This window comes from Rosa chinensis, chromosome 1, assembly GCF_002994745.2.
Source record: "Rosa chinensis cultivar Old Blush chromosome 1, RchiOBHm-V2, whole genome shotgun sequence".
Taxonomy (NCBI): Eukaryota; Viridiplantae; Streptophyta; class Magnoliopsida; order Rosales; family Rosaceae; genus Rosa; species Rosa chinensis.
Window position 1 is genome coordinate 6390755 of NC_037088.1, and position 71457 is coordinate 6462211.

Here is a 71457-nt window from a genome sequence, read left to right on the forward strand (position 1 = left end):
CTTTATGTTGTCTGATTCATAAAGAAAAAATTAGCTAGCTAGGTTTATTGGATTTGCTGTCTCCCCGTCAACACTTTGTCAAAACAACCGTTTCCTTTGGTCGAGCAGCTCTCTTCTCAACTTCATCAAAAACCATCACTCTCTCATCAAAACACCATGGGTCTCTCATGAAAACACCATCTGTCATGAGATTAGGTCTATCTCTCAGAAGCCATGCCAACCCATTCCCTCTCTCATCTCCCCTCACCTGCAAACCAAAAAGGAAGAAGCTTGGAGTTTTGATTCTAAGCAAAATCACCACGAAGGTAATTCCCACCTCAACCAAAACTGTGCGGTTTAAGTTTAATTAACAAGCAGAAGCCCTGACCTTGTTGTTCTTGCGCAACCGACTTGAAGCCACTGAGCAGATCTCTCTCTCTTTCTCTTTTCTCTTCGTCACTCTCTATTAATGGTGCTCCGGCCACGAACCTGTCTGTAGTGAGCAATTTGATGGCGGATCTCTCATCAAAACACCATCTGTCATCAAAATATATCTCGATTAGGGCTCGACTGTACTCATCCATCACTGCAATCATCAATTAAGATTATACCCATCTGTACAATCGCTTAAGATTTCGATCTATTCATGGGTTCTTCGTACTAGGGAAAGATAGAAGAAAAATAGGTTTCAATCTAGACATCGAAATACTAGAGTTGAAACTAGGGTTCCATTTGTGGGTTCTTTGATTTGGGGATTTGGGGGTTTCTCGGCGATTCTTGGTGAGTTTAATTTCGATTTATTTTGGTCAAAAACTGTGTTTTGTTTGGTTTTTAATCTCAATTATAACCACATTTTGTTGGTTATTCATCAGCTTAGTAGCTTCAAAATCTCATCTTGCTTTGCTTATTTGCTTTCATTGATAGAAAGAATCTTACTTTGTTCTATGCCCAGCTAGTTTGCCTTATTTGCAGAGAATCTGCAGTAGACCATCTTCTCCAACCATTCCAAGGCCTCTGCATCACTACTTTCAACAATTGGTAATTGCAATTCAAATCCTCTTAGTATTGTCGTTGCTATTCTCCCCTGCAGTTCCCGCCAAGTCCAGTCGCTCAATCTCTGTATGTATTCCAAATGCCTCCATCTCTTTTCGGAAAGAAATTGCAGGTTATTTAGGCTTTCTCAGTTAAATTTTGTATGATTTTGTGTCTACTTTCTTTAGAAATTGTTCACTTCAATGGTAATATGTTGGTGATCTAGTGATGGCTACTGTTGATTAGGTTGAGTAATGAGATGCAGGTTCAATCGGAAATAGCTACTATTTATGTTTTTGAAGTTCAGTAGCTTTGTTGAATTATTGCTAGGTTTGTGCCTGTACATTATTGTAGAAACGGTTGCATGATATTGAATATCCTGAAAGCAAAATCTAACTTCAATATTCTGGGGGATCCTTTTTAAAGAACAACGAATGCGCCCCTCCAACTGATATGGCAACATGTGTTTTTTTAATTCTATCTCTTTGTAAAAAAAAAAGTGAATTTATTAAACTGGATAATTAAGTACAAAAGTTGTATAGGATTTCTCGCAAAAAGATTCTGGAGGACGATTGTTTTCTGAATGATTGATGCTTGATTACCATGAGTGCTCTGTCTTTCATCTCTCTCTCTCTCTCCCTCTACCTTATCTCCTTATCTTTGTTCATTCTCTTCCTGTGCATTGCAATTATTAAACCATCTGATGGTTTTTGGTACTTAGTTGTTGCTTAGGCGATATTATTACGCCCCTGAGTTGTTAATCTTGGGTGTTCACTATTAAAAAAGGCTGGTTTGGAAATTGACTACATGATCTATTAGTTACTTTCAATTCATCTTTATGTCGGCTGTATAAATATGAGTACTTGAGAAATTTTATTTATATGGAATTGAAGTTCACAGGCCAGGAATGAGAATATATAAAGAGAGCTTTCTTGGTCGTGATATCTGAGAACCTTATCTGTGAAATGATGGGATGTTACTCAACTTTGCAGGAAATAGGGTTAGGCTAGCAACTCATGCAAATTTCAAAGATTTTGTCCTTACTGCTGGGTTGGAGTTCTTTCCTTTAGGTGGAGATCCAAAAGTTCTTGCCGAATGTAAGTAAATATTTTTGAACTTTTTTCTTTTTGGATATCCTGCTTATATGATGAGTCTTTTTTTTTTTTTTTTGGTTCTGGTAATTTTGGTGATTGATAGGTTCTTATTTTCTTTTTAATGAAGGACAAGGTATTTACCAACTGTCTCGTTTGATCTATCAGACTTATTCATAGCGTGTAAAGTATTAACTTTCGCCTTGTTCTGCTTTATTGAGTAATTCTGGATGTATTTTGGTGCCGGAAATAAACTTGGATATGTTAGAATTGAAGATTCATGCTTTTTTGCCTGTATGTTCCTTCAAGAACACACAAATGTGCACCTAACTGTCTCAAAAGGCTTCAATCAATAGAGTCAGCGATGGGGGTGTTTATGCTAGAATTGGATGTGAGATTGAACCAAATATGTATAGGAGAATCTCAGTTTGCACCTTCTATGAGTTTCTCATTGAAGTTATTTTTTTACTAAGCACCTTCCATACAGCTCACCTCTGAAATGGATATCTACTTTACCGTCCAAATTCCAAGTGCTATCTTGGTAGTCTCTAACATAATTCTAGAAATTGCTGAGGATCACAAGCTTCACACATATGAATCTGTTAATGAAATATCTAATGATGGCTTTCCTGGGATTTTGAATTCTACAGTGAGCCACATGTAATGAATTCTTGATAAATAAAACTCAATGTTACAAATCTACTGGGATTTTGGAATATGCCATTCTTTATGGGGTGCTTAAAGTTTTTGTACTTAAAAAATTGCATTGGCTTGATGCTTGTCCTTCTATATCAATATTGAAAGGTTCTTTGTTTGGCTCCGTACACTTGTTTTTGGTTTGTCCATAAATGTAAGCTTTAATAATAGCTTTATATTATATATTTATAGATATGTTCAAGAATAAAGGTTTCTTGCCATCGGAACCTTCGGAAGTATCTATTCAGCGACAGCAAATAAAAGAAATAATATTTTCTTTACTTCCTGCGTGGAAAGAACCTTATCCTGATTCGAAAGTCCCGTTTAAAGCAGATGCAATAATTGCCAACCCACCAGCATATGGTTAGATTTCGTCATCTTATTTATTTATTTAATTACTTCTTGTGTTTTCAAGAAAACTAAGAGCTAATGGTATTTGTGGTTACTATAACCACTGAAATAATTGACCTTTTCTTCACATATTGATATTTTGCAAGTCAATTTGACATATTGGTTCCGTGGAAATGAACTAAAACTTTCTTTTGTGTGAGATCTGAGTAATATACAGTGGATCAAGAGAAAAAAATGGTAACAAACTGGAATTTAAATCAAAATTTGTACATATATCTATGAACTAAACTCTGCCAGAAATTATAGTGCTTTTATTCTCTTCAAATTACAACCTTTCCTTTGGAACCAAACTCCCTTCTTGCCTAATTAGCTCAATGTCTTGAACTTCTTTAAAAGGCTTCATGCTTATGTTCTATTGGAAAATAATAATAACCAAAAGATCTTTTATTTTATTTTTATGTGGTTTGAAATTATTTTGTGGACTCTTAATCTTTGCAAATTGTGGTCCAGGGCACTCTCATGTTGCTGAGGCACTAAAAATACCGATTCATATATTTTTCACAATGCCATGGACGTAAGTATTTCTAATTAACTATTATCTTGTTATTGCTTTAGACTTTCTGTGTCCATTGTTTGTTTTGGTGCTATGTGTTTCTTAAAGACACATAATGGATACCAGTATAGGGAATGTTCATCACATATATATAGCTTTTCTAAAGTTTGGTAAATTTTATTAATTTTATTCGTTATCCCTTCTCATTTCCAATGGGGACGTTTTCGGATTAAATACTCAAATACGTGCCTCATCCTAACAAAGGATAATTTTCCTCATTCTTTCATGACTCTATGTTCGTATGTAGCTTCCTATCTTCATATCAGATTTGTATATTTTATTTCTTGACAATATGCTTACTTTTTCTTAGGCCTACCAGTGAATTCCCTCACCCTCTATCCTGTGTCAAGCGACATATTGGATATAGAGTGAGTCTCATATCAAACTTAAATATCTTACTGATTTTGATTTGCATTGGTGCTTTTGTTGGCCAGTTCTTTATTTTGCTGTTGAACAATTTTTTCTTTTCTTTCAAGCTATCATATCTAATAGTTGATGCATTAATTTGGCTAGCAATTTGAGACATGATAAATGAGTTTAGGAAGAAAAAGCTGAAGCTGAGACATACCACATATTTAAGTGGATACTATAGTACTCCTGCTGACGTTCCCTATGGGTATATATGGAGTCCTCATCTTGTTCCCAAACCTAAAGGTCATATTTAAATCTCTTTCATTCAAATGAAAACTTTATGTATATGAATTGACATGATATTGGGTCATGGGGTTACTGGTACAATAAGTTGACTGATAAATGGTATACAGAGATTAAATTTGAGGTTTTTTTTTTCATATTGCGTCACAGTTTTCTTCAATGCACTGTGCACTAGGTACTGAGGGACTAACAATTGCTAATATCTATTGAGTTGTCAATCTTCTGTTCCTCATCATTCCATGAGTTAAAGATCAGCCCGACTGTTCATATGTTCTGTTTTCCTGTTGGTAACCTAATTTGGCCATTATGAGTAGACTCCATAATCAGTGTCTACTAGGTCTCTCCTCTAGCTAGCTTCTGAATGTAAGAGCTAACGTCATTTATTGAATATCAAAGAGAGTCATAATTTGATGTCATATTGAGAAAGAGTGCAATAGTGTGTGTTCTGCCATTGCTCAGATTCTTGGTTATACTTAAAATCTGAAGATACATGATTTTCTAATAAACTGATTTCAGTGGGAGAGGAGAGGCAGTAGCCAATACACCCAAGCGGATATTGATCAAGTGCGAAATGAGTGGGGGAAGTTTGTTGTCAACACATGTGTACGAGTCATGAAGCAGCGCACTTGTTGCTGGTACATTTTAGATAAGGAAAGCATCTTTTTTGTGCTTCTCTGCTGGTACATTGTCATGCATCACGTGTGGCATGTTTTGGAACAATATATGTGTGGATCAGCTTTTTGTTGTCCCAGGTAGATGGGCATGCACTAGAATGCTCTTCTTGTGTAAAATGTTGGTTTCAATGATTGGGAAACGCACATTTTTTGCTTTTGAAGTTTAAAGTATTGGTTATATGAATCATTTGATGGTTTGCAATGTTTGTATTTGATAGAGTACTGTTCATTTGGTAAATGGACCAAATGAATGCACAATCTAATTCAGAAATTGGATGTTCAAATGATCACACAACAAATTAGATATAATGATCACTGCCTGTTGTCTGAATGGTTAAAAATGAGACAAAAATACATTGTAATCAATCATATCACACATTGGTTTTTAACGAATCAGTGTCTTCTGATTTACACTCAGACAACAGAATTAATTGAACTCTGTTGTCCTACAAGTTAATCACACAACATAATTAATTGAACTCTGTTGTCCTACAAGTTAATCACACAACATAACCAATTGAACTCTGTTGTCTTAAATTTAATCACACAACAGATATAGTCCAAGAACTGAAGTTGGAAGAGCAATCAGACAACAGACAAAATAAAAAAATGTTGTCTGATATGCATAACCTACAACAGCTTAAAACTGGCACTGTTGTCTGAAGACAGAGCCTTAACTGCTGCGCAGCTGCGCTTGGCATCTGCCGAGCTATCACACAATAGTTATAATATATACCTGTTGTCTGTGTGTTTATCACACAACTGTGTTCCACCGTTGTCTGATTTTTCATCAGACAACGGCTCACTCTACAACGGTGGGACTCCAAATCCCACAACGGTTTTCTGCCGTTGTCTGATAACATTTTTGGTGTAGTGTTTCCAGATCTTTTTACGGCTCGTCAATATCATTTTTCTAAAAGAAGTTATGACTGATTTAGTACAAGAAGGTCAGGCTGCGCGTGAATCTGAGGATGGACGGGAATTTATGTTTCGAAGCCCAAATCACACTGAGAAGCCCAAGGATGATTTTGTGCTTCATATTCCGACTTATGATGGACAAACGGCACGATATGAATGGTTGGAATAAGTCATCAAGTTGAAGAGCCAATAGGAAAACTCTACCTAAGCATGTGAACCCTAATTCTTGTAGGTTTTGGATTTCCTACACAACAAGAAAGATGAAGGCAACCTCTAAGCATATAAAAGGGGATCAATCTGCAGCAGCTCTCTCTCTCTCTCTCTCTCTCTCTCTCCCTCTCCCTCTCCCTCTCTCTCTCTCTTCCTCCCCTTCTTTAACTAATTTTGTTTATTCTATGTTTTGCTAGTTTTTATTAGTTAGGGGGCTGCTTGAAGCCCCTAGCTAGACATGAACTACAAGATGATTTGACCTTTGATGTTATTTTTTTTTAATCCAAGATGAGACTTTTGTTTACTACTTTTTCATTGATGAATGCTTGCTTGTATGCTTTGAGTGCACGCTTAATATGCATGTCAGGATTCTACCGCTTTGATTGTTTGATGCCTGTGTCAATAGTTGGACTCCTCGCTCCAACCTTCTAGAGAAGCAATTGTTAGTTCTCACTATCAAGTAAACTAAGTCCTAGGTTTAGCAAGGCGCTAAGTTTATTGTGATGCATAGTGATGTCTCAAACTCTTTTAGATCTTAATGATCTCTGCATGTTTAATCTAATAAGCGTACCTTTAGGTTGCATTGTTAAGGAATAGTCTAGGTGTAGAGCACTTCCTGCCTAGCGTACGAAGTAAGAAAGGGTAATAGGTTGTGTTCAAGAGTACCGAGCCAACCTGAGCATCTTCATCTAGATTAATTGAATTAAGATTGAACAAATTATCTTGTGTGTGATTGTCGGGAGGGGGGGGGGATGGATGCATCTTCCCTAACTATCTTTATCATATTGTTTTCAAACCATCTTAAAATCTGTTTTCTTTACTTTCTGTCCTCTATCTTTTCGTATTTGTTTAATATAGTAAATCAGTTCCAAAAATCGCCAAATTTTGTGTGCTGGACACCCTATGTGTCTAGTACTGTACTGTGAATTTTCATATTTTTCTGAATAGTTTAGGTTAGGTTTTTAATTAGATTTTTGACTGCTGTTCACTAGGAACAGTGGTCATTTTTGTGACATTGTTTTCAGTAGTTAGAACTTTAGTCTTCTACGGGAAAGACCCTTGTTTACCCTTGCTACAATTGACAATCTTAAGTGTGAATAAGGAAAATCAATAGCTTATAAATTTAGCTATCATCTATCCAAAATTGGGGGGATCTTGAGCGAGCATTCCATGACCGATTCCACAAGGCAGAGCATAACATACCGGTAGCTAAGTTGGCTAAATCATTTTAGACCACCAATGAGACCGCTCAAGAGTATATAGGGAGATTTAAACTCCTAAGAGCTAGATGCAAAGTGCAGTTACCAGAATCCGAGTTTGTAGAGATGGCAATGGCAGGGCTTGGCTTTGAGTTCAGGAAACAGTTCGAAGGTCTGACATTCAGAGATCTTTATGAACTTGAATCCAGAGTCATAAGATACGATGCAATTTTAAGAGAAAGACTTTCTTCAAAAGGCATATACTACACTAGTCAGGCCGTAGGCACGGCCCATATTGTGGAGTGGAGTAGCGATGAAGATATGGCCGAAATTAATTCAGCCAAGCTTAATGTGAAATGACCTTTTGTATGTAAGGCTTTAGAGAAAACGGAGTCAGCTGCACGTTCACTACACGACACTTATAGGGGGGGGGGGGGGATGGATGCATCTTCCCTAACTATCTTTATCATATTGTTTTCAAACCATCTTAAAATCTGTTTTCTTTACTTTCTGTCCTCTATCTTTTCGTATTTGTTTAATATAGTAAATCAGTTCCAAAAATCGCCAAATTTTGTGTGCTGGACACCCTATGTGTCTAGTACTGTACTGTGAATTTTCATATTTTTCTGAATAGTTTAGGTTAGGTTTTTAATTAGATTTTTGACTGCTGTTCACTAGGAACAGTGGTCATTTTTGTGACATTGTTTTCAGTAGTTAGAACTTTAGTCTTCTACGGGAAAGACCCTTGTTTACCCTTGCTACAATTGACAATCTTAAGTGTGAATAAGGAAAATCAATAGCTTATAAATTTAGCTATCATCTATCCAAAATTGGGGGGATCTTGAGCGAGCATTCCATGACCGATTCCACAAGGCAGAGCATAACATACCGGTAGCTAAGTTGGCTAAATCATTTTAGACCACCAATGAGACCGCTCAAGAGTATATAGGGAGATTTAAACTCCTAAGAGCTAGATGCAAAGCGCAGTTACCAGAATCCGAGTTTGTAGAGATGGCAATGGCAGGGCTTGGCTTTGAGTTCAGGAAACAGTTCGAAGGTCTGACATTCAGAGATCTTTATGAACTTGAATCCAGAGTCATAAGATACGATGCAATTTTAAGAGAAAGACTTTCTTCAAAAGGCATATACTACACTAGTCAGGCCGTAGGCACGGCCCATATTGTGGAATGGAGTAGCGATGAAGATATGGCCGAAATTAATTCAGCCAAGCTTAATGTGAAATGACCTTTTGTATGTAAGGCTTTAGAGAAAACGGAGTCAGCTGCACGTTCACTACACGACACTTATAAACCTCCACCACGCACGTATTTGTTTGACATTCGCAAGGCTGATTTGATCTTTGATCAACTTTTAGCCGCGAAGTTGATTAAATTATCTACTGGACATGTTTTACCATCTGTTGAACAAATGAAAGGAAGAATGTTTTGTAAATTTCATAATCCCCGGAAACATTCGACTAATAACTGTGTTATCTTTCGTGATGTTGTGAAAGACTTAATCAATCAAGGAAAGCTCAAGTTCCCTGACAAGTCAAGTTCGACAATGAAGGTGGATAGCGACCCTTTCCCAGCTGCCAAAGTGAATATGATTAGTGCTGGGATTTCCATGGCAGCCGACATGGGTGCAAAGCAGAAGGACCTCTCTATGACTGGAGGAGTGATGGTGGGTTCAATCAAGCTTTCTCCTTCTAAGTTAACAACTGCTCAAGCCCCAGTGGCTGCAGTGCTATGCGGAAGGTACCAGAAGGAGGTTGGTCCTGATAAAATTCTGCAACTAAAGACTCATGACAACGACAGAGTCAGGGAGAAGGGTAAGCTGCTTGATCAAGGGGTTTTTCAAAAGTCTCAGTCACAAGTGCAATGAGGTCAGAGAATACCTTCGGTCGCAGAACCAAGTTATTATAGAAGGTTTGGAGAAGAGCACGCTAAGAGAGAGAGACTAGTAGTCGCAAAAATTGAGCCAAAGCCTGTCCGTAGAAGGCTTTATTATGATGACCCTCCTTATGACAGCAGGAAGAAGGAAAGTTCTCTAATAAAACATGTTCAGACTGATCGAGAGAAAGGAAAATCTCCTGTGGTGTATGACCATACTAACCGCACTAGTTGGGCCAGCAGGAATTCTACTCCGAATAATGGAGGCATCGAGGGATACGATGAAAGGAGGCCACAGACATACAAGCCTTCGGTAACCCATGACAATAGGTGGTACGGCAGAGAGTCTACAGATCACCGCATTGAGCCTTTATCCAAAACCCAAAAACACCGGCAGCAACGGGAGCTTGCCTTGGCTAGAAGGTTGGCGTTGGCGAGAAAAGATCAAGGGGCACAAAAGAAACTTGAGGATAGAAGCAACACACAAAGGTTACTTGGATGGCGGGAGAGAGAGAATCGACAAAAGCCGCATGGTAGTCGTCATCAAACAAGGAAATTTGATTCAGGATCCACTTCTATGTCAACAACAACCCTAGAGCCACTTGCAGAGGACGAGAAGAAAGGAACCAGTTATGTTCCTACTACAGAGAAAGCTCCAGCAACTGCATCTGAAAAGCTACCCCCAGGAGTCAAGGGGAACTCTCAAGTTGAGAAGTTGAAAGTTGAAGTCCTGAGAAACAAGCTACCTCCTTTTTCCTCGAAGAGTTGGACTATCATGAAGGAGTACCACATGACACATTGGCCTTTATCTTTGTAAGGGCCGACAAGGGAAGAACTTGATACTTTGAAGGCGTTAACAGAAAACCCAGGGCTTGAGCCTTTGATGGTGCAAAGTACATCAAGTGCAGGATTGAAGATTTTGTATCAGGCACAATTAGATGGTGTGGAGTTGGTGCCAGACACTGTTGATTTACCAGTATCCCAGCCAGATCTCAAGTATCTCAAGGAGTACCACAAAATGTATTCGGTTATCAATACATATGGAGTAACTCCACAAGAGAGGAAGTTGTTGGTGTAGATGGGCGAACGCATTTGCTAATGAGAACTTGAATATGCTGTGGAGCTGGGCAAGGGAGATTCTGATTTTGAGTTGGAAGAGGAACTAGAAAACATGGACATAGACTGCAATGAAACTTATCAACAAACCAGTTCTCTTGTGTGCGATGGAAAAGCCAACCATGTACAGGCAGATGGAAAATTCCATATTGAAGAAGATCAGCCAATGATCGAGGTAGAAGAAGAACCAGAGTTTGAGAAGACAGCTGGTGTTAGCTATGAAGAAGACTTCATTATCCGTGATGAAGACCTCATTGGCCGCGGCGAAAGCTTCAATAGCGGCGACCATGGTGAAGACCTCACTGGCCACAGTGAAGGAGGTGAGGTGGATGAAGGAGTTGCATCGTCATCATCATAGAATCAGGTAATGTCATTGTCAACTGACAGAGGAAGGCCACAGTGAGCATGGTTTATGTTCTTCCCATGGACATTTTAGCGTAGCCTGACCAGCCGCAATCAATGGAAGGGGATGTTGAGGATACAGTTTTACCAAAAGTTCTTATTGAAGAGTAATCTCATGCTCAGTTCTCCAAAACAACTCAGGACATGGTCAAGCACATCAAACCATTGTATATCACTGCATGTTTTGAAGGATATCCAGTGTCTAAATTCCTACTTGATGGTGGTGCTGCGGTTAATGTTATTCCGATGACCGTAGTTTCAAAGTTGAAGAAAGGAGAGAAAGATATTCTACCTGTTGATCTGGTGGTGTATGATTTTTCTGGTAGCAAAAAGAAGACTATGGGAGTGATTCCATTGGAAATTATGGTTGGGAGCAAAAGCATCATTACTGGTTTCTATGTGATTAATGCTGATACCACCTATAATGCTATATTGGGCCGCGATTAGATCCATAAGCACATGTGCATCCCATCCACCCTTCATCAAATGCTTATATTCTGAAATGAAAATGAGGTTGAGATTGTGAGAGCTGATGATAAGCTGTTCAAGGCCACAAATAATGTCGTGGAGGCTGCATACTATGATGGGCAAAATTACTGGTGTTACCATGCGCAGGATGATTTCACTTGGCGCCGAGACTGTTTTGGAAGACTCGGAGAGTCCTGCCTTGGCTAAGCTTTTTGATTCAGTCCTTAATGAGTGATGCCAGAAAAGAAGAGGAGAGGATGGCCGCAGTTGAGAATTCCATGAGCAATGTGCTGGCCTATTGGCATAAGAGGGTTGCCCACTTGGGTGTGTCCATTAACTTAGTAGAGTTTTTGTCTGAAGATAGACATGAAGATGAGATCCAAATGGAACAGCTTGGCCCTGCTCCTGCCGAGTTAGAAGATACTCTAGCAGAGGTAGAAGATCCTAGAGAAGAAATCAATCTTGGTACTCCTGAATATCCGAAGCCACTCTTCATAAGCAAGCTGCTTTCCAGTGAGTTTAAGGAAAAGCTAGTAGCTTTACTTAGGGAATATAAAGATTGTTTTGCTTGGGATTATCATGAAATTCTTGGTTTAGACCGGAGCGTTGTAGAACATAAACTACCTTTGTATAATGATTGTAAATCACATAAACAGCCACCGCGGCGATTTTCTGTCGAGGTGCAGCTAGAAATAAAAAATGAGATAGAACGATTGCTTTATGCTGGCTTTATTCGTACTGCTAGGTATGTGGAATGGATATCTAATGTTGTACCAGTTAAAAAGAAGAATGGCAAAATTATAGTGTGCATTGAATTTCGAGATCTGAATGCGGGTACTCCTAAGGATTAATATCCCATGCCCATGGCTGATCTTCTTGTAGATGAAGCAGCACACCATGAAATTTTATCTTTCATGGATGGCCACACTGGGTACAATCAAATCTTTATAGTTGAAGAAGATGTGCACATGACAGCTTTCAGATGCCCCGGTGCACTTGGAACATATGAATGGGTTGTTATGCCATTCGACCTTAAAAATGCTGGGGCTACATACCAACGGGCCATGAACATGATCTTCCATGATCTTATTAGCCGAACAGTAGAAGTATACATAGATGATGTCGTCGTCAAGTCTGGCAAGAAAATGAATCACATTGCTGATTTAAGACAAGCATTCGAGAGGATGCGAGCTCATAAACTCAAGATGAACCCACAAAAATGTATTTTGGGGGTTTCAGCTGCAAATTTCTTGGGTTTTCTTGAGCATAAATTGGGGATTGAGGTGGACAAGAATAAAGAAAAATCCATCATCAGTGCACCACCTCCGACAAATAAGGAGTTGCAATCTTTTTTGGGTAAAGTTAACTTTTTGAGACGATTTATAGCAAATTCAGTAGGAAAGATCCAACCATTTTCGCCTCTCTTACGGTTAAGGAATGAGGAACAATTTGTTTGGAAGAAGGAGCACCAGCGCGCATTGGACGTCATTAAGCACTACCTTGCAAACCCACCAGTATTGGTACCTCCAGTTTGAGGCCGGCCGCTCAAGCTATACTTAGCTGTGGCTGAGAATTCAATTGGTAGCTTCTTAGCCCAAGATAACGATCAAGGGAAGGAACGAGTTGTATACTACCTGAGTCGAATTCTGAAGCCAGTAGAGGAAAGGTACACACCCCTGTTGAAAAGTTGTGTTTAGCATTGTACTTTTAAGCGATAAAGCTACGACATTACATGTTTCCGTCAGTAGTCCAGATTATATCAAAGACAGATTTGATTAAATACATGCTTACTCGGTCAATCATCCATGACCATATTGACAAATGGACTATGGCTCTTTCAGAGTTTATGTTTAAATACATGGCGCAAAAATCAGTCAAGGGACGAGCATTGGCCTACTTTTTAGCTCACCATCCGTCCACAGAAATGGAACTAACAGAAGAAGTTGAAATTGGAACCATTGACACAAAGCCTATGCAAAATAACTTTTGGACTATGCATTTTGATGGTTCCAGCACAGAGACTTCAGCCAAAGCTGGAGTTTTGATTGAATCTCCTGAAGGAGAAGTGTTCCAACTTGCCTTTCAACTGGATTTTTCTTGTACAAACAATCAAGCTAAATATGAGGCCCTGATCATTGGAATGGAGATGTTACAAGAGATGGGAGCTTGTCGTGTTTTCATACTTGGGGACTCACAATTGGTTATTAATCAGCTGATTAAGGAATTCAAATGAACAAGTTGGTCCTTGTTACCTTATTATGCATTAGCAGACCAGCTGGCTGAGGCTTTTGATAGGATTTCTTTCGTCCACATACTGCGGAAGGAAAACTCTGATGCCAACGAAATAGCACAACTCGCTTTTGGTATGAACTTGGGAAAAACTAAGACATGTCGAACTGTTAAGGTTTTGAGGATAACAATGCCTACCTTGCAAGATTGTGGCGTACCCGTGGAAATTTCTGTAATTACTGTGGATCTATCCGATTGGAGATATCCTATAATTCGGTTCCATGACAATCCTGAAGGTATACATGATCGTAAGATCAAATATTTAGCCGCGAACTTCATACTCTACAAGGATCAAGAGTATCGTAAAAGTGGTGATGACTTGCTTCTATTGTGCATCGGGGGACAAGACGCTCTTAAAGTTATGCGTGAAGTTCATCAGGGTATTTGTGGAGCTCATCAAGCTGGGATAAAAATACGTTGGTTAATTCATAGACATGGTTACTATTGGCCCACTATAATGAAGGATTGCATTGAATTTGCTCGTGGTTGCAAACAATGTCAAATCCATGGTTCACGTCAATGAGTACTGGCTGATTTATTGCATCCTATTGTTAAACCGTGGCCGTTCCATAGTTGGGCCATGGATATAATTGGGAAAATTCATCCCCCATCATCCAAGTAACATGTGTGGATCCTTGTCGCGACAGATTTCTTCACAAAATGGGTTGAGGCCAAGCCGTACACTTTTATCTCTAGTGAAATAGTGATTACCTTCATTAAACAAGAGATTGTACATCGGTTTGGCGTCCCAGAAAAAATTGTTGCGGATCGTGGATCCGTCTTTATCTCTGATGCTGTGCATAGTGCTGCCAAGGATTTGGGAATACAAATGATTCATTCTATTCCCTATTACCCCAAAGCAAATGGCCAGGCAGAAGCTTCCAACAAGGTGGTGATTAACGTACTAAAGTGAATGATAACAGAAAAACAGCGCGATTGGCATAATATTTTGTCTGAGACGCACTACAAGAAAATTGATTATTCACGACGCAAGATTTAAGGCGTGCATCAAATGCGTGCCGTGAGTGAGTATCATTTACAACGTGTATTCGTTGCACACCGTAAATCTTGAAAATTTTTGAAGAAAATTACGGCATGCTTGTAAAGAACGCCGTAAAATCACACTTTTATTAAAATTTACGGCGTTTTCCTGTTGCACACTGTGATTTCAGCTCACAAAAAAATTATCCCATTTATAAAATTGGCCCGTTACAAAACTGAGACTTCTCCGTCATCTCTCTCTCACTCTCCTCACAACGTACATTACTCCGGCCTCGTCTCCCATTCTCCGGCCTCCTCCACTCTCCCATTGCTCAGGCACTTCTGTAGACACCAAAAATTTAATGAAAATAAATTCATTAAATAATTCGGTCAACACTCAAAATTATGACCAAACAAATTTAGTCGGCATGTGGGTCCCACAAAATGTTCACGTGGCTTGTGAGTTAGCAAAATCACGCAAACTCAGAGAATGACACTTGGCAACACATGAAAGGCCCGACGGCAATAAATGAATTTGCTCCGGCTAAATCAATTGATATTAAAGCGGATCAATCAAATTAAATCAATTGATTCCGAGCCAAATCAAGTATTAAATCTCGTCTGCTGATTAGACATCAATTTATTTAAATTGATCAAGACGACAATCAGTCATCCAATTAATTGGCTAAATTTCTTAATAGTCATAATTAAATCGGTTAACCAAAACGGATTGATTTAATTGTGATATTAACGAAATACAATTAAAATCAGCCATCAAATTAATTGGTTAATTCCTTAATAGTCGTGATTAAATCAGTTAATTAAGACTGATTAATTTGATTACGTAATTAAGGAAAATACAATTACTTACGTGTCATCAAGGCATTCCAAATTGAGGGAGACGCCGACACTATAAATACCCCCTCTCAAATCAAGAGAAGGACTTCAGCCAAAAATAGAGAAGAAGATACTCTCAAAATTTCTGAAGACCCCCAAGCTCGTGTGAAGAACCATCAAGCTGCCAAATAGCCGGTTCCTCACCAACCTCAAGAGTTAAAGCGTTCGTCACGTGTCAACTCTTGTGACCACCGTCCAACTCAAGATCAAGCGTCAAGCCCTTGAGTGAAATTCATCGTCGGAGATCGAATCAGAGGATTACCAAAGATTGTAACCCGCATTTAAATTAATAAAATTATTATTTTGTACACGTGTCTGTATCTTGTTTGCTTTCAGATTTTCGTGTTTACAAATTGGCACGCCCAGTGGGACCTCTTTGCCTCTCATCTCCTTCTCCGTAAGACGATTCCAAACAAATCCGTTCGAGCAATGGCTTCCAAGAACATTCAAGTCATCCCGAAGAACAAATCCAAGACAACGACCTCGAAATCGAGCAGCAGCTCATCTGGTCACGTCACTCGAAGCATGGCGAAGATTCAGCCTACAACATTTGTGGCTTTGCCATCTAAGCCTCGCCAACCAATCATCACCCTAGAAAGTCTAGGGGCAGGGAAGCATGTCCCTCGAAGTGAAGAGAGACAAGCTCCAAACACAAAACCAAGGGAACGATCATTCTCACCTGCCTCAGATGATCACTCAAGCACCGGATCATACCATGGAAGTCCTAATGCTGAAGAAAAGAACACTTCTGAGATGCAGTTAGACGGTGCGTCTCACCCCCTAGCAATGCAAGTCATGATGACTGGGGCGACCACGCTAGAAGAGCAGGTAGCTAATCTGATGGAGGCGGTTCAAAAGCTCACCAATACCGTCGAAGAAAAAGATATGCAGATTGCTCAACTTTGGAGCAGGCTCGAGAAACAAAATGATGAGGATTCTGCTAAGGTTCCATACAAGGATGACAAAGACAAACAGGAGGAAACTTCAAAGACAAATGACAAAGATAGTGAAAGTCCACTTGGTTCTTTGTCCGTCCAGCAGCTGCAAGACATGATCAACAACTCCATTAGAGCTCAATATGGAGGTACCTCTCGTGATTCTCTCACATACTCCAAGCCATACACAAAAAGAGTGGATAGCTTGAGGATGCCATATGGGTACCAACCGCCCAAGTTTCAGCAATTCGAGGGGAAGGGTAATCCAAAACAACATATTGCCCACTTTGTCGAGACTTGCAACAATGAAGGAACGGAGGGAGATCATCTTGTTAAGCAGTTTGTACGTTCATTAAAAGGTAACGCCTTCGAATGGTACACTGATCTGGAGCCTGAGTCAATCGACAGTTGGGATCAGATGGAGCGTGAGTTCCTGAATCGTTTCTATAGTACAAGACGTACAGTGAGCATGATGGAACTTACTAGCGCCAAGCAATGGAAGGATGAACGCGCAATTGATTACATCAACAGGTGGCGTTCGTTGAGTCTCGATTGCAAAGATCGACTGTCAGAAGTATCTGCGGTGGAAATGTGCATCCAAGGTATGCACTTTGATTTGCTATATATTTTACAGGGAATCAAGCCCCGTACGTTTGAAGAGCTGGCTACGCGAGCACACGACATGGAGTTGAGTATAGCTAGACATAAAGGGAAGAAGGAGTCAATTGTTGACCAAAGAAAAGACAAGGTCTTCGGAAGCAAGTTTGACAAGGCACCGAAGAAACCTACAAAAGAATCGATGGCCGTCAACATTGCCCCAGTCAAAATCTCGACACGAGAAAAGGAGGCTAAGAAAGCTGAGCCAACTCGCACCTACGACAGAACAAAGCGTTCGTTGAAGGAATGACAAAAAAAGACATATCCTTTCCCAGATTCCGACGTGGCAGGCATGTTGGAAGATTTACTTGAGAAGAAGGTGATAGAGCTCCCAGAATGCAAGCGGCTCGAGGAAATGCATCGTGTCAAGGACCCGAAATATTGCAAGTATCATCGGCTCGTTAGTCACCCAGTGGAGAAATGCTTTGTTCTGAAAGATTTAATAATGAATCTCGCCAAGCAAGGAAGGATCGAGTTGGATGTCGACGATGTTGCTGAGGTAAACTGCACTACCATCGTGTTTGGGTCATTCGAGCCTGCCCCATTGCCTTCTCTTCCAATGAAAGCACCATATCAGCTCTCGAGGAAGCCATGCACGAAGTCAAAGTTGGAGAAAGTCAAGCCAATCCAGCAAGAGAGCCTCGCGCCTGTTGCTACTCCTAAAGTTGACTCAGTTGTTGATGACGAGGGATGGATACTTGTCACTCGGAAGAAGGCACGCAAGAGCTCATCGCCATGTGTACCTATCATTCAAGCAAAATACAAGCAGTCACAAGGAAATCGTCAATGTCTCGAGAAAGGTAAGACAAGATTTGTCAAGGAAAGGGGCAATCCTTTTGTTCGAAGACCCCATGGTGTGGCTTCGTCAATAAGAGCCTTTCCCAAGAAAGGCAACAAACAAGAAGAAGTGAGAACTACCCACATGACCACAAGCTACGAATCTGGTTCGAAGGATTCTGCCAAGGCTGAGTCAAGCACAGTCAATACTAACCAAACGTCAAAGGAGAATGAGGTGTTGAAGCAGCTAGAAGACCTACCATTTCACTTTAGCATCCCTGATCTACTACAACTACCAAAATCGACAAGAGGTGCTTTGGTACAGGTGTTGATTGACATGGGCAAGAACTCCACAAACATTAACAAGGTGAAACCGAAGGAATGCGTCACGTGTGTTGCAGATTGTGATGCCATCCACTTTACGGATGAAGACCTTCAGTTAGGCTCTAAGCCGCATAATAGACCTCTCTTCGTGTCAGGGTATGTGCGAGATCAAAAGATAAACCGCATGATTGTAGACGGAGGGTCTGCTGTAAACATTATGCCTAGGTCGACCATGAAGCAGCTTGGCATCAATGTAGAAGAGTTGTCTCGAAGCCGTCTCATGATTCAAGGCTTCAACCAAGGGGGGCAAAGAGCCATAGGCATGATCAGAGTAGACATGACAATTGGAGAAATGAAGTCGAACACTTTGTTTCACGTGATTGATGCGAAGACCTCCTACAATTTATTGTTGGGGCGACCATGGGTTCACGAAAATGGTGTCATTCCCTCCACTCTTCATCAATGCTTCAAGTTCTATGATGGCGGAGTAAAAACAGTAGTAGGTGATACTAAACCATTCACTGAAGCTGAATCTTTGCGGATTCTAAGTTCTACATGGATGATGAAACAATAAAGGAAGTTCTCCCAGTTGGAGTACCCTCTACAGGGAAGACTGCAGAGGTGCGTAATAAGGAAGTGGAATCCAACATGGCAAGAAATTCCACTGAGGAACCACATAAAGTTTCGTCGGAAACTAAAGTGACAGCTTCAAAGAACAAAATCAGCTCCTCTGCTCCAGTTCTTCGTTACGTGCCAAGGTCTAGGCGAAAAGAAGGGGAATCTCCTTTTGTAGAGGCAAATGAGCAAGAACGTCCGCGAAAGCTAGATGAGAAGGACGTAGAATTGCTAAAAGAAACATCAACCATACCGTTGACGAAGTTGAACAACGCAACACCCACCAAGCAGCTGCTAAAGGGATTTGTCAAACCGATTCAAGGTAAGACAGAACATGGTACCCTTCCTGAGAAAAGAACAAAGGAAGGATTTGACCCTAACGCTTACAAGCTGCTAGCAAAGGCTGGATATGACTTCGGATCGTCAAGCAAGGAAGGTGATCAAGTCATCCTTGGTAAGAAGGTGCATGAGCTTAATGAATCTCAAAGGAGGTTGAGAGAGCAAGGATGCACAACTGACCCTGCCAAGGCAGGTCTTGGTTTTGTACCAGGCAAACCAATCAAAATATCAGGAAGAAGAAAAGTTGCAAAGGCAAGCACTCAACACATTAGTGTCGAAGTAATAGAAGAAGAGACTCGGGAATCTAAATCCACCTCTCGCATTTCTGCACTTGATCGTATTCGTCCTAATTCTCAAGCTGCGGTGCCTGAACAAGTTGATGAGTTGGCGCCTCGAGTTTCTGTATTTGATCGTGTTGATACGTCAACAAGCCGAGTCTCAGTTTTCAACCGCATCACCCAAACGACCACTTGAGCTTCCGTGTTCAATAGGTTGTCATCTTCCGATGAAGGAAATAAGAAATCTGAGTCAGTCCCTCGAAAGTCAGCATTTGAGAGGATACAAGCACCCAAAGAGCAGCAAAGGCGAAAGAGAAAGGAGATTGACAACCAAGGAAACAACAAAGAGATCCGAAGTCTCATTCCGTCACGCATGAAGCGACGCTCTATGTTAGAGGTGAGCTCAAGCGAACAACTCAAAGTGAAGGAGCACACCATCATACTCACTGGCCAAGTCGGAACTAGTAATGTTGATGGCAATGATGAAGATGAGATTGTACAGTCTGCCTATCATATCACGGTAGCAGAAGCAGAGGCTTTTGAAGAAGATGACCATGATCATTCCGAGGATGAAGTAGATGAAGCTCCTCCAGAACTCGAAGACGGGGCAAGCTACTGTCGACGAGCTTAAAGAGCTCAATTTGGGAACTGAAGAAGATCCAAGACCTATCTTCGTGAGCGCTTCACTAAGTCCCGAAGAAGAAAAGGAATACTATGATCTTCTGCTTGAGTATAAAGACGTCTTTGCATGGACGTACAAAGAAATGCCTGGCCTTGACCCAAAAGTAGCGGTTCATCGTCTCGCAGTTAAGCCTGAGGCTCGACCGATCAAGCAAACGCAACGACGCTTTCGGACAGAACTCCTTCCTCAAATTGAAGCTGAAGTTGATAAGTTGATTGCTGCAGGTTTCATTAGAGAGGTTCAATATCCTAAGTGGATTGCAAACATTGTTCCTGTCAAGAAGAAGAACGGACAACTCCGTGTGTGCGTGGACTTCCGCGACTTAAATGACGCGTGTCCGAAAGATGACTTCCCTTTGCCCATCATTGAACTCATGGTGGATGCAACAACAGGGCATGAAGCTTTTTCCTTCATGGATGGGTCATCTGGGTACAATCAAATCAGGATGGCCTTAGAAGATGAAGAGCTTACTGCGTTCCGTACTCCCAAAGGCATTTATTGCTACAAAGTCATGCCATTCGGGTTGAAAAATGTTGGTGCAACATATCAACGTGCTATGTAGAAAATCTTTGGAGACATGCTTCACAAGTACGTGGAATGTTATGTCGACGATTTAGTGGTCAAGTCAAAAAGGAGGACGGATCACTTCCAAGACTTAAGAAGGGTGTTTGATAGACTGCGGAAGTACCAGCTCAAGATGAACCCCCTCAAATGTGCTTTTGGAGTTAGTTCAGGAAAGTTTCTTGGATTCATTGTGAAACACCGTGGCATTGAAGTGGACCAGTCAAAGATTAAGGCCATTCAAGACATGCCTGAGCCAAGAAATTTGCGTGAGTTAAAAAGTCTCCAAGGACGGCTTGCCTTTATTAGACGGTTTATATCAAACCTCGCAGGCCGTTGTCAGCCGTTTAGTCGACTTTTGAAGAAGGATGTGCCTTTTGTATGGGATGAAGCTTGCCATAACGCCTTTGAAAGCATAAAGAAGTATTTGGCAAACCCTCCAGTGTTAGGTGCACCCATTCCTGGGAAGCCTCTTATTCTCTACATTGCTGCTCAAGAGCGATCACTCTGAGCACTTCTAGCTCAAGAAAATGAAGCAAAGAAGGAGAGGGCGTTGTATTACTTGAGTCGAACTCTCACAGGACCGGAACTGAACTATCCACCGATAGAGAAAATCTGTCTCGCACTCGTCTTCGCCATCCAAAAGTTAAGACATTACATGCAAGCTTACACAGTGCATCTAGTGGCGCGAGCTGACCCAGTCAAGTTTGTTATGTCACAACCCGTCTTGACAGGGCGAATGGCAAAATGGGCACTACTCCTCAATCAGTATGAGATCATCTACATACAGGCCAAAGCGGTTAAAGGACAAGCATTGGCTGACTTCTTAGCGGATCATCCTATTCCTGCGGATTGGGAGATTTCAGATGAGTTGCCAGATGAAGAAGTCTTTAATACAGAGGTCCTCCCTGCTTGGCAAATGTTCTTCGATGGGTCTTCACGAGCAGATGGGGCAGGAGCTAGTGTGGTCTTTATTTCTCCATACAGGCAGATATTGCCTTACGCCTTTACTCTTGGTGAATTATGTTCCAATAATGTTGCTGAATACCAAGCGCTAATTGTGGGACTACAAACCGCAGCTGAAATGAAAATCTCAAATCTAGAGGTGTATGGAGACTCGAAGTTAGTAGTTGATCAATTATTAACTGTCTATGAAGTGAAGAAAGAGGATTTAGTACCTTATTTTCGGCTCGCCACACAACTCTTAAAGGGTTTTGATGTTGTCACACTAACGCATGTGCCAAGAAAAGAAAATCAAACAGCAGAGGCTTTGGCCAACTTAGCAGCAACTTTGGCATTATCAGAGGATGAGATCATACACCTTCCAATCTGCCAACGGTGGGTCGTACCAACAATCTCTGAGCTTTGGCATGAATACTCCAATGTTGTCTCTGTTTACGAGATTGATGTGGATGACTGGAGGTACCCGTTGATTGATTACCTTGAGCGAAATAAGTTGTCTGATGATCCAAAGCAACGCTTGGACATCAGACGAAGAGTATCACGCTTCTTCTACTATAAGGAGACTCTTTATCGACGATCATTCGATGGATTGCTTCTTAGATGTCTGGGGAAAGAGGAAGCTGCTAAGGCTATGGAGGAAGCTCATTCAGGAGTATGCGGAGCTCACCAGTCAGGTCCTAAGCTACATTTTCAAGTGAAGAGGATGGGTTACTATTGGCCCACTATGGTTAAAGATTGCATGGAGTATGCACAAAGGTGTCAGGCTTGCCAGTTTCATGCAAACTTCATCCATCAACCACCAGAGCCACTGCATCCAACGATTGCTTCCTACCCCATTCGATGTGTGGGGACTTGATGCTGTTGGGCCCATAACTCCGAAATCCTCCGCCAGTCACTCATACATTCTAGCGGCTACGGATTCCTTTTCAAAGTGGGCAGAGGCGGTACCGCTTAAAGAAATAAAGAAAGAAAATGTTGTAGACTTCATCAAAGGGAATATCATTCAACGATATGGTGTTCCTCGCTGCATCATCACAGACAATGCCAAGTACTTTTCCAATAGTGCCATGGAGAAACTCTGTGAGAAATATCACTTCAAGTTACACTTTTCTTCTATGTACAACGCCCCGGCAAATGGGTTGGCTGAAGCATTCAACAAGACATTGTGTAACATTTTGAAGAAAGTTGTCAGCAAAACAAAAAGGGATTGGCATGAAAGAATGGGCGAGGCGCTCTGGGCCTATAGAACGACATATCGAACTCCCACGAAAGCTACACCTTACTCCCTTGTATATGGTGTTGAAGCTGTCTTACCCTTGGAGAAACAGATTCCATCTCTGAGGATTGCTTTGCAAGAAGGACTGACTGATGAAGAGAACGTTAAGTTACGCCTTCAGGAGTTGGAAGCCTTAGATGAAAAGAGACTTGACGCGCAACAGCACTTGGAATGCTATCAAGCTCGAATGTCACGAGCTTTCAACAAAGGGGTTCGACCCAGATCCTTTCAAGTTGGTGATCTAGTGCTTGCTGTGCGCAGACCTATCATTATGACACACAAGACTGGTCCAAAGTTTCAGTCAAAGTGGGATGGACCTTATGTAGTTCGCGAAGTCTACACCAATGGAGCCTACAAAATTGTGGCTGAAGATGGCCTGAGGATTGGCCCCATAAATGGAAAGTTCTTGAAGAGATACTATGCTTGAAACGCATAAGAAGACGCTCCTAGCCAGCACGAGCCTAAACTGCACATGGTACCAAAAAAAAATAAAGAAAAAAAAAAAAAAAAACGTCCGTTGAGTTGAAAACCTGAAAGGGCGGCTCAAGCAAAAAAGGACAAAAAAAAAAAAAAAATTCACTTCATCCATAAACCCTTGAACTACGTGATGACTTGATTCCTTCATCAAAAGGATACGTAGGCAGCTTGGGAATAACAATCTCAAGTTCAGTCAAATCAAATAAAAATAAAGGGTTTGTTTACCATTCGTAAAGTAAATAAATAGAATGGTATTTTATTTCCTTAATAAGTTATGACTGTCGAGGTTTGACTTATTACAAGTAAAAAGAAAGTGAAAAAAATTATCATAGACTACGAAGTGGAGAACAACTCTTCACACCCAAGTCAAACCCTTGAAGCTATTGCGGTTGCTCTCAAAAATATCTTGCAATGATCTTGTAGTCTCAAGCTCTGCAGTGGTCACCTCAGGGGTCTCCTTGATTTGAGTCTTTTCTTGTTCTAGGTCGACAAGCTTCTTCTCCTGTAGTAGAAGTCTCTCGTCTAGTAAAGTCACTGTTTGCTCCAATTTTCGTTGCTCCTCTTTTAATTTCTCCAAAGATTTGAGTGCAGATTGACGATGATCAGAGTCAGCTTGACGAATTGAAGTGACCTTCGCAATTTCAGACTCTGTTTCAGCCAGACGTTGAATACGTGTGCCTGGAGTAGCCTTGCGTGAACAAGAAAGTCGTGCCAGGTTGTATTGGTCAGCACTAGTCAACAATCCTTCAACTTTTCCCCTTACGGATGAAGGATCAATCCCATAATGGCTAAGCTCAGCTGTCAGCTTGTCAAGTTCCCCCTTGCTGGAAAGAATGGTCTTGGAGGAGTGCTTCATTATCATATCTTCAATTTGTTCACAAACTGCAGTAGCAGCTTGTTGACGAATATCACGAAGTCTTTGGCTGGCATCTATAATAGCAGCTCCACCAAGAGAGGCCTCAGAAAAGGCTATGGTGTTCAGAGGCTTAGGAGGATGCACCATGGTAAGTGGACCTGTACATATATCATTAGTTAAAAAAAAAGAGGGGCTTAAAGTGCAATGAAAATACACAAGAATTAAGAATTGTACCTGTAGGGTCAATTTGCTGTGAGTCATTCTTTGCATTGGATTTTCCTTTCGTGGGTAAAGCGTAAGCCTCAAGTTCCGCTGCAGAAGGAACATGTATAGGGTCTAAAGAGGCGTCATCGTTCCCCCAAAGTGAATGACCATCAATCTCTGCACCCTGAAAAGATGGGAAAAGAACAATTCAAGTTCCAAGAAAAAAACCACAAAAAGAAAAAAAAAAATCTCTGACGCAAGTCTAAAAAAAAGAGTTACCTCGTTTCGTTGCAGCATTGGTTGCGAAGAAGTTGAAATGTCACCAAGAAAGTCAGTATTCAGAGTGAACTCAGCATTGGGATCACAATAAATAGGGCCAAGACTGGTGTCAGTTTTCCGACGCTTAAAGTGCACCTCACTATTATTGCTCCTACTGCTCCCACTACGCCTTCTGTCTTGGATTGCTGGTATTTTCAGCTTAAGTGGACGGACCAAAGCGATGTGAGAATCTAAAGAGTCTCCATCATCTTCCAGAAAGTCAACCGGATGAGCCTGACGGTCGCTATCTGGGAGCAAAGCCCTATTAGGAGGCACAGGGACGTTGGTGCTACATTCAACTTCACTAGGAATCACAGTTTTGTGATGAGGAGGTGCTGCACGGGTGACGTTCTTATCTTCTTTTGCTTTCAGAGTCTTGTGCAGTGGTCTACTAGTTGGCGCTTCTTTCGTTGCTTTCACTAGTGTAGAATGGTACACTTTAGACCACCAGTCGACATAGTCTCGAGTAACCATGTACTCCGTGATAGCACTCTGGGTCGGCAACGTTATCGCGCACTTGGTGTTCATTCTGGTGCAAGAATCCCAATGCTTATAAATCAAAGCCAATACGCTGGTGCGAATGTCGTTCTTAAGACTGCCAGGAACGTCTTGGACATAACCAAACTGTCGACTGAACCGATGTGGACTGTATGGCTGAATGACTCGTCGGTTGTCCTGTCTGAGAGAAAGATACCCAGATCGAAGGCTGATGAGATATATGAGGTCTAAATGGGAGATGTTCTCGCGGTTGATAATCACTCTGCTCTCTGAAAATACCCTGGCAAATGCATCCATCCTCACATTATCACATACATTGAACAAAGAAAGCGCCTGTGAGTCCCCACAATATTTAGCTGAAAATTCTCCGGAGAAGCGAACCATACGGGGCCTTAGGTCATTGGGAAGCGGAGACTGAAAGTGGGTGCCAAAGTACTCTGCTAGCCATGCATAAATATAATGAAAAGGAAGGGCAGCCGAGCAGTTACCTGGATCGCTAGAAACGGAAATCTCGCCTAAACCCTGATAGATGTTGGCCAACACTGGTACTGCTAGGCAAAACTATACACCCTGTGACATTTTGCTGGCAACTTTGAATACTCCCGGACGAATCAAACCAGTGTCGTCTTTGGGTAAAACAAACAGACACAACCAACAAGCAAGAAAGGCAGCCAAATAGGTGGGCTCTACATCTTCACCCTCAATGCCTAAGTCATCAAATACTGCAAGGTCTGCAGAAGTACGCTGTCGGATCTCATGGATCCTGCCAGATGGATTAAACACATTCTGGGGCGGATCTCTTTTGTTCCTGGTGCTTTTGTTTGGAGGCCTCTTATAGCGCAAAGCTCCTCTATACCAATATCGTATCCATGAAGTTATCTTCACTTTCTGACCTTGGCCTTCTTTGCAAAGCTTATGGTAGGCGAGAAACAAATAGCGGCAGCTTTGTTGACTCCCTTTGCTTGCTACAGTAAGCTCTTCAGCAGCTGGAACCACCTCATCATAAAACCGTCCAGTAATGGGCAAACCTCCGAGTTGGTCCAAATCCCAGAGAGAGATGGACATTTCTCCACTAGATGTGTGGAGAGTATTCGTCGCGGGGCACCAGTACTCGCAGAAAGCCCGTATGACAGAAGCAACACGGTCATAGCTGAATAGTGAGGCGAATATCGCTCGATAGAGACCGGCCTCCCGAGTAAGCTTGCCATTCCTGCTTAAGATATCTTCTACCCATTCCCAGTAGAATTCTGTGTAAGAGAAGCCCCCGTTTGCACGAAATGCATTGCTCCACTTCACTGAACCGTTGACTACACGATCGCTGAGAAGCTTGAATGGGGTCTGAGGAGTGTTCTGATCATGATGCGAAGACTTCAGTAACAGTACATGCGAGTTTTGTTGGTCTCTTCCAGATCTTGGTTGTCGAAACATAGCCAGCTGGCGAGGTACCACATGAGTCCACTGGAGGATGTGAGCTGAAGGGTCATAAGGAGGGACATCGATTGCTTGAGGCCCAGTCAATGATGGGTGCACTTGCATAGTAGTTCCATCACTTTGAGCGTCCTCCGGATCCTCGAGGATGGTGACTGTCCCTTTCTTGAAGCACTTGAAGAAGGCCATGGCCACGAAAGGATGGAAATCGCGATCGCAAGTGCCTGACGATGTACGCGAAGCCTAACCGCTTTCAGCGGACCCTACCACGCACAAATGTGGAGGAATCCAAGCGTTTAGGACGTCCGCGTTCTTCTCTCCGTGAGCTGCCAAATACGCGAAGCCTAACCGCTTTTGGTGGACCCTATCACGCACAAATATGGAGGAATCCAAGCGTTTAGGACGTCCGTGTTCTTCTCTCCGTGAGCCGCCAAATACGCGAAGCCTAACCGCTTTCAGCGGACCCTACCACGCACAAATGTGGAGGAATCCAAGCGTTTAGGACGTCTGTGTTCTTCTCTCCGTGAGCCACCAAATACACGAAGCCTAACCGCTTTCAGCGGACCCTACCACGAACAAATGTGGAGGAATCCAAGCGTTTAGGACGTCCGTGTTCTTCAATTATCACCTAAGTCCTGAAAAAGAAAGAGGAAAATATATTCATATATTTCAAATCACTTTCAGAATGCATGTAAGGTAAAAAAAAAAAAAATCATGTTTTGGAACCAGACAAAAAAAAATCCATCAATCATGCTTTAAAGGCACGTGCATGTATATGTAGAGTTAGGAGAAGCCGGACAATTTGGGGATTATTGAATAAAAAAGGACAGAAAGCCATACCTCAGCGTGATGATTTGCAGAGCCCAAGGCAAGAAATGAGTAATAGTTGCAAGCAAATAAAGAAATCAGAACTGGGGTTCTCCAATTGTCACCTCAATTCTGAGCAAAGAAAAAAAAATGTTTAAAACAATTATCAAGGGTACACCGTACACATATACTATGCAGTATAAAAATATACACACACACATAGAAGACAATTATGTCATGGCATGTGATGATTAGAAGGAAACGTGGAATCATGATATTATGATTCTGGCAATATCATGCATGTACGGTGCCGAAAAAAAAAGAAAAAAAAAGGGCTGCGGCGTCATGGAAGAGGGAGAATATGGGGGCAACAGGATAAATCAATTCATGCTTTGCACTTAGTCTGCCTCTTCCCCAGGAGTGGCAATGTAAAAAAAAAAAAAAAAAAAAGAATTATCAACATGTCCATGTTGTCAGGGAGTGGGGGCATATATTTATTGTCAGAACATATAGACATGCAATTGAACAAGGATCGATAAAAAAATTATCATCAGAAGGGAACAGAGAAATGTACCTCAGTTCCTCTATGCTTTAATAACTGGCGGAGTCCAAGGCAATAAATTAGCAGCAGCAGTAAATAAAGAAAGTAGAACTCGGGTTCGTCACTTGTCACCTCAATTCTGAGCAAAGAAAAAAAAAATGTTTAAAGTACTTATCAGAGTACACAAATACGGGTACGATATCCAAAAAAAAAAAAAAAAAAAGGTGATGACATCAGCAAGCACAGAGGACGTGGCGCGGGTGAACATGAATGATAATTAATCATACCTTTTGCATATATGATGAAAAAAAAATAAAAAAAAATCATTCTATGGATTGCATGTGCATATATATATATCGAACAAATTTATCAAGGCACATGCAATCATGGATGAATCATTTGTTGGTGGTTATCAAAAATTTTTTTTTTTATGGTTGCAGTGCTGCACATGTATATATATGAGTATGTAGTAAAAAGATGAGTCATGTTTTGATCTGCGTGCATGCTTATATATATATATATATATATATATATATATATATCATTCATCGGATTTGAAGTGAGAAAGGAAAGGAAAGTGTCAGAAGGAGGAACATTGGAATCGTGGATAATTCACAATAGCGTAAAGGCATGGCATGTATATATAAAAAAAACAGTGATAATAGTGGAGGGATGGCTAAATTTGTCAATTGAAGGCAATGAATTAAATCCGTCAATTGATACGACAAATTTGTTTCTGCCCACTACCAATGACTCGTCTCAATTCAAGATCCCAGCGGAAGCAGTAAGCTACGTGCAGCAAGCCCTGTCAGTAAAAATAAAAAAAGTAAGCAAAGTCAGCACAGTGCCACAGCCATCTCAATTAATAATAAAGAAACGTATGGAGACAAATAATCTTTGCTTGATGATCTTCTGCAATACCAAGGACAAAAGTCAACCAAGCAAGAAAATTGGGAGTTGCAGCCGAGCCTAGAGTAGCTGTTGCTGAAGAGAAATTGGCTTCTCTGCTATAACTATAATTTGCAAGAAAAAAAAGTGCATCATCTGACCCTTAAAACTTCTTGATGTTTCTTGATGTGGCATCAGCTGGCCCTTAAAACTATATCTGACGGTTGTGATAGAATCCAAGCAAATTATAGCATGTCATATTATAGCAGAGAAGCCAAGTCCTGCTGAAGAAGACAGGTTGGAAAAGTAAGTGTGAGGAGGCCGTCCCTTTAAATTAACGGGTTAGGGTTTCTCACTTCATTAATTTCCTAGTTGAGACTAGGAAAATATGGCAGAAATCCTAAATTTTCTGCTATATATGGCAATAATATTTTGAGTGCAGAAATTTTGTGAATAAATGTTTTATTCGGAAAAAAATCAAGGATTTATTCTGTAAATATTCTTATATTATGGACTTTGTCACATGCCCATTTAAAGTCCTTGTCATATTTACAAAATTAAATCCTGATTGCGAGAGAATCTCTACAAAAAAAACATTTTGAGAGAATCTCTAAGAAATTAAATCAAGATTCCAAGGGAATCTCTACAACTTTAGAGTTCTACAAGCTACCTCTGTTAAAGCAATACATTGTGGCAAGCCAAAATGAAAAAGCCGTCAAAGTCAAAGCGACTAAAAAAAAAAAAATCAAAACTTCAAGTCGCACCTCCTACACGTGACAACATGTTTACGGCGCACCTTGAAGTGGGGACATTTGTAGACACCAAAAATTTAATGAAAATAAATTCATTAAATAATTCAGTCAACACTCAAAATTATGACCGAACAAATTTAGTCGGCATGTGGGTCCCACAAAATGTTCACGTGGCTTGTGAGTCAGCAAAATCACGCAGACTCAGAGAATGACACTTGGCAACACATGAAAGGCCCGATGGCAATAAATGAATTTGCTCCGGCTAAATCAATTGATATTAAAGCGGATCAATCAAATTAAATCAATTGATTCCGAGCCAAATCAAGTATTAAATCTCGTCTGCTGATTAGATATCAATTTATTTAAATTGATCAAGACGACAATCAGTCATCCAATTAATTGGCTAAATTTCTTAATAGTCATAATTAAATCGGTTAACCAAAACGGATTGATTTAATTGTGATATTAACGAAATACAATTAAAATCAGCCATCAAATTAATTGGTTAATTCCTTAATAGTCGTGATTAAATCAGTTAATTAAGACTGATTAATTTGATTACGTAATTAAGGAAAATACAATTAATTACGTGTCATCAAGGCATTCCAAATTGAGGGAGACACCGACACTATAAATACCCCCTCTCAAATCAAGAGAATGACTTCAGCCAAAAATAGAGAAGAATATACTCTCAAAATTTCTGAAGACCCCCAAGCTCGTGTGAAGAACCATCAAGCTGCCAAATAGCCGGTTCCTCACCAACCTCAAGAGTTAAAGCGTTCGTCACGTGTCAACTCTTGTGACCACCGTCCAACTCAAGATCAAGCGTCAAGCCCTTGAGTGAAATTCATCGTCGGAGATCGAATCAGAGGATTACCAAAGATTGTAACCCGCATTTAAATTAATAAAATTATTATTTTGTACACGTGTCTGTATCTTGTTTGCTTTCAGATTTTCGTGTTTACAACTTCATAGTAGGTACTTTCTTCTCTCCCATCCACAACTCTTATGTGATTTGCTGAAATTTTCTGTGATTGTTAGCTTCAAAGCTTTGATTTTACATACTTGGTATTCGATTGTGGTTTTCTACAAGTAATTGCGGTTGATTCTTGAAGTTTTGTTGTAGACATTTCGTCGAACACTTGGTGTGCGTTCCTGATTTTCGCTCAGCTTGACTATTTCTCTTTTGATTTTGTTCGTCGAGTGTAAGGGTTCACTTCTTCTATGCATTTCTGGATTTTGTTCTATGATTTTGTTTGATAGGTCATGCTGTTTTCCTCTCAATTTGTTTAAGTTCTTCTTGGTACATTCCTATTTGTGCTTCTGCAAATAATAGCTAGTTTCCCTGTGTATATATATAGGATCGATTGGCTGAGCCTTTTGAAATGCACAAAATCCAAATCTGGATAAAACCCAATCAGATAAACTCATCTTCACACTTTTTCACACTTTCAGTATAGCTAATTTATTAGGAGGACTGGAGGAGATCATAATACTGAACCTTTCTTCATTGTGGACAGCCTTGTGAACACTTCCTAGTTCAAATTTTCATATTTATTAACTGAATCAACTCATGAATAGCTAAAAGAAGATAATTGAAACTTTGCTATAAGTTTGGAACTTTGTATTGAGTTGAAATTGTCATCACATTGGATATAATGTAATGTTAAGTATGGTTAGGAGTTAGGACTTAGAGCTGGGCAATGTTCATTAAGCTTCAAACCCTTTTGAGTTTTCTGGACAATTTCGTGAGTTTTCTGGACAGTTTTGTCTGCCTGGTGGTATTTGGGTTTGACGCATGATATACTTGGAATACATGGACTCGAAGGTGTTTTGGAATTTGGTATTTGCTTTTGATAGGAGGGCATTGAATATATGGATATAGAGTATATATAGAGTGAATTAGTTTAACTGACTTGATTTGCTATCACTTTTCAGTATTTCTCATGGAGCTATATGGTGGCAGGTACTTTTTGTTTCCTCCCATGAGTACCAAAGAGTTTGATGATCGCGTGATGGTGCTACTATATACGCTGTAAAGTGTGAGGCACATGTATGATATATTCCTTAGTTGTAGTATGCTACTGATTGTGTCAACTAGGCAATATCATGATTCCGTAGTTGGTGACTAGCTATTTAATTCATGACAACACAAATTCTCATTGAGACTCTGTTTTCATCCTTTTTATATTTTCCTCTTTTTTTTTTTTTTTTTGACAAAAATAGCTCAGTTTTAGTTTGGCTATATGTCAGCATATTGTATGCTAACAAATACATTGTAGCTCAGTTATAATGGTATGTAGTAAGATGTTCATAACCTTCCAAATGTATTGCCCAATACATATATATAATGATTCAGGGCAGGCTAGTGCACCCAATGAAATGTAAATGCTTTGTTTTTAGTACAGGTAGTCGTGCTTGTATACCTTTTTCCTTAGTGAGAAAAATTGCATGGCTAGTTGTCGTGACAATTTACTTTCACTTGGTTTTGTTTATAGGAAAAGTGTGAAAAGTTTAAACGGATGAGAGAACAGAAACCTTTACTTCATAGGACAAGTAGAAAAAGTTTTGCCTGCATTGAGAATGAGTTGGTAAGATTGAACAAAATTGCATATGTTTTATGAATGAGAATAATAGAGCTAATCCCTATCATTTTTGTTTTGTAGAAGCAAAAAAGTGATGAACCTGATTCAATATCAAGGTGTGATGTGTGGCTTCATGCTTATGAAGCAAAGAAGAAGGATGCAACTGAAGATGTTGAAGATCCAGAAGTAGTGGTGAGTAATTCTACCATCTTTGACTTTGAATGCATATTTCACTTAGCATATTCTTTGTTTTTGTTGAGAAATTATTGCAGTATTTTCATTTGTTTGCTATATTTTTCAGAAACAAGTGAAAAAAACCATGGCAGAACATGCAACTTCACAAACTCGTTCTATCAAGGATGATGCTGTTTCTAAAGTTTTAGGACCCAATCGACGAGGATGAGTACGAGGATATGGATTTGGAGCACTTCCTTCAAAGGTAGATGGTCAAACATACGTGGGTAGCAAAGTTACAATGTTGGAGAATGCACTGCTTGCTACTTCACAAGAGCTGCAAGAGTTGAAAATGGTGGTAAAAAATATTTTAGCTCAGTCAGAGAAAGGAGAAAAGAAGAATGTACGTATTCTGGCCCAAAATACATCATGTATTTTTTCTTTTTCATATGTATAGTAATGTTACTAATTTTTTTGTTTATATAATAAAAATGAAACAAGCAGTGCTCAGCAATCTGCCATTGAGATTGCACAAAGGAAAAAAGGAAATGACACTGCAGAGAGCAAGAAAAGAAAAGAAAAAGATCGTAAAAGCAAACAAAGCAAGCAGAAGACACATGCAAGTATTCGGCCAACAGCCAAAGAAAAGGAAGGTGGGAATGAAGTAAAGATGAAGAAATTACACTTGTTAAGTTGGTTGGATAAAGAGGAAAAGATTGTTGCAGCTGCTGACCTTCACTCAGAGGATCCAAACGAGAAAGTACATTGTGTTCCTCTTGGTCTTGGTTGTTGGAAAGTTTGGGTGCGTGAAGTCTCTCATGACATACCTTTATTTCAGCCAACCCAAGAGTTCAGTACACTTGGTGCAGCTAAAGGAAGCACAGTGGCTTGGCCCATCAACTTCATCAAGCTACTTTAATATGCGCTATTTGAGGTAAACTTTTAGACTTTTAGTGCATTATGGTTCAATATAAGGCAAAGATAGTAGCATTTTCAGAACATAGAACTTATTTCTAAGGGAATAGATGTTCTAGTTATTGGACTGTTATGAAATTAAAATCCAACAGTATGGTCACTCAATGCAGCACTGCGGCGGTGTAAAATCTTTTGAGATGTTTTCATCATCTGGTTGAAACCAATTTATATGTTGATACCAATCTATTATATTTTATATTATACTTGTCTAGGTTTTGAACTTGGATGCTCTCGACACTGGAATATTGCTGGCAAGCATTCTTTGTCTATTTGTATACTTTGTGAAGTGTAAGTTATACGATTGTTCCCTCCTTGCAGGTAAGCAATTGAGCCGAAGGCAAATCAAGAACATAATCGATAAGATGTTTGATAATTTCAAAAACAAGATAGGAAGAGCATATATGAGAATAGTTTCTCAACATTGGCTTAATTTGAGTTGTTGAATATAATGGATAATTTTATAAAATGCACATTTTCTTAATTTGTCTACTTTACTTTTGGGTGCTTGAGTTAATGTACTGTGAAAATGTAAAGAAAAGCTAACATCATAGCTCATTGAAATGGGGAAAATATGCAGAAAAAACAAACAAATTTACGGCACGTGTTTGTCCATGTACGGCATTCATAAATGTCTATTTACGACGTGCAAAATGTAAACTTACGGCTTGCATTTGTTGATTTACGGCGCACATGATGTGAAATTACGGCGTGCGTAAGTGTTGATTATGGCGTGCACTGATGTCGTGAGTTTAACATTTTCTAATTGGCGGGAAGAGATTGACGACGTTCTTTTGCGTTCATTTACGGTGTGCTTTTTTCGCGCCGTAAAATTTAAAAATTGAACCTAATTTCACGACGCTGTCTATAAAGGTGCACTTTTGCACGACTTTGCGCGTCGTAAATTGTAATTTACGGCGTGCGTTGCACGTCGTGAAAGACATATTTTCCTGTAGTGACGTTATGGGCCCTTCAAACCTCCAAGCGGTCAGCAACTGGTACAACCCCATTTGCCTTGACATATGGCCATGATGCCATGCATGCTTCCAGTTGAAATGAAAATCAAAGCCCTACGCGTATCAGAACAAAATAGTCTAACTATTGGTGACTATATTTACTCAAGCAATGCTACAAGAGTTGGAAGAACTGGACCAAGCTAGATTGGATGCCTACAATAGGATTGAAGCTTAAAAACGTGCAATGGCAAGGGCTTATGACAAACGGGTTCGAGGCAAGACCTTCGCTCAGGATGACTTGGTTTGGAAGGCGGTCTTCCCTGAGACTGCAAAAGATCCAAAATACGGAAAATGGTCACCTAAGTGGGAAGGACCATTCGCAGTGGATCGAATCCTTGGTAATGGAGCATATCATCTTCGAGACATTGATGGCGAGCTCCATTACATGCCTATCAATGGCCATCACTTGAAGAAGTATTATCCTACTGCATGAGAGATGTCAGAACCTTAGTAACAAGTTAAATGATTTGACTTGATGCTTAGACAATCAATAGTCGACTCACTTGGGGGGAGGGCTACATCTCATGAATTCAATGAATAATTGTAGCCGGCAAAGGACCGCGGTTGAATAATTGTTTAGTGGGTATGTGAACAGCTAGTCGGTATCACGAGTACCGCAGCTGTTGAAGAGCCCACTTGAATGTTGGTATCACAAGTACTGCGGCTGTTGAAGAGCTGCACTTGAATGGACGCAGTTAATAAAGGTCCATTGTTAAATAATTATCTACTGGGCATATAGAACGTATAATCTATAATCCTCAACTCTTTGGGTGGTACCGGAGAGTTTTTTCTAGCTTTTGGTATTAACAAACAGTTGAATAGCCGTGGCTATCAAATGATAGCTAAATGTCCATAATTTAATGGAGCGTGGTTAAATGGCCATGAAGGAGTAAGCTTGAAATCAACGGTTGAATAGCCACAGCTAGCAAAGGACCGTAGCTGAATGTCCATAATTTAATGGATCATGGTTAAATGGTCGTGAAGGAGTAAGCTTGAAAGCAAAGTTTGCATGATCAAGTGTAATGCTCAACAACCAGGGGCAGTTGTGACTAAGAGGCATGAATCAAGAGTTTATTGAATGGTGCTCAAAACACAGGAGTCTAAAGAGCTTATTGAATGTCGCTCAAACATAGAAATATAAAATAAAAAAAGGGGAGAAAGAAAGGGAAATCTTCTAATATAGCTATGAAAACGTCAAATCAAACAAAAGGAACATTCGATCAAGGCAAGATCTTCTCCCATGCAGACCAGTCAGCGTCATACTTCATCATTGCTTCATCAAGATCATGCTTGATTTCTAAAAAGGCTTGTGTGTCCCTACCATGTATGGAAAACAACTTGAGCTCTTCATCATGTTCTTTATACTCTTGGTTTATAACGTTTAAAGCTGCAGCCATGCGTTCCTGGATCACATTCACTCGACTCTCTAGCTCAGCTAACTCTTGCCCATCTTTGTTGAACTCGTCACGAAGTTGGGTGAGTTTCGCGGCCCTTGAAGATTGACGCTCTACAATAGGTCCATATTTTTGTTCTAGAGCGCAGCCAGTGTCCCATTTTTCCAAAGCATGTGTGAAGGCAATTACACTGACATCTGTAACTTTGAGATGATCTTCAATTTGTTGCATGAGGTCGAGACTAAAATGATTGACCGAAATCAAGAATTTTATCTCTTGTTTGAAGCGGTCATAAAGATTGTTGTCAACCACTGTCAAAAGGGGTTTGCGGCAATAGGCAGTTACAAACTTGGCCGCTGTCTTCTCTCGATCATTGCAAATTTGTTCTGGTGTCATCTTCGTTGACACAGCAAGCTCGTCCAAGAAGGTTAAAGCCTCTGCAGACAGTAAAGGTGTAGAAGAAGTTGCCTGAAGACAGCAGAGGTGTAAATGAGAGAGGTGTGTTAGCATGACGAGCTCAACCATGGTGGACAGTGATAAATATATATATATATATATATATATATATCGCCTACAACTTACTTGGTTAAAAGTGCTTTGTTGAATGGCGGTCGTTTCTCTCTCAACACTTAATGCCTCGCTCATATGTTGCACCTCCATGTATGCCTACATAATTGAAGAATTAACAAGCAAGACAACAAGTAGATACCACGGCTAAATAAGGACCACGATGAAATGATAAAAGATAGAATATTTTCTCTACCAACAAATAAATGTGTACCTCATGATCGTCAGGGAAAGAATGAACTGATCCGTCAATTAAAGCGTTGTCTTCACCATTAGCAAAAGTTTTGGCCTGCTCATCATCAATAGTCAATTCAATAGTATGGTCGCTGTTGTTATTCGAGCTCGCAGGAGAATATTCTTCAGAAAAGGATGAACTCTATTGTGCTAAGGCTGGAGTTTCTTTGCGACCATCAGTAGTAGTCCGCTTTCTTTTCCGCCCATCTTGGCTTTTCAAGATATCACCAACTCCTTGAACAATCCGCTTTGTAAACAGTTCCCTTAAATCTGGGTCAACAAATTTCTTTGAGTAATCTGACCACCAATTGATGAAAAGGGGTGTAGCCGTGCAACTCGTTTGGTAAGGCTCCATCTTGAAACGACTAAGATGTTCTTGGCAACGTCGTGAGACTGAGTCACACATACCCTGCGTACTGAGCTTTTGACGCCATGAAAATATATGATTCAATGAGTTGTTTAAAAGAACAGGACAACTCTGAAGGAATCCAAACTGACGAGCAAAATAATTAGGAAGATAGACTTCTACCCCTGGCTTGCAATAACGGCTGAGTGTTAGGCCGTAGTGCAAATCTCTTGAGATTAAGAAACTACCCCAGGTTCCTTTCCATTCATCATCGGACAAGCATTGATTTGATTCTTCGTTGTTTGTAAGAAAGGCTACTTTCCATTTGGTGTAGCAAACATGAAAGTTTTTAAATGTTTGAGGGTGTAGAACATGGTAAAACACTTCTCCACTGACATATGAGATGATGTTGTAGCCATAAAATGCTGCCCATATGACATCCTATAGTCAAATTTGGGTGCGGCTGTTGACATCTGAGGAAAATAGGCCCGCAACCACAGTTGGAACATCCAGAGTGGCCTACCAGTGTTGGGATCCATGTTATTAGTCACAATTTTGTGCAGACACCCGTACAAGTATGCAAGGACAAATGGGTCGAGAGCTAACTAGATGCCCGAAGCTAATGCCTTGGCTAGTATTGCAAAATCAAGAGGACATTGTCGTGCTTTGCAGCAGAACACATACTTGCATAGCCAATAATACAGAAACACTGCATGCTCGTTCTCCTTGACTGGTTCTCTGCCTGGTAAGGCATAGTGCTTGTACAAGGTGCTATAGTTGCGTGACCTTTTGGATTTATTCGTAGCTTGAGCCTGTGCATCTTTATCCTTGAATTTTGGAGCTTGCAGGTTATCTCTAAAAGCAGTTGACAGATTGTGATTCGCGCTAATTTCAACTCCAACAGGCCGCATACCAAAAATAGTGCACATATCCATAATTGTAGGACTCATAGGACCCAACAGCAAGTTCATGGTGTTCGTGGCTGATGACCAGAAACATAAAGCCACTGCTAGTATGGCTTCTCAATGACTATGTCTTGCTCCGTGAGCTTAATAGCATCAAAAATGCTAAGTTTCTGCCAAGCGTCAGCATAGAAAAACTCCATTCTTGGCACCCATGCTTTCCATTCTTCCGTGAGGGTCGGCTAACCTTCAGGCCGGGAACAAGCCCAGGAAGACCAATAATGTTGGAGAGAATGGCTAGAGTGATCTGATTGATATTTGTAAAGGACTCTTGTGATGATTGGAGGTGTACGATCATGAAAGTGAGGGCCTAAATAAAGGCTTGGTGGAGTTTGCCCTGCCAATTTGTGAATCTCTCCACCTCGCATTTTTTCAAGTATAGAAGACAAAGCTTTGTCGTATTTTTCTGAGAATTCCATGGTTTCTTCTTCAAAAAGGCTTCCCATTGTGTGCAGACGATTTGCAAGTCTTAGGATGAGTGTTTGTTTTGTGAGCATAAGGGATGTCTAGGATTGATATTTATAAGGATCATCACTGATTGAATCCCCGTTGAATAAGGCTTGAAAGGATTTTCAAGTAGCCGCAGGAGATCTAAAGATATTGGGAGAGAAAGAAAGTTACATTCAAGAAAGAAATTGAATATGTGGCTTAGTTAAAATACACTCAATGTTGAGTCCTCATCAAATATGGACTTTGATTGTTCATTGGCTGCAGAGAATCATGAAAATAATGGGAAGAAGGAAAGTAGTATCCAAACAGGAAAAGGAGTGAGGCACATTGAAAGTCATTCAATTGTATGTCACCCTGATTTTTCTTAAACAATGGGGAGCCCAGTTTTTGCGAAGATATCGACTTGATTATGCATATCCAAATACATAGCAATCAAGGATTTTATGATTAAATCGGCAGCCATGATTCAGTTAATTACATGGCAGCCATTATTTTTTTTTATAATCAATTGATAGCAAACATGATTCTTTGATTCATTAAAACCATGATCTTCCCAATTAATTGGCAGCCAATGTGCCATAATTAATTGGAAAGTCCAGTTTTTGTGAAAGGTATCGACTCAGACATTGATGATGCATATCTAGATATATGGCAGCCAAGGATTTTATGATTAAGTTGGCAACCATGATTCTGTTAATTATATGGCAGCCATGCTTTCCATAATTAATTGACAAAACATGGTTTCGTTCATTGATTAAAACCATGAAGTTCACAATTGATTGGTAGCCAATGTGCCATAGTTAATTGGGAAACCAAGATTCAGTTGCATAATTGGCAGCCATGATTCTTTTTTGGTAGCCATGATCTTCATAATTAATTGGCACCCATGATTCCTTTAATTGATTGTCAGCCATGACTTTGATAATTAAATAGGGATCAATGATGTTATTAACTAATTGACAGCCAAATCTACGATGTTATTGCCGTGATTTTAATTATATTTGTTGATGGATGTGAGCTACATGGCAAACGTCTAGATAAGTTCCAAATTCGACAGAAGGCCGCGCTTGAACGGTTGAATTGTCATGACATAATGAAGAGCTGCGGCGAGTGACTGCGGCATGACGAATGTCAACAACACCTATAATAGAGCGTGTGCTTTGCCAAGAGAATTTTCTAAAAATAATCTTTTAGTCCCTTAACCACTCGGCATCTATGCCGAAGCTCAAGGGACTAGGGGGGCTCTGTTTGAACCAATATTTGGCAAGGCTCACGTGGCAGATAGGTGAACCCGACCCACAAAGCGTAATGAATATCCGCAGCTAATTAGCAGCGGCACATTAAAGATTTATAAAGTTGATTCTCAATTAGCCGTGGCACATTAAATGTTTATTGTCAAATTTATGACCGAAGATAACGTGTGCAAAGAGCCGTTATTAGATTGGGAGAGACCAAATGAATCACAAGGTGTAATGAATGACCGTGGACCCACAAGTCGTAATGAATGACCGCTGCTAATTAGCCGCAGCACATCAAAGAGATTGATTGTCAGGAGAAACGTTACCAAAGTTTGGGGCAATTAACTTGAATGAGCATCAGGATGTGTTATTGTCAATCATCAGTTACAAGACCTGATTGATTGCTCATGAAAGAATCAATCATTGATAACGTCAAAAATATCCCAAACATGAATACTACTGAGATTGCCTCTTTTCCTTCATTCAGTAGTTTAACGTACTTCCACTATGCCAAAAACTGCATCACACTACACTTTTTAGACAACGAAAAAAAAATTTCCGTTGTGTGATCACTGAAACTGCTTCACACAACAGGTTTAATGAGATTGGCGTTGTATAAGGAGGTCGTACATCAAATTTTTTGGATCCAAGATTATTGTACAACAGTTTTAAGGATTTGTCTGTTGTCTGAATGTAAAAAAAATTTCCTCTTCACCTTGCTCAAATTTGGGTCGAAATTTTGACTCACCTTGCACAACAGTATAGTTGTATATGTTGTATGAGAGTGAGTTGCAAAATAACATACAACACATTTTTTTGTTTCCGTCGTGCAAGTTTGGAAGAAAATCATATGTACCCCAAAATGAGAGTGAGTAGCCCCAAGAAGGCCAATTTTAGGTGAAATGCTAGTACACAATTGTAAGCTCCTACAACGGAATTGCTTATTTTTGTTGTGTGAATGTTCGATGGTAATCTTAGGCGGGAGAAATGAGTTTGTAATTTGCACTAGGCGGGAGATTTGTTTGTTGGGTCCCTAAAATGAAGTTTCAGTGTAGACTATCAGACAACGAAAATTCATTTATCTGTTGTCTGAATTGATCATACAAAGTCAAAAACTAAACTTAAATAAAACATTGTCCAGCTAGCGCTGTAACTTAATGCATATTGTCTCCCACGACTTGGCCGTTTTCAACACTTAGCTAGGTAGTCTTCGAGAAAAAGAGCAAAACTCATCTTCTTCTTCTCAAAGTAGAACCCGTGGCCGTCTTCTTCTTTGAAAGAATCGATCGAACCCAACTTCTTCTCAAAACCCATCTTCTGAAAATATTGGATTGGGGATTTGCTCAATTTGGGTTTTCAATTTGGGGATTTGAATGAGGAGGAAAAAGGGAGAGGGGTTTCTCGAGTACATTAATCGATAAATCTGGAGGAAGAAAAGGAGGAGAAGAAGACCCAACAACAACGAGGTTACTAGGAACAGCAGCAGAAGAAGATCATCATCCAAATCCTCTGCTCGATTTGGTCTGTTTGTCGAGGTCTCTGCTTTATTCCTATAATTCATCATTAATTTCTGCTAACTCTCTATTTGATTTCCCAGGATAAATAAACAACTTAAAGAAAGTTTATTGAACTGGGTAAACATTGATTTCAGTTTGAGGTGTTAGATTGAGATAAAGTTTAGATTTTTATTTTGTTGTTCTGAAGTTGGTTTTGGTTTTTGAGTTGCAGGGAGGAATCCAAGTTCTAATAACAACAAATCTTGGTCTAAATCTACAAGGGATTCTAAAAGTGGGTCTTGAAGAAAATTGAATGTCAATGGTGTAGGATATCGTTACTCTTTTGTTGAATTTCAGGTGTGCTTTGTTGGCTCAAGAATTATTCTTTTATTATGAGATCAAATTGCAGTTCGTTTTCTAATGTATACCTTGCAATGTTTGAGAGCAAAACAGCTAAACTTTTTTAGAGGTAGATTAGTATGAGAATGAAACAAGTTTTCCTGTCATAGCCGTTTTTCATGTCTGAGAGAAAAACCCCAAGCTTTTCTTCAGTTCTAGCAAAACCTGGAGCTCTTCTCACCATCTTCTCAAAACACTTAGCCATCACAAATCACCATCTTCTCACCATCTTTCAAGTCTAGATTGGGGTTCTACTCGATTAATTTTCGATTTGGGGGTTTTTCATTCTGCTGAAAATGGGGATTTAGGTTCTCTTTCGATTTGGGTTCTACTCGTTTGCAGATTCTGTTTTATTGTCATTTTCCAGACTTGGCAATTTCAGCTTTTGCCATGCTTCGCACCCTTGAAGGAGATGTGCTTCAAGGTCTTAATCTGGCTGCATTTTATTTTATTATTTGGCATGAATGATAAATGCATTACTGTTTTTTACTCCCTCATTCCTATTTCATTTCTTGCCTTTACAGTTCAAATTTCATATGTCATATAACAACGACAGTTCCAAGACCCAATTCTGTCATATTTACTGTCTTACACAGAACCCAATAAAGAGAGAAGGGCAATGAGAGTCCCCTCTATGAGTGGAGTGACCAAAGAGAGAGAAAATGGGGTGAAATTGCAGTCTCTCAGTTTGCAGCAGCTGGAGTTTTCCTATCATGGCTGCTGATCACAACTCCATTACCAGTGTTTTCGTTCTTTTGGCATCTACTTGATCCACAAAGAGTGGAAGGAATCTCTGTTTTTCAGTTTTCATTGAAACCCAATTGCCTGCTTTGAATGTGAATGGTGTTGTCTCCCCGCCAGTACTGAAAACAGCCATTTAGTGAGTTTTTAATCTTATTGTTCATATCATAAAGGATCGGGTTTTGCAGTTTTTATGAGTTACGTACCCATCTGCTGAAAATTAAAGCATTTTGATATGGTAGGTTTACTTGCTGATTAGAAGTCTTGCATCTGCTGTCATTCAAATCTTTTGGTAAGTCGTTGATTCTGTTATTGGCAAAGGATTCATCTTTTATCTGATTGTTGTTGGACCATTTTACAAAAAACCCATCATTCGGTTGTTTCATTTGCTTCTGTGAGTGCTCTGTTGAGTTTCTCAGGAACTCTTTTTCCTGCATTTGATAAGTGGGTCAGGTATATGGTGTTGGGAGTAAAATTGTGGCTTCTATTGTTCTATTATTCTGTATGGTAGTGTTGTTGATAAGCCAAGTTAAAAAGATGCTTTGAATCGAGTTCTAGTGGAGTCAAATTATGAGTGCTTTGTGTTTTGTTATTAACTTGTAGCACTGGTGTGATTTTCTTCTGCTCCTCATGTATCAGCAGAACCTTAGATCACCACATTGTTTGTTTGCTTTAGTATATTCTTGTTTAATGGCTACTTCTTTCCTTGAATCAATAGCATAACTCCTATCTTCCATTATACAGGCTAAAAGCCGGGTTTGAACTTACATAATTCTGCAGATTTCTTTTAATTTTGCTTACATTTATAAATCCTTTGATGATTTTGGTGTTCAGGTGCAAGGAGCAAAAGACAAAACTGCAAAGCCGGATATTTGGCCGTGGAAGCTCGTTGAACTGATACTCTGGCCTGGATCCAATATCTAAGGCTTTGTTACTTGTATAGGGACCCATCATTTGCCAAGTCAAAACCAGTTTTGTTGTTGTGCTGTGCTGGAATCATGGCAACCTTGTTACAGTCTGAGTCCAGACGCTTGTATTCTTGGTGGTGGGACAGTCACATTAGCCCAAAGAACTCAAAATGGCTTCAAGAAAATCTTACAGGTTCGATACTTTCCTCCCAGTTACTTGGTTATCTATATTCCTCATAGAAGCTCCAATTCCTATGCTTCTCTTATCACATAGGTGCTAGAATCTAGGATATTAAGCATATGGAGACAGTGAAGCAGTCTCATCATCTTATACATCCATCTCTTACCAGTTAGCAAAATTTTGCATTCAACAGACTAAAAATAATAGCGAGTATTTGATGTAGTCCAAATTTCAATTCTCTGAATCTTCTTCCAACTTAATTCCATCTTGTTTACTAAATATGCACGTTTACTAAATATGCACAACCAGTTTGTTACTATCTCAGTATTATGAACTTATTAGTATGATTTGGCACCCTTAATCTTATTATCCCTGGTTTTCTTCAAGTGTTGGGCTCTGTACCTTCCAATTAAGAAGATTGCCTGATATTGAAAAGCAAACAAAAGATCTAACTAGTAACTTGCCCTCATCCTGTAATTAAGTGAAAAGGTTTCAAAGGTAGCTTAAATACCTTTGTTGGCTTTCCCTATCTCCTCAGTGTGCACATTGCATATGTTTTTGCACATAGATGCCTTCAATCTTTTTGAGGCTGCATTTCTTATTGACCCAACATTTGTTCATACAGATATGGATGCTAAAGTCAAAGCAATGATCACCCTTGTAAAATGGTTATTTTGACTTTCTTTGATTCTCCAAACACTGAAGAATTTTTATGGGTGTTGTGGGAACTATGTGCTCTTGCAAGGTGGAACTGAATGCATTTGGCTGATTGTGAACATATGACGACTCAATGCAATATTAATGGTCTTAATGACTTTTCTTTTGATTTGCAGGTCTGACTGTGGACGCCAGGCACTGTTGGCTTTGGGATATTTTCCAGAGGTACTGATTCGGGTTTAGCGGTACTATTGAATATACTTGTGCGATCATATATGATTAATAATGCAGAAACATATAAATATTTCGGTTTCTTACTTGAGATGCATTTGGAATGGAAGACCTCTGATCTGGGTGTGTTGTAAATACTTTGTACATAAATTGCTCGAATGGAATTTGAAGAAAACATAAAATTTAGTTTATACGTTTTTAGGAGAATAGAGTGAAGAAAAAGTCTTTTGGAGCCATATGCAACTCAAGTGATTTTTGTGTTTGGTAATAATACTTATATTTAATGACTTATAATTTGGTTACTGATTTGGTGAGTTCTCTTATTGAAGTTTTTGAACATATGCCTCTGGTACCTTGCTAGGTTTATACCCATGCTAGGCTGCAATAGCTTGATGTTATTTTAATTTAGCATAGAGTTGTAGACATAAATGTAGATTTATGTGGTGTCTCTACAATTGACTGATTCTAACAATTTTGTGTGATATGTGAGCTATTCTCTCCAGAACAAAATAAAACTATCAAGTACTCTTGTAATAACAACCCAATTAAGCCATATTAATGGGGCGGCTGACTTGGTTGCCACATCATGAGTACCACATCCTGATTGAATGGAAATATGGAATGAGTCCGACTAGAGTAGCGTCTTGTATTCATAATATTAGATTTTTGTGAACATCCATCCAGACAGCTTGCACAAAGTTACCAAGTTTCTTAATATTAGCTGCAGGAAAACAGCCTTTATCATTTTCATTTTTATTAATTTTCTCTCTCTATCGATTTTTAGCAGTAGCCATTTCACTTTCATGATCGACACTAATGAAGAAGAAACTTAGATTTTCAATGGTTGCAGATTTCAAAGGCCTAATGGAGCCATACCTTCTTCAACACAGGTATTGCAACTCATATATGTTGGAATTCTCACAATACCCCCCGGTCCACAGGTATATGTGTTCGTAAGTCTTTGATATCAGTTGCTCTACTGGACTTGAAAGAACATATAATTCATGGAATGGGTTTATGGTGGCAAGGTATGCTATTTATTTTTTTGTTTCAATTTTTGTTTTTGCTTTTCTGTTACATTGGAGACTATAGTGCTTTACAATTTTTATTTTTTCTATCTACATAAATTTTTTGTTCTTTTTTCATATGTGGTGGCAAGGTATGGAACACTTCCCTAGATGAGCAAAACCGCCTCAAAGCTCAAGTCTTTAACAACTCAAGTCCTCCATTTTCAAAAAGCAAGCTTCTTTATTGCAACATTTGCAGATTGTGAAGAAGAACCATAAAACCCAAAGAGACCCAAGTAGATGGTACATTTTCATGCACCATATATGTGCCATGTTTTGGAACAACATAAATGTGTATCAGCTTTTGATGTCCCAAGTAGATGGGCATGCACTAGAATGCTTTTTTAGTTTAAATGTTGGCTTGGATGATTGGGAAATGCACCCTTTTTGCTTTTGAAGTTTTAAAGTATTGGATAGATTACTCATTTGATGGTTTGCAATGTTTACATTTGATGAACTACTGTTCATTTGGTAAATGGACCAATTTAATTCAGGAATGGATGTTTAAATGATCATACAACATAATAGATATAATGACGACTCAACGTTGTCTGAATAGCCAAAAATGGAACAGCCACATTGTAATCATTCATATCACACATCAGTTTATAACAAAGCAGTGTGTTCTAATTTATATTCACACAACAGAAGCAATTGAACTCTGTTGTCCAAAAACTAAATCATACAACAGTTGCAATTGAACTCCGTTGTCCCAAATGTTGATCATACAACAGATCTAGTCCAAGCACTGAAGTTTGAGGATCAATCAGACAACACAAAAAATAAAAGTTTGTTGTCTGATATGCTTAACATACAACAGCTTGAAACCAAACACTGTTGTCTGAAGGCAGCGCTTCAACTGTTGCGCAGCTGCGCATGGCACCTGCCGAGCCATCTGTCGAGCCATCACACAACAGTTATACCACATACCCGTTGCCTGTTTGTTTATCAGACAACTGTGTTCCACCGTTGTCTGAATTTTCAACAGACAACGGCTCGCTCTACAACGGTGGCACTCTAAATCAGACAACAGTTTCGGTCTGTCGTCTGATACATTTTTTGGCATAGTGTTCACTATAAAAAGGACCATAGAATTCATTGTTAGAGGTCCTTGACCAAACGCTCTACGCGATTACTCAAATTTTATCTCAATACAATTCAACAATTCAGCAACACTTATCAATCTTTACATGTTTATCTTATTGTTTTCTTTACTGGTATTTATCTTTCCTGCATTTTACATTCCAGCAATTTATCTTTTGGCTTATTACTTTGCTGCACTTTATTTCCCGCGGATTACATTCTTGTTCTTTATCTTCTTGCACTGTATTTGCTGCACTTTTACATTCCTGCACTTTCGTTTATGTTATTTATTTGGTTTTGTTTACTTTACGTCATACAAAATCTCAAAAAGCATCATCATCACTTCACTTTCACCTCAATCACCAAGTTACACAGCACGAAGACTGCGGCTAGATAAGGCCGATCTGTGCTAAAGTCCTTGCACTCAAGGCAGAGAGAACCCCGCGGCTAAGATTGATCCTTCTTCGGTCTACAATCAACTGATTAGAAGTCAGATCGGCGCAAAGATCTACAATCTAGAACAAAATCTCGCTTGGCCTACCGGCCGCGAGTTGGCACGCCCACACACACGTCAGCACTCCAGAAGGACACATGTAAGCCAAAGAAGCCCTCGGCCCAGTAACACGCGGGCGAGATGTTTTTTGAGCGAACAGTGATACTAAGACGCTTAAACTAGTCTTAATCTGTAAAATTTGGCATTAAAATCATGCCTCTCATATATGTAGTCAGGCCAAAACATATGGCCTCTTAAGTATATTAGCAAGTTCAAGCCACCGTTAGGCAAGAACATGATTTTTGCATCCTCAGTGACGCATAAACTTGAAACTCTTTTTTGTTTCTCTCTTCTCATTCTTTTTTAAACGTAAAGAAAAGTACAAACTGAAAATTGACGGAAAATTAGAAGCAAAGAAAGAAGCCAGCAACAACATATTTGTCTAACCTCTAGATGGTCACCGGTGAGGTCATCTATGCTTCACTCCAAGTTCCGATGTATCAAAACTTATAGTATGAAATCTCTCTTGTGAGAGCTTGTAGAAAAGAAAAGAAAAATACTTCGCATCAAAGACTTGGAAGAAATTTGGCTCGTGGGAGGAGTAATCTTAGCCCCCAAGTATCCTTGTTGGTTGGCGAAGCATGATCTTCAATTGCAATTTTGGAGATAACGATGTCCCAAGATCGGCTTTGTCGCCAACTCCCATGTCATAGAACATGGTGTCTTCAGAATAAGCCGCGAATTGGTTTTTGCATTTCATCATCACTTGTTGGTCTGAATTCTCATGATCAAGAGCCTTAAAGAACTTGAACTACTGCATATGAGTTTTGGAACCAATAATCAAATTAAATTTTTTATCATATTCATCATACATTGGCTCCGTATCGAGATCATACTTAGAGTCACTAAAGAGTGGTGAATTGATCTCTTCATCAAAAATAGGCATATCAAAATATTTGTTTGCCTCTATACTCTTTCCAGGCATCATATTGAGATGTAGTATCATGATAGACAAATTTCTTTTGCAAGAAATTTGGAGTTGGATAATTGTAAACAAGAGTTAACTTGCACTGACGATACTCCAATTTACAGTCGCGAAGGACTAATTAGCCACAAGAATAATTGTTTTGGCCATTCTTGCAAGATGGGTCATATATGTTTTCTCCATACATATCAAAGCCACCACCTGGCCTTGAAACACTGATGAAGAACTTCAAGTTGAATTGATTAATAAAGTCATAGATTGGCTTACAACTTAATTGATAATTAAGTTGATTATGGCGTTGGTCATCTGCATGAAAACATCCAGTACCAAGATAACAAAAGTGGATCATGCATGGCTCGATTGGTAATTAAGCGGTTGCATGGTAGTGATGACGTTCAGCAGCCAGATAACAACTTAATTGACAATTAAGTTGGTCTTGGTTTTGGTTACCTCCTTGGTCATGGCGACTTCCAGTAGCAAGGCCAAATCTTTCTTGACCAATTTCTTCTAGAGGGTGATTACACGTGTAATTATATCTAAAATACTAGAATTAAGCTAATCCTTAAGTCAATTAATATGTAATTAATCCACTTTATTTATTTTGCAGGAAATAAGCGGAGTCACGGAAATAAAAAGAAAATGAAGCGAAAATGGAGCAATTGGAGTTTCCGACAAAAGGACGAAATAGTCGATGCCGGTCAATTGTGGTTGACGCTAACAAGAGAGCGGAACTTCACTAGTCATGGTGTTGTGTGCGGAAGTATTTAGTTTCAAGGAAGAAGTGAAGAAAATTGAAGAAAAAGAAATTGGATTAATTAATCATTGGTTTAATTAATTAATATTAATCAAACCATTTACTTAATTAACCACTACTTCCATCAAGTGGGGCAACAATTAAGCAATGGTGGTTCAATTAGCTTGAGCTAATTACAAGCTGACACACGTAGCTAAAAAAGAAAAGATCTTTTCTTCTCTCCTTTGAGTCCTTTCTATCCCAGCCTCAAGGGACGCGGACCATATATTTTTATTTTACCTCTTCAATCATGGTCGTCCATGCATCATCCATCTCTCCCTTCATGACCAGCACCCCCTTTAATTGAACAATTCACTCTTCCTCACTGGAGACCAGACCAGAGACGAAACACACACAGAACAACAGCCGCACCACCAAATCCTGCTGTCGACGCCAAGAGGCAGGAGGCAGCCCTTTGGGCTGCTCTCTTTCCCTTCCTTCTCCATTTTTTTTCTTGCCAAGAACCAACCCACCTCACCAAAATTCCTCCTTCTCATATTTTCTTCACCTCATCAAGATCCTCCTCACCAAAATTCTTTCTCCCCACCAATTTCTCCTCCTCACCAAGATCCACACTTTCTCACTAAGATCCACCTCACCAAAATCCATCTTCTCATCAATTTCACAAGATTCAAAGGGGAAGCACTTCAAGCATAAGGGGTTTACTCACCACTTGGGTAAAAGGGAGAAATTATAATTCCAAGGCTTGTTATGTTTGCTATCTAGCATTTGTAACTTGTCTCGGTTGTTCTCCCTCTTCTATACATTTTCTTTTTTTATTTGTATGAAATTGATGAAATTGATAATGTATATATTTATGGGTAGTGAGTAGAAATTTTGTTGGGAGTTAGGGTTGTGTGTCTTAATCCAAATTTGATGTAATGGATGCTTAATTTAATTTATATATGGAATTTGTTAATTATTGGATGCTTGTGTTTTGTAATAATTGATTAGAATGCATGCTTAGGAATTGTCAACTCTTGGGTATGTGTTTTAATAAGTCTAGATTAAAATTTAGGGGATGACATTCTTAGATTTTAGAGCTAGAATCCTGATTTAATATTCGTGGGAAGTACAAGCATGGTTCACTACATGATTAGCTTGATCGCAATTATGGTGAGCTTGGTTTCCTAATTCTTCGAACTTTAAGCCTCTTGATGTGAATTAGTGACCCTTGAACCGGCTCTAATTCAGGTCAAGTGAGTTCCTACGGCCCTTAAACCGGAGTAGGAATATCATGAAAGGGAATTTCGGCCCTTGAGCCTTGAAAAGCCTTGGGTACGGCTTCAACCATCTTTAATAAATTGCACGTAAATCAAATTAGCATCTACAACATTGAATTACGTTAGGATTTATCCCTAACTACTAATCCCATATCTATCTCAATTTCTTACTTTTATTTCTTTTATTTAATTTAGTTGTTAATTAGAGTCTCCATTTAAATTCTTGCACTTTAGTTATTAGAAATGCAAATTATATTTTCGGTGACATTTTCTACTTCATAGTAAATAGTCATCACTAGGTCTTAGTTTTGATTAGGCTTCGGTGCAAACCAAAGCCGAGCATTGCTAAGGCTTGGTGCCTTATAGTAACATTTTTATTTATTTTCTTTTTCTTTTTCTTTTGTTTGCTAAGTGTTTTTATTTCCGATTACCCAAGGATTGCGGGTTAGCCACTAATTCCCGTGGTACGATAACTTTGGGCATAATATTTTCCTATCTTGACAATGATACGTACGCTTGCGTAAATGTGTATCAAGTCAGAAGGCTTTCCTTTTGGTAACCAACAACTTGGTCATCTAGATCATATTTAATCATCACTCGGCCCTGACATATTTTTGTTGAGTCATGAAGCCGCTTCGGATGATCAGAGGAATGAATCTGGGCAATATCTTGCCCCCCTTTATCTGACCAGTATCCACATATGTGGCTTGATCAGTGGAGAAATCAAACATTTGTTCAGAGACAATTTTATATATTATCAGAAGAACCTTCTTGTTGATGATATTCTCCATATGCAGCCTCTATATAAGGCTGTGATTCACCAGTGGGCAGGCTAATTTCGTCTTTTGCAACGGGCTGGTCTAGATGAAGGTTTTTGCCCTTAGATTGATTGCCACTTATAGGAAATTTAAATCTTAGAAACACAACCTTCACCGCGAATCCTTGACTTTCCAAGAAGTCATCCTGTGTCACGTTGTGTTTATGGCGCCACCACTTACAGGCAATTTCAATTTTGGAAACAAACCCTTCACGCACAACTTCTTGACTTTCCAAGAAGTCTTCCTGTGTTAGGGGAGCACATATGGGTTAAACCTTTCGCAGCGCCGCCATCTTGTCAGAAAAACTCTTGATCTTTGCTGCCATCTCTCTCCTATACTTGTTGATGAGAATCCAATTGTTTTCAATTTGTTGGCACAGGGTGAGGGTCACTGGCTTGTTGCCAGCAGCTGCTTCGCTGCTAGTGACTCCTTCGCTAGAGTTAGTCATATTGTCTGTCCGCGAGTTAAGAGAGAAACTCGCAAACACTTCTTCTTCAGAAAGACCATGACAAGCATCACGAGAATGTTGCTTGTAACTGGAGATCTTGTGCTTTGGGAGGTTTAGGAATTTCTTTTGGTAAAGATTTTCCCTTGGCCTCCCAATGATGGACGCAAAATGACCCAAAGTGTGATCACACTGAGTGTGCCAAAATGTTTGACTGCAACCAAATTTGGCTAGCAAATAGTCTCTTTTTGCTAATGTGATTGCGAGCGTGCCAACATTATAGGATGTAGTGGTCGAGGCGTCACTTGACCTGACTTCTTCTTCAAACGCTATGGACAAGGAGAGCACCAACCTTGTTACAAGGTTAATTCTTTCTTCTGCCTTATGGATAAGGACTTTGGATGTGATCTCTTGTGTCACTGAATCGATACTCAATGTTGTAGGTTGAGTAGAGCAATCACCAGGAAGTAGGAGAAAGCACGAGTTTGCTAAAGCGTGACTTTAGCTTCGCTGGTTTCCTAGAGCGTTACCCTAGCTTCACTGGTTTCAACTAGTTGAAGGTAGGTTGCCCCAGAGAGACTTTGGATAATCTGAGCTATTAGTTGATTGAGAGGTTGTGTGTTGTATTTCGTCTTTAGCCTCTATATGTAGGCTACTTACTACAAATTCATCTCTGTAATAGGAATGAAATACCTTTAAAGGATATACTATTAAAGGAAAAACATATTATGTGCCTTCGTCAAAGAGATTGACGGAGAGGGAATCAAGTAATTAGCAATCACCATCAATCAGCATGGATCAAGGACCAATCAGTAGTTAATGTCATCATTATAATTGATATTTCCGTTGTAATTCTCTCCCTATATAAAGGGGCTATGAAATGAAATGAGTAGACCAATTTCAATTGCATTTTACTTTAACACGTTATCAGCACGCTCAGAGCAAATAGCCAAGAGAAAAAAAAAACTCCAAAACCCTAGAGATTTTTTTTTCTGCCTCCAATCCTTAAAAAAAAAAAAAAATAAATAAAAATCCGGCCACAAAGCCCCCACGGCCGGCCTCATCCTTGTCCTGCTCACCCTTCCAGCCTCATCCGTCCACCGCGATCCCTGCAGCAGCCTGCATCACTGATCACAGCAGACTCGCATCACCGTGTTAGTTCCCCACAGTCGCAGCACCCAGATAGGCGACGACGTAGCAGTCCAATCCACCGGCCTCCTCCACTGCGCACGACCTGCAAGCCACCTGCAACACGCTGCCCAGCACCCCCACATCACCGGCAGCAACCGGATCTGCAGCCCAGCGCCTCGTCCCTCTGCACGCTCCCCAACGTTTCTGTCCCTTCTGCTGCCAGCCCACACGCACAGCAACACCGCAGCCTAGCCTCAGCCTACTTTTGTCAAAGAACCAGAAGGAAGAAACAGAGAAAAGAAAGAAGGAAAAGACGCGAAGGAGAAGAAGAAAGAAAAGAGAGCAGGCCCTGCGGCCCAAAAAAAAAAAAAAAAAAGAAAAAAAGAGTAGGGACCCGGCCCAACAAAAAAAAACAAAAGGCCCAAAGAACAAAAGGCCCAGAGAACCAAAACAGAAAGAAAAAGAAACTCAGCCCAAAGAACAGACCCGGCCCAGACTGAAAAAAAAAAAAAAAAAAAAAAACATTGTTGCTCACGCCTGCATCAACACGCATGTGCGATAGGATCGTTTTATTTTCTCGAAATCAAGTATGTTTTCTTTATTTTATTTTATGATTTTAACCAAGCATGTGAATTTTATTTATATTTTCTATTTTTAAGCATGCTTTATACTTTCTTGTTTATGCTTTTATTATATTTTTGAGCATGTTTAGTTAGATAATTTTGATCATTTCAAGCATGCCTTGTTATTTATGTTTTATATGTTTATTTTTAAGCATGATTATATATTTTATTTATGCTTTATTATGAAATTTTGAGCATATTTTTTCTTATTTACGCTTATATAAATTATGCCTACGCATGTTTTGTATTATGCTATTGTTTATATTTCATTTTACTCATGATATATTATTGCTAATTATTATGTGCAGTATATAATTTGTTGTATATTTGTGAAATTTGAGCATGCCATGTAGTTTATTTTTATATATGCTATGTTTAAATGTGCTATGGTTATTTTTAGAATGCAACATATACAATCCGCTTTGCCATGATAATGAAAATTCATGTGCATTATACACACACACTTACTGTGATAAAGAATTTTCAAATAGCATCGAAAAAAAAATGTGACCATTACGAATCTTAGTCTTGAAATCTAATTCATATGTTTGGAAAATAATTCACGTGGATGTCTTTATGACTGCGTAATTTATATCTTCCCTCTTGTTTATGTAGATGGCTGATCCAACTTAACCTGAATTTGACATCTTGGACTCAGAAGGACTTGAGTACCATCGTTGGGTTTCTGATGTAGAAACTGCCTTTGTGGCAAAAGACTACACTGCCACCATTACCGACCCTAAAGATAATGAACTATCTAATAAGGTGAAAGCAAAAATACCTTAATATTTCTGAGGCGGCAAATTGATACTAGCCTACGCTGGGAATACCTACAGCTGAAGACACCCAAAGACCTGTGGAATGCCCTTAAGGGACGTTTTGGGAATATTCATGAAACTTTACTCCCAGAACTGACCGTTCAGTGGAATGAAATTCGCTTACTTGACTACAAAAAGGGTTAATGACTTCAACAAAGACATGTTATGCCTCAAGGCACGTCTCAATTTCTGTGGAAGGAAACTCACAGAAAATGATATGATCCAGATGACTCTTTCCATTTTTCCTACTTCAGCAATTATACTAGCGAACCAGTATAGGTTGGAGTATGACAACAAAAGAATCACAACCTACAATAAGCTGATCAACCTACTGCAAGTGGCTGAGAGGCATGTTGAGGTTCTTTAGAGCAACAATGTCAGGCTCATTGGGACAAAGAAAATTCCGAGACTAATTATGGCAAAGTGAAAGGTGGAAAGAACCCCAATGCAAAGGGGGTTAAACGTGTTGATCCCTACCCACGTGGCAACAATGCACCATGTGGTAAGGGACATGGGGGTCGTGGTATGGGCCGTGGAGGCCCTCCCAATGTATGGCGCAAAGATGGTGGTGCTGGCCCTAGTGGTCAAGGAAACAAGGTCCACATGGCACCTAAGAACCCTTCAGTCAAACAGGATAGAGTTGGCAATGAACCATGCTATATGTGTGGAGTCATTGGGCATTAGTACAAGAACTGCCAAGCAAGCAACATAGTTGCAGCCACTTACAAGAGATATAGAGAGTCTAAAGAACCAGAAACTCACTATATGGAAGAAAGAGGCCATGACCCAGATGTCAACCTCACAATTGCAGACCTCAATGGCGACAAGGAACTTGATTTGATTTCTGAACAAAGACCTTGATTTGATTATCATTGGCTTATTAATAAATTTTGAATTTTATTCTGAAGCACTGAATTTATTCAAATTTATTTACTACACATATTTACATGGTTCGAAATTACACTATATAGATGTAAAGCAATTCATCTAGAGAAAAAAATTATTAGAATGAAAAGATTATCATTATACTAAAATAGAAATACTCTAAAGAATATGAGATATATTTAAAGTCATAGACGCTCTATATGCACCAAGAGCTAATCGAACCTTGTTAAGTATCAAAGATATTCGTGCCAACGCTTATCATGTCAAAACACACTGTGAGAATGGAACTTAATATTTTTATATTACCTCTAATGAATGTGGAAGGAAACACATTTTAGAGAAACTCATGAGTCAATCTAATGGACTGAACCTCACTACGATTCAGATCATTGAATCCTAGATTGTCACCCATAATGAAATGTGGGACACTGACTCATACAGGCTTTGGCATGACCGCTTAGGGCACCCCGGTCATGACATGATGATCCGTATTTTAAAAAACTCATATGGACATCCCTTCTTTCGAGTGAAACATAAAATGGGACAAAAATCTGTCACACTGCAAAGTGTCGGTTCTAGTATTGCTCAAATGCAGTCATTGCCTTCTGAAGTACCAGAAGTACTACCTCCCTCCCATTATGCCTCATTGACTATCTCAAAGGCACATCACTCATTTTGCAAAGCCTTCTCTTTAGCAAAAACAGGATCGAGACCTCCCTATGCTAAAGATATAACATAAAACATTCCATTCTTATAAAGGATACAAGGACATATATGTGGACCTATCCATCCAGAATGCGGACCATTCAAGTACTTTATGGTTCTGGTGGATGCTTCAATACACTGGTCACATGTAGCTTTATTATCCACAAGAAATGCTGCAAAACTCCTAACACATATTATAAGTTTAAGGGCTCACCACCCTGATCACCCTATCAAGTCTATAAGGCTTGATAACGCTGGAGAGTTTACATCAAAAGCATTTGATGAATATTGCATGCCTATTGGGATCGATGTAGTGCATCCTATACCCCATGTGCATACACAAAACGGTCACATTTGAGAAACATGTGAAAAACATAGGAATGTGAAGTCTTTCCAAACTTCCTTGATTAATGCAAGTATCAGGGGGAAGTGTAGACGTCAAGGGGAGTCTAACACACACATGTCATCCTCAAATGTAGAAGGTGCGTTGTGCTCTTTTCCTTTGACCAAAATGTATTTTTTGTCCCACAGGGTTTTTATTGTTACTTGGCAAGGTTTTTAGTGAGGCAACAACTCATGCACCATTTTGTCTTTGACTTGGCACAAGGGGGAGTGTTAAAGGAAAAACATATTATGTGCCTTCGTCAAAGAGATTGACGGAGAGGGAATCAAGTAATTAGCAATCACCATCAATCAGCATGGATCAAAGACCAATCAGTAGTTAATGTCATCATTATAATTGATATTTCTGTTGTAATTCTCTCCCTATATAAAGGGGCTATGAAATGAAATGAGTAGACCAATCCAATTGCATTTTACTTTAACATATACTATATTTTACGTCACAGTTATTGGCAATGTTTTAAAAAACGGTCTAGGTGGCCGCTTAGGCGCTAGGCGCTAGGCGCCTCAAAGATGTTCGGATTTTGGCCTAGTTGATTACACGCATTTATATACATGTAATTATATCTAAAACACTAGAATTAAGCTAATCCTCAAGTCAATTATTATGTAATTAATCCATTTTTTTATTTATTGTGTAGGAAATTAACGAAGTTGAGGAAATGAGATAAGAAAGCGCGAAATTGGGGCAAATTAGAATATTCCGACGAAAAGACCAAATAGTAGAGCATCCGTCAAGCACTAATCGGCATGATCAAGAAATGTAGAAGTAAATTGGGGAAAAGAAATAAATTGAAGAAAAGGAACCTTACTTAACCAATGGTTAATTAAGGCCAATCATGTGCTGCATGCTTTGCTTAATTAAATGGGCTTAAAAATTATTTTAGGCTTCAGTATGTGCTGCACATGATGGCGTGGTGGTTTAGTTATGATGGCTTCCAGATCCTTTCATTTCCAAATATGCATAGCAGCAACTATGGGGGACACGTGCCCATTTCTTGGAGGAGCTCCAATTTCTTGACCTCATCCTAGCCTTTATTTTTCTCATGAAGATATCCAGCCACCCATTACTTGATGACTCATATATACCACCGCCACCAGTTTCACTTGAAGGGGAGAGCTACAGCAGCCGCAGAGATATATTCCACCAGATCCATTTTTCATTTTCTCTCTTCCTTCTTCTCTACAGCCGAAACACTCCACTCCATTTCCATCTTCTCTCTCTTCCCGATTTATCATCCTCTACCATTTTTCTCAAGGAATAATCAAGGGGCTTTTACTATCCACACAATCAATTGTTCATCAACACAAAGAGATTTTATTTCTGGTAAAGAGTAGGGGCTTAATATCAAGTTGGGTTTATGTTTACCTATAGCAAATTGTGAGCCTAGCTTGTGTTCCTCTCTCCTCTATCATTTCTCTTAATTTCTTATGTATTTGATGATGTATTTGCTAAGGGGTTGTGAGTAGTTTAATTTTGGGAGTTAGGATTGTGAAGCCCTAACTCATCTTGTATAAATATTGATGCTTTAACTTTAATAAATGCAATTTCCATTGTGCATGCTTTAAATCTAAATTTTTTGGTCCTTAGAAGTATGTTTCTAGGCTTTGTCAACTTTTGAAATTATGTTGTGGGCAATTTTGATGAATAGATTGATAAATTGACACCTTATTAGTCTTGTGGCATATAGGATTTAAGTGTGGTGACCATTAGCTAGCTTAATTGTAGCTAAGCTTGCTTGGGTCTCTATTATCTTGCTCTCTAGGCCTCTAATTTTGGATATTGCGGCCTAAACCGGCGTAATGCCCAAATTAGAGAGTTGATTGTGGCCTTTACTGGAATAATCGATACACCGAAAGGATAATTGGTTTAGTAGCCTTGACCGGTACTAGATATGAGACTTAACACATATAGGAATGCAAGCATTTGTGAAATTGGCATCAATATTTGTAAGGTAGTTAGTGTGAATCACCCGACACTCCCATGTTTCCATTAATTTGAATTCCAAATTTAATTTCTTGCTTGATAATTAGTTGTTTGCTTTTATTTTAGTTTGCATTTAATTTAGTTAATTCTTAATTCAAAACTCCCAAACAAAATTCTACCTTTCATTGTGCATAACTCATTTGGGCTACAAGTTAGTGGCTTTGATTAGGCTTAGTGTGAGCTAAGTCGAGCATTGCCAAGGCTTGGTGCCTTGTGAATATTATTTCGCTTTATTTATTTATTGTATGCTTTTAAGTTACTCTACCGCCAATTACCTCGGTTAGGTCCAATGCCTAATCCCCGAGCTATCATAACTAAGGTTCAAATACTTCCCTTACTTGATAATGATTCGTACGCTTGCGAGAGTATATGCATCAAGTCACTAGTCGATTGAGCTAGGCGTTTGGCTGCTAGTTGGCCGCCTAATCGGGCTAGTCAAAGCCTAGGTGGCCTGGGCGGGTCTGCCTGGGCTCTGAGCGGCTTGGTGCTGCCATATTAGTTTTAACTCTCAAAACCAGATCGACCTTCAAAATGACGAAACCTAAAGTGAAGTAGTCATTGTCTCTCCTATGTCTCTCTCCGACATGGGCCCTCTCCCTCTCAGCCTCTATCCTCAACCGTCAAGGCATCGATGGCCCTCACTCTCCTCGATCAATGGTGACTCGGTGACGAAACCTAGGTACTGAGCGGCTAGGTGCTACCATATTATTTTTAACTCTCAAAACCAGATCGACCTTCAAAATGACGAAACCTAAAGTGAAGCAGTCACCGTCTCTTGCTCTGCTAAAAATAGCACGCAATTTAAAACCCTTTTAGTTGTCAAGTTGTAGTAGTGAAAGTAAGGGATCATTCTACGCCAATGATCAAGGGTTCACCTTCAATTTATGTAACCTAGAAAACAAAGAAAACTAGAAACTATAATAAAACAAATTTAAAAACACAATTGGGAGGAAATTATTGATTAATTATGCTGAAAATAAAGTAAGAACAAAAGATGAATCTAAAGTAAAGTTTGTGAATATGATGATGAGCAGTTAGGAGTTCGTTATCCACCACTAAACACAATCCAAGTTCCAATTTTTCTTCCTATGTTTATTACTAAGTCATGAGAGAGAGATTGCCCAAGTTACAAAGCTAGAAGCAAGCTAAGTACCTTATATTACTTCCCTATATTGTTCTAACAAGATCAAGCGCCATTATTAGAAGCTTTTGAAAACATGCAACATAGAGATCACAAGCAGCTCCTACATTTAGCAAGTTCTAAAGCATTAAGCACATGTGGAAGGATGTCATTCTAAGTGTACAAACTAGTACAACAAGCGTGTCTAGTTGCATTCCTCATCTTTGGTACACACCTAGGCGAGAGGTTCTACTACTTTGGTTAAAATCACAAAACTATAAGGTGAATTGCTATTTAACCTAGCACCAATTACATGCATATCCTATATGTTTGCAACCACATAAAACATACATATAAAAGACTCATCTAATCCAGAACCAAAGAACAAACTCATTGACAAAGTAACTAAAACATAGAAATTTATTATGAAACGTGAACCATAGTTTAGGGCTTCAAACTAGCCCCTAACACAAAAGTATTTAGCTACTCATTGTTCTAAAGTAAACATAAGTAACATATTGAAAATAAAAGGGCAAAGTAGCAGAAAAGGAGTGAAGAGACACGGTGGATGTTGCTTGAAGATGGATGATCACGGTGGTGGCAGATGGCAACTTTGGTGGCTTCTTTTCCTTATGCTTGTATGGAGCTTCGAAAACCAGAGAGCTAGGGTTATTTTGAGGCGTGAAATCTGTATGATATGCTCTCCAATGACGCCAAGAAGTCTGCTATTTTATTGTTTACAAACCCCTAACTTTTCTCTTCAAAACCGGGTTGAGTTCTCCTTATTCTTCTCCAATTCCACTTGCTTGGCTGCCCCACACTCTTCTGAACCTTCCTTAAGTCTTTCTAATAGTCTCTTGATAAGTATAATGTAGCAAAAATCCAATAAAATTCGTCCCAAAATCTGCCAAGAATATCTACAGTAAATATAGCCTTTAATTCACTTTCCTTTCTCAACTAGGACTGATTTCCCTCTCCATGTTTGACAAGGGTTCCCAGCAGATTCGAAGGTGATATTCTGCCACATAATACTTCTGATGTCACCCTTCAAAACCGTGCAAAAACCTTCTAGAAAGCTTCTTGAAACGTGGCCCAACAACGGTCTTGAAAATGCTTCGCATAAAGACTTGTCAGAAATTCCAGATTTTCCTTATCCTCTGCTCATCTATGCAGCATCGTAACTTCTGCATTACACCACCTTTCTGGATGATTCTTGATTCTATACTGCTATACAACTATATTCTTAAATTATGGGCAGAGAACTTCATGATTTTCATCCCTTAAGTTCAGTATAAAAGTCCTTGAATAAGCTTCCCGAAAAGCTGATGGAAACAGTCTTCTCGGGGAACCAAATTTGAGCACAGCCTCCGGCTTCCTTTTTATCATTCTGGACCAACTCTTTGCCTTCAGTTATAGTAGAACATGTGATCTTCAAATTTTTCCAGGCCTTTCTTCATAATTCCACTCGAAGGTTCTTCAAAACAGCTTCCCAAAACAGAAGAAAATAAGGCAGACTCTTGTACTCTGTTTTCTGCTTCTCTGCAACTGTATTTCACGCCAACTGTCTCCATCTTCTCTTGAGTTTTATGACCAAATGAATGATAAGAGTCCATACTTTGCATCACTACTTCATGTGAAGTGCCATGATTTCCCCATTGAAGCTCTCTTTTCTCCTTAACTGCTTCTCAAAGTACCTAAGAAAATAACAAAGTTAAATTGATCTTTTTAAGGAATAAACTAAGCAAACGTATAAAGGTTTGAACTATAAATTCGATGCATTTTATGATCCTACCAAATTCCCCCACACTTAGCTTTTGCTAGTCCCTTAGCAAAAATCAAAACTAACAAGACTCAATAAAAACTAAACAAAAGACTCTAGACTCCAAACAAACTAGCCTTTCAACATTGTTGTCTCATAAACCTGTTACTTTCATAGCATCAAGATTAGCACGCAACCAAGAATCAATCATGAGTAATTCAAAGAGTTAATTAAAACATATATTCCACATATAAATATGTAAGACACGGATATGACAATGGTGATGGGTGGAGCTCAGCATGTATCCAACAAGTATGATTCAAACCTCACAGGATTCATCACTCTTTCTTCTCTCAGATTAAGGCTAATGCTTAAATGCTTTGTCACTCAAAATATATGTGTGAGATGATAATATTTTCGACAAACAAAAAGCTCACATATATAAAGAAGGAAAGGCTACGTCGAAATATGCATTTTTTTTTTATGATCTCATGAAGGATACCAACTACTTGCCCAACGGACCGAACCATATGCTCAACTCTTGTAACCAATCTCCACAGATCAAAGGCTGCCCATCTTAAGGATCAAAGAGGTCTTAATACAAGGTTGTAATGGGGCCAAGGTTTAGGGGTTTAAAGAAACGAAAGGGTAAGGAAAAATCACAAAATGTTCTAAAAACCTAGCGGAGCCATCATTGAAGCATTGAGACGTCTTCTTTTGGTCACCAAGGCATCTTGCAACATTGAGCTTCTTGTGTGTCTTTATTGAGGGCCAGATGTTGTTGTGTTGGACCCTTGCTTCATTCTAACATTTCTTTGAATACTTGTGGAATAGGACAAAGGCCAAATTTATCGTACTTAGCCCTTCAATTTCAAAACAAACTCCTTATCCACAATGGGGAGACTAAAATCGACAAATACTTACATTTTTTTTCATTGCCGTACATACTTTTTTTCATTCTTCATTTTTTTTTTCCGGCATACATATAAATTTTTTCACATGGACAAGTCATTCCCCCACACTTATTCTTTCTCATCTTCTCTTTTGTAGTGCCTTCAAAATCTTGTCTGCCTCGTGAATTAGCTCCACTAAATCCTTAGAACATGGGTAGAGATATAGCTATACTAAGGTTCAGGGTTAGGATTTTGAGGGTGATGAAAGAAAAAGGTTTAAACGTAGGCTCAAATGGGTTTATCTAGGGGAGTCCCACGATGGGCACAAATATGGACACGGGTTATTTTTGGCTTTGGTGGAAATTCCTAGGTGCCTTTATCCTTTCTGAAATCAGGGACATGTATTGATAAAAGTTTCGACCAGTACAAGAGCAAGTTCTAGTAATCTCTAGAGTCCGTCAAACTTAATCTGTGTCAAGCAGTCAATCAAATAGAAAGATAATGGGATCACTAAGCATCGCCAAGGAAATAAGAATATATTTTTTCTATAATCACTCACAAAGAATGGCAAATAGGCTCAAATTCTCACAAGGGTTATTATGATTCAAAACTCATCATCAACATGCTCAATATTCTGTACCAAGGTCAACGAAAACCACATCTACTACACAATCATATGCTTTATATATATCGTAATTAACCAAAGAATTATTTTGACATCGTCTCAATATTGTGATCCTCTTTTATCCATAATTTCAGAGATATAAGTTCATTCCTGACAGTTGAAAGGCAACTAAAACTCAAAAAAAAAAAAAAAATTTAAAGCAATTTTTTTTTAACTACAAAAAGAAGCACACAAGACATAAATCCCTTCCCCCACACTTAAATCATACATTGCCCTCAATGTATGGAAAATATAGAGTATGAAATGAATAACAAAAGCATAGAGAAAGGCTAACAAAACAAAAGGTGGGAAGGAGAAAAAGTTCAGAAAAGCTCCCCCATGTAGACCTCCCATGCTCACGACCTTTGGGGAAGACCGGTACTAGGCATCAACCTCAAGGCACAAGGCCTTGACTTCCTTGCATAAGCTCCTTGTTATGTGGACTCCAAAAGAAGTGATGATGGGTTGAAAAGGAGAGAAGGATCGAATGAAAGGTGCAGTTTCGGACTTCATAATACTGTGTCATGAGGTCAACTTCTAGCCCTTATAACTACTGCAGGGACCTCCCATTGGATGAGCTACTTTTGGGAGCTGAAAGTAGGTGGTATAAGCTATCCGTGCATATGTGGCACGTCTCCTAACTCCAGATAGATTGAAAATGGCAGCCCTACAAAGTTAGAGGAAAAACATAAATTTGTACAGAAAAGCTGAGAAAAGGACCTTTACCCATTCAAACCTTAATTCCGACGGGTTACACTTCTCCAATGGGGATGATGCTCTAGATCACTTTTTAAGTAGACATATCAAGCTTTAAGTTCATATAAGGTTTGCCCTCATTGGACCCCCGAAAGTATTCCCTGTTTTGCCTTTTATGTGACACAACTGCACAGGTTTCTGTTTTGCGGGACTGACCTTTCTGTACTCAAAGTGGAACTGGGAATACATATTAACTCCGAATCCAGTTTTGTAAAAACCAAAAGAAACTAGACTCAGAGACCTCTTTTTTCATATATGGTACGTCGTCTAATTCCATCTGAGCTGAAAACTAAAGCCAGCCAAATTTGACTGACTGTGCAACCTGCACTCTGTTTCGCATACAGCTTCGAGTCTTTCTTTCACTTTTCCTTCCTATCCGACCTGAACACACACTAAACACATCAAATTGAACAAAATATGAATGAAAATAAATAGAAAAAGGTAAAATATTGGGTTGCCTCCCAACAAGCGCTTGAGTTAACGTCTTTCAGCCAGACAATATCCTCTATGGATCATCCAAAGGCTCCACGTGAAGCCTTATCAAACAACCTCGCCATTGCCTTTGTGTATGAGTGCTTGGTTGAATCTGGTGGGTCATCTGTTATTGCACATACCTCTTGTGGCGTCGGATTTCCTAAGTGAGCCCTATCAACAAGAACACTCTTACAATTAGTTAAAGGTAAATGAATATCAGAATTAAAATTACCTTTATTTTCTTTATTCAAGTTCTTTAGAGAGTGTTCTTCCTTCACTTTATGCCCCTTCCAACCCCTCAGAAATTGGACTTCTTCTCTTAATTCCTTGTCCTCACGCGCCACCATTCCTTTCGTGATGTCATTATGCTCAAAGACTTGAAACGTTACCCTTTCTCCAAGGATTTCCATAGTCAACGTTCCCTTGTAGACATTGATGTTTGTGTGAGTAGTTGCCATGAAGGGACGCCCTAAAATTAAAGGCAATGATGTGGGACTTGACGTCTCCTCCATGTCAATCACAGAGAAGTCAGCAGGCAAGACCAATCCATCAACCCTTACTAAAACATCTTCTATTACTCCTAAAGGATGAATAGATGAGCGATCCGTAAGCTCAATCACCACAGAGGTCTTCTTTAGTGTACCTAAATTAAGAGTTGAAAACACAGAGAAAGGCATTAAATTTATAGAAGCTCCTAAATCTAGTAAAGCCTTATCAAACCTCTTTACACCAATTGTGCATGGAATGGTGAATTGTCCGGGGTCTTGGAGCTTAGGTGGAAGCTTTCGTTGAAGAATACTTGACACCTCCTCACTAAGAGCTACTACTTCATTCCCCTTGAACTTCCTCTTCTTGGTGCATAAGTCCTTCAAGAATTTGGCGTACTTTGGCACTTGTTTTATGATATCCAAGAGAGGAATGTTGACTTGAACTTTCCGGAGAATATCCAAAACATCCCTCTTGTCTTCTTCTTCCTTTGAATGAGCAAATCTACTTGGAAAAGGTAGACAAGAAGAAAGAGGATTAGTAGGAACTGGAATTGAAGAGTTAGGAATTTTACCTTTGGTTTCTGGTTTCGTTGGGGATTGCAATGAGTCTTCAATCCTCGTAGTCGCTGGGTCTGGGATTGCAAGTCCAGTTTCAATCCTAGAAGGGTCAGAAACACTTTTGTCCTTCTTCTGTGCCTTAGGGACGTCATTGATTACTCTTCCACTTCGTGTTGTTACTACTTTGGCGGACTCAAACCCTCTTCTTGGATTTGGTATTGTGTTGCTTGGAAGTTTTCCTTGATCATGCAATTGATTCAACTTGTTGACACATTCTCCCACTTGTTTCTTAAGGTCTGAAATTTCCTTCCCTTGATTTTGCTGTGATTGAATGAGTTGTTGAGTAGAGGATGTCAAAGCTTCGAACATCTTGTCATACTTATCCAAGATTGGAGTCAATGAAGAACTAGAAGCTTGATGTGGCGCAGAGCTATGTGTAAATCCCCCTTGAGGACGTTGAGTGAACCCTGGAGGTGTACGGTTATTCCTTTGAGATGCTTGAAAAGGGCCCAAGACATTATCATTGTTACTCCACCGAAAATTTGGGTGATTTCTTGAGCCAAGATAATATGCATATGGATCATTCTTTACATGTTGTCCTCCTTACTGAAAATTTGCTACAACTTGTACCTCTTCTTCCTCATATAATTGAGGGCAACGATCAGTATGGTGGCCTTCCATTGAGCACACACCACAAGCCATAGCTCCTTGATTCTTGTTACCCAAGACCTGAGATAACATAGAGGTTAGATTTGATAATTAAGCATTAATTTCATAATCGTTACCTCCTTTTGAAGAGAAAGTTTGACCATGTCTTGAGGTATTATTGAATTGTTGTGCATTCAATGCACGATCTGCTATAAGCTTCATTCCATCCTTATTGTACTTGTCCATAAATGATCCTCCAGCTGCTACATCCAAGATATCTCGCTCTATGGGTATGAGGCCATCATAGAACGCTCTCAACAAACTATCCTCACTCAAACCATGCTGAGGACATTGAGTAAGCAAGGTTTGAAACCTCTCAAAGTATTCGGAATAAGACTCATCCATTCCTTGCTAAATTCCGGTAATTTGCTTCCTCAATGCAATAATTTTTGAAGTGGGGAAATACTTCTCCAAGAATGTCTTGTGCATGATATCCCACGAGGTTATATAGCCATTTGGAAGCCTATACAACCATGTCTTGGCCTTGTCTGCAAGAGAAAACGGGAAAGCCTTCATCTTCATGATATTCTCATCTGCATTCTCCGGTGTCATGCTTGAGCAAATAAATTGGAATTCTTGGAGATGCAAATTAGGATCTTCATTAGGTAACCCGTGAAAAGTGGGCAGCTTGTGGAGAAAACCAATCCTAAGCTCGAAATTCCCTGTCTTTCCTTCAGCCGGTTGAGGGTAACGAATGCACGATGGAATACCTCCAGCTATGAGGGACGTTGAGAGCTCCCTAATGGTCCTTCTTGGTGGTGGTGGTGGTGGCAACAACTGCCGATTGTCTTCGTCGTTTGACATTTGAAAAACGAAACAGGGGATGATGGGTTCGGCCTCTTCTTGAGCAGCTTGTTCTTCTCTTTTCAACCTTCTGTTTTCACGTACTAGCTTATCTAACTCAATGTTCAAAGGCACTAACTCCCCTTTTGGGTTGTTCCTTGTATGCATCCACTAGTGAAACTTCCTTTAATGAGAGAAAAGAGACGCAAGTTAGTTCAACAAGAAGTTGCAAAGAAAAAGAAATTGAAAAGAAATTCAAAACTAATTGTAAAAACTAAAAGAACAAAGACACAAAAACATAAAAATAGAGGTAAAATTCGATCCCCGGTGACACGGCGCCAAAAATTGCTCTGCTAAAAATAGCACGCAATTTAAAACCCTTTTTGTTGTCAAGTTGTAGTAGTGAAAGTAAGGGATCGTTCTACGCCAAGGATCAAGGGTTCACCTTCAATTTATGTAACCTAGAAAACAAAGAAAACTAGAAACTATAATAAAACAAATTTAAAAACACAATTGGGGGGAAATTATTGATTAATTATGATGAAAATAAAGTAAGAACAAAAGATGAATCTAAAGTAAAGTTTGTGAATATGGTGATGAGCAGTTAGGAGTTCGTTATCCACCACTAAACACAATCCAAGTTCCAATTTTTCTTCCTATGTTTATTACTAAGTCATGAGAGAGAGATTGACCAAGTTACAAAGCTAGAAGCAAGCTAAGTACCTTATATTACTTCCCTATATTGTTCTAACAAGATCAAGCGCCATTATTAGAAGCTTTTGAAAACATGCAACATAGAGATCACAAGCAGCTCCTACATTTAGCAAGTTCTAAAGCATTAAGCACATGTGGAAGGATGTCATTCTAAGTGTACAAACTAGTACAACAAGCGTGTCTAGTTGCATTCCTCATCTTTGGTACACACCTAGGCGAGAGGTTCTACTACTTCGGTTAAAATCACAAAACTATTAGGTGAATTGCTATTTAACCTAGCACCATTACATGCATATCCTATATGTTTGCAACCACATAAAACATACATATAAAAGACTCATCTAATCCAGAACCAAAGAACAATCTTATTGACAAAGTAACTAAAACATAGAAATTTATTATGAAACGTGAACCATAGTCTAGGGCTTCAAACTAGCCCCTAACACAAAAGTATTTAGCTACTCATTGTTCTAAGGTAAACATACAGTAACATATTGAAAATAAAAGGGCAAAGTCGCAGAAAAGGAGTGAAGAGACACGATGGATGTTGCTTGAAGATGGATGATCACGGTGGTGGCAGATGGCGACTTTGGTGGCTTCTTTTCCTTATGCTTGTATGGAGCTTCGAAAACCAGAGAGCTAGGGTTATTTTGAGGCGTGAAATCTGTATGATATGCTCTCCAATGACGCCAAGAAGTCTGCTATTTTATTGTTTACAAACCCCTAACTTTTCTCTTCAAAACCGGGTTGAGTTCTCCTTATTCTTCTCCAATTCCACTTGCTTGGCTGCCCCACACTCTTCTGAACCTTCCTTAAGTCTTTCTAATAGTCTCTTGATAAGTATAATGCAGCAAAAATCCAATAAAATTCGTCCCAAAATCTGCCAAGAATATCTTCAGAAAATATAGCCTTTAAGTCACTTTCCTTTCTCAACGAGGACTGATTTCCCTCTCCATGTTTGACAAGGGTTCCCAGCAGATTCGAAGGTGATATTCTACCACATAATACTTATGATGTCACCCTTCAAAACCGTGTGAAAACCTTCTAGAAAGCTTCTTGAAACGTGGCCCAACAACGGTCTTGAAAATGCTTCGCATAAAGACTTGTCAGAAATTCCAGATTTTCCTTATCCTCTGCTCATCTATGCAGCATCGTAACTTCTGCATTACACCACCTTTCTGGATGATTATTGATTCTATACTTCTATAAAACATATATTCTTCAATTTTGGGGGAAGAAATTCATGATTTTCATCCCTTAAGTTCAGTATAAAAGTCCTTGAAAAAGCTTCCTGAAAAGCTGATGGAAACAGTCTTCTCGGGGAACCAAATTTGAGCACAGCCTCCGGCTTCCTTTTTATCATTCTAGACCAACTCTTTGCCTTCAGTTATAGTAGAACATGTGTTCTTCAAATTTTTTCAGGCCTTTCTTCAAAATTCCACTCGAAGGTTCTTCAAAACAGCTTCCCAAAACAGAAGAAAATAAGGCAGACTCTTGTACTCTGTTTTCTGCTTCTCTGCAACTGTATTTCACGCCAACTCTCTCCATCTTCTCTTGAGTTTTATGACCAAATGAATGATCAGAGTCCGTACTTTGCATCACTACTTCTTGTGAAGTGCCTTGATTTCCCCATTGAAGCTCTCTTTTCTCCTTAACTGCTTCTCAAAGTACCTAAGAAAATAACAAAGTTAAATTGATCTTTTTAAGGAATAAACTATGCAAAAGTATAAAGGTGTTGTAAAACGATAGTAAAAGAATTTGAGAGAGGGAGAGTTTAGACACCAAGAATGAAGTATGAGAAATGGAGTGATTCTATTAATCTCACAATGAGGTTTATATAGGAGTACCTCAGGTTTACAAAATGTAACTATTTAACGATTACATCAATCATTCGTCTGATTACAATCAATCAATCGCTAATTATATTCTGTTAATCACCAATCAATCTTAATTGGCGTATATCACGCAACACTAATTGCTATTACATGAATAGCCACATTAATATTTACAACACTCTCCCTTGGATATTCCTTGTCAATAGTGTTGCCCCTGCTATGCGCTTCTAAGTTGCCTCGTCAAAAACCTTGCCAAGTAATAAAAACCCTGTGGGAAAAAATAACCTTGGTCGAAGGAGAAAAAGAGCACAACACGCTTGAGTGTGGAGTAGCAGTATCACAGCTTCAGAGATAGGTGAAGTCTTCTTATCAGCACCATAAGTAGGTAGTATGTCTACGAGAGGGATGCATTAGAATTGCTACACCAAAACCTTGCCCGGTAAACCCAGTGGGAGAAACCCGTGGTCGAAGGAAAAAGATGAGCAAATGCATATATATGTCGAATCAAAGCATCTTCTGGATGCAGTAAGTGGGGTGACCATGCTAAAGATGTGCCTCGTCAAAACCTTGCCAGGTAACAAAACCCAGTGGGACAAAATAACCCTGGACGAAGGACAAAAAGAGTACACGATGGTCAAACGAGTATGCTTCAGGATACTCCCCCTGATTTCGACTCCCCCTGAAAATTACATGTTAGGTAATTCAGATAGTTTACGTAGACGGTAGACCAATACCTTGGACATGCTTCTAGAATGTAGACTATGGTAGTGACTTGGTGAAGAGGTCTGCACGATTGTCTTCAAATCAAATCTGCTTAACTTCAATCTTCTGATGCTCCTGTTGTTGCTAATTGAAGGAGAACTTCTGTACAATATGTTTGGTGTTGTCTCATTTGATGAAACTTGTCTTTATCTGCTCTATGTAAGCAGCATTATCCTCCTAGATAATGGTTGGTTCATCAGTGGTGGAATGCAGTCCACATGTGCTTCGAACATGCTTTGTAACGGCTTTTAGCCATGTACATTCACATACTGTTTCGTGAAGAGCTAGTATCTCAGCATGATTCGAAGAGGTAGCAACAAGTGTCTATTTCGTAGACCTCCAAGAAATTGCAGTATTCCTAATGGTAAAGACATAACCAGTTTGGGAATGTGCCTTGTGCGGGTCTAATAGATAGTCTATATCAGCATATCCAACAAGGCGAGCATCATTCTGAGGATCAAGGGGGTTTGATCCATTCCTTGATGCATAGGGATAGAATAAGCCCATATTCGCCGTACCTCTAAGGTAGCGAAAAATGTCTTTTATGCCATTCCAGTGGCAGCGTGTTGGCGCAGAGCTATATCTAGCTAACAAGTTCACATCGAATGAGATGTCCTGTCTAGGGCATTAAGCCAAGTACAATAATGTGGCTATTGCACTTAGATATGGGACTTCTGGCACCAATATCTCTTCGTTATCATCTGCAAGACGATACGATTCTCTCTAAACTTCAGATGACCATGGGTGTGCTTGCTTTTATCCTCATTAAAGCATCTTAACATCTTCTGGATGTAATTTGGTTGATGGACCAAAATTTCATCTGCACTGTGCTCGGGCTCCAGGTCGAGACAATAATTTGTTCTCCCAAGGCCTTTCACCTCAAATTCCAACTTCAGGTGCTTTGCGGTTTCCTTGATCTCTTCAGGAGTATCAATCAAATTCATGTCATTGACATAGACCGCCACAATTCCAAACTAGGAACTTGTTTCCTTAATAAACACGCAAGGGCATAGTTTATTATTCACATATCCCATCCCGATCAAATATTCACTTAGACGGTTATACCACCTCCGTTTGGATTGTTTCAATCCATAAAGTGAACGCCTCAAAACTAATGAAGAGCGTGTTCCATGGTCTAGAACTATTTGCATCGGGTATATTAAGTCCTTCAAGAACTTTTATGTATATCTCTGTATCGTGATCCCCATAGAGATAAGTTGTGACCACATTCATAAGCTGCATATTCAGTTTTTCGGAAACTACCAAACTAATAAAGTAGCGGAACGTTATGACGTCCATTACGGGAGAATACACCTCCTCGTAATCAATCACAGGGCGTTGAGAAAATTCTTGCGCCACTAGACGAGCCTTGTGTATCACAATCTCGTTTTTCTCATTACGCTTCCTTACAAATACCCATTTAAATTCTACGGGTTTAACATGGGGAGGTGTAGGAACAACAGCTCCAAACACCTTTCTCTTTGTCAAGGAATCTAATTTGACCTGGATTGCTTATTTCCTTATTAGCCAGTCGTCTTTTCATTGATATTGATCAACAAAGCAAGGTTCGAGGTCATCGCATATTATAGATTCGGTGGCCACCACAAATACTAATATTTCATCGATGATAATCTCAACCTGATTCCAAATCTCACTAAATTTACCGAGTTTCTCTATTCTCGGGAGTGGGTTCAAATGTTGGAGCGTCCCCCAACATCGTCTCTTCTAGGACAGACCCATAATCCGGATTTATCTCATGAGATGAATCAGTTTGAGATTGCGATGTTAAGAGGATTCGTTTGTGCCAAGTTTATCCTCTTCTAGGGATAAGAATCCTTCGAACCTAATGGTCTACCTCACTTCAGGGCAGGGACATATGACTGGTTAGCCGCCATGGTCGTACCTCGTCCATCTGTGACGACACATCCTACAGGGATGTCTATCCTTGCAGGCACATTTCCAGCAGGTATATATGATCTCGTCACTTTAGCTAGATCAGAGAAAGCGTCTGGCATATTTTGGGCTACACTCTGTAGATCTAGAATTCTCCGCACTTCATTATCACATTGTGCTGTTCGGGGATCAAGATGAGACATAGTGGGGATATTCCACATTAATTCACGTTGTTCATCAGGAACGGTAACGTTCTTATCTCCCCCTAACGGCGGGAAGATTGTCTCATATATCAAAGTGATAATCCGCAAATCTAGCAGTAAAGAGATCGCCTGTCAAGGGCTTGAAAGAGCACATAATGGATGAGATTCATAATCGACAGGTATGTCCATCCTTTGTTGAG

The 71457-nt window shown here is 39.5% G+C and overlaps 3 protein-coding genes across 3 annotated transcripts; all 3 read left to right on the top strand.

The window, feature by feature from the left end:
- Positions 1 to 2918: 2918 nt before the first annotated feature.
- LOC112199202 (sterol 3-beta-glucosyltransferase UGT80A2) lies at positions 2919 to 4626 on the top strand. Its single transcript, XM_024340249.2, has 4 exons — positions 2919 to 3161; positions 3660 to 3723; positions 4073 to 4130; positions 4567 to 4626. The coding sequence occupies exons 1-4, from the start codon at positions 2993 to 2995 to the stop codon at positions 4624 to 4626; spliced, it is 351 nt and encodes a 116-aa protein (XP_024196017.2). The 5' UTR covers positions 2919 to 2992.
- A 12720-nt stretch (positions 4627 to 17346) lies between these two features.
- On the top strand, positions 17347 to 18729 carry LOC112199206. The gene has a single exon (XM_024340253.1). The coding sequence runs from the start codon at positions 17347 to 17349 to the stop codon at positions 18727 to 18729; it is 1383 nt and encodes a 460-aa protein (XP_024196021.1).
- A 2640-nt stretch (positions 18730 to 21369) lies between these two features.
- Positions 21370 to 23296, top strand: LOC112199214. Its single transcript, XM_024340262.1, has 2 exons — positions 21370 to 22245; positions 22328 to 23296. The coding sequence occupies exons 1-2, from the start codon at positions 21370 to 21372 to the stop codon at positions 23294 to 23296; spliced, it is 1845 nt and encodes a 614-aa protein (XP_024196030.1).
- Positions 23297 to 71457: the final 48161 nt, after the last annotated feature.

What these genes read in the sequence shown, in the direction of transcription:
- LOC112199202 (XM_024340249.2), top strand. Translation starts at nt 2,993, where the DNA reads ATGTTCAAGAATAAAGGTTTCTTGCCATCGGAACCTTCGGAAGTATCT. An exon ending in TTTTTCACAATGCCATGGAC is followed by an intron (nt 3,724 to 4,072) that starts GTAAGTATTTCT and finishes ACTTTTTCTTAG; the next exon opens with GCCTACCAGTGAATTCCCTC. An exon ending in AGCGACATATTGGATATAGA is followed by an intron (nt 4,131 to 4,566) that starts GTGAGTCTCATA and finishes ATTGCGTCACAG; the next exon opens with TTTTCTTCAATGCACTGTGC.
- LOC112199206 (XM_024340253.1), top strand. Translation starts at nt 17,347, where the DNA reads ATGTTGGAAGATTTACTTGAGAAGAAGGTGATAGAGCTCCCAGAATGC.
- LOC112199214 (XM_024340262.1), top strand. Translation starts at nt 21,370, where the DNA reads ATGGCAAAATGGGCACTACTCCTCAATCAGTATGAGATCATCTACATA. An exon ending in TGGAGGAAGCTCATTCAGGA is followed by an intron (nt 22,246 to 22,327) that starts GTATGCGGAGCT and finishes CTATGGTTAAAG; the next exon opens with ATTGCATGGAGTATGCACAA.